This window comes from Microplitis mediator, chromosome 8, assembly GCF_029852145.1.
Source record: "Microplitis mediator isolate UGA2020A chromosome 8, iyMicMedi2.1, whole genome shotgun sequence".
Lineage (NCBI taxonomy): Eukaryota > Metazoa > Arthropoda > Insecta > Hymenoptera > Braconidae > Microplitis > Microplitis mediator.
The window spans coordinates 12,462,929-12,535,017 of record NC_079976.1 but is presented as its reverse complement, the minus strand read 5'-3'; the positions used below and the strand labels follow the sequence as shown (position 1 = coordinate 12,535,017).

Below are 72,089 nucleotides of genomic sequence, written 5' to 3'. Positions count from 1 at the left end.
TTGGTGGCCTGAAAAGTCCCTACGACGATTTGGCGCTGAGTTATCATTGATCAAAGCAAAAAAGTCCATTTTGGCTTTGATAATCAATAACTCCGGATGTATTAGTCGTACAGAGAATGGAAGCTGGGTTTTGGAAACTGGAAAACATTCTCTATAAGGAAAAATAAGTGGCATTTGATAGAAAAATTTTTTTTAAAGCGATATTGTTTAGTAAAAAAAAGGTCGAAATTCACAAATTTAAGGATATTCGGAAATCTTGCTATAACTTTGGATATAACAGATGAACAAAGGATATCTTCGTCTTTTTTTTCACCTCAAAGTGTCCTGAAAAAACCCTAAAAATTTTAAATCGCTGCGATTTTTCTTTCTTAGTGCCCCGAAGCTTTAAATTTATCGATTTTGTCAAAAATCACCATAATTGGTAGTTTCTCAGTTTTTGTTCATTTTTTCGATTTGAAAATGATTTTTTTACCGATAATCTTCATTTCTTCGATCAAAAAGATCGATTATCGAAAGAAATTGAAAAATAAAAATTTTTTTTTTAATTTTTTTTTTTTCAAAAATTTTTTTGAATAAATAATTTTTTTTTTGTTGAATCTGCAATGATTCATCATTGGCAAAAAAAATTCTTAAAATTTTTTTTACCGCTGTAACTGCATCTGCTTTAAATGTTAACTTAACAAACATACGCTTTGGGTAACTCTAATGCCGGCGGTAAAAAAAAATTTAGGAATTATTCTTGACAATGATAATCCATTGCAGATACAACAAAAAAAAAATTTTTTTTTTAAATTTTTGAAAAAAAAAATTTTGAAAAAAAAAAAAATTCTTTCAAAATTTGTTTTTTTTTCAATTTTTTTCGATAATCGATCTTTTTGATCGAAGAAATGAAGATTATCGGTAAAAAAATCATTTTCAAATCGAAAAAATGAACAAAAACTGAGAAACTACCAATTATGGTGATTTTTGACAAAATCGATAAATTTAAAGCTTCGGGGCACTAAGAAAGAAAAATCGCAGCGATTTAAAATTTTTAGGGTTTTTTCAGGACACTTTGAGGTGAAAAAAAAGACGAAGATATCCTTTGTTCATCTGTTATATCCAAAGTTATAGCAAGATTTCCGAATATCCTTAAATTTGTGAATTTCGACCTTTTTTTTACTAAACAATATCGCTTTAAAAAAAATTTTTCTATCAAATGCCACTTATTTTTCCTTATAGAGAATGTTTTCCAGTTTCCAAAACCCAGCTTCCATTCTCTGTACGACTAATACATCCGGAGTTATTGATTATCAAAGCCAAAATGGACTTTTTTGCTTTGATCAATGATAACTCAGCGCCAAATCGTCGTAGGGACTTTTCAGGCCACCAAATTTAAGGGCATTAAATTTCCTAGAAAAGTCAGACAGTCGGATTATTCAAAAAAATTTATTGTCGCCCATAGAGGTATTGAATGACCAGCAAAAATTTTGAAAATTTTTTTTTCGTTGGTTTTCTCATGATTACTCCGGAACCGTACATGATAAAAAATTTCGAGGTCCAGATCTGAAAACTAGAAACTTGAGGCTACAATTTGCTTTTTTCGATTTTCTTATACGACCATTTTTCACCGAGTTACAGCATGTTGAAAATCACCTAAAAATTTGGGATTTTTTTTCTATCCCTTAATTTCTGTGACCAGTGTATTTCGTTCACTGTACGTATCCTCGGGCTTTTTACGGAATATTTGACCAGCTTATGGATATCTCTCATTTTCCTTAGCATGAGAATATATACTCTGTCTTGATTACAATCTTCGAGTCTCTCAAAAATTGGTTGCAGTAATTCAGTCCTGAGCCTATCATGTGCCGGACATTCAAAGAGGAAGTGATGAAACGTGTCATTAACCACCATTGTGCAATTTCGACAATTTGCTTTAGGGTAAAATTTTTCCGTGCCGCCTTCATTTGATAGATTATTCAAGTATTGGTTGGCTGACCTCAGTTGAGTGATTACTCTTTTAAACAGGATAGATGTATTATCGCTTAGTTTGATTGATGGTTTATCAAATATTGTATGCGGGAGATGAGTTTGTACGGCTCTTGATTCATGCCTCCTGCTTAAATCCTCGAATTTCGGATTGTTTTCATACTTTTTAAATACACTACCCATGTGACCATACCATTTCGTTGGATCCCAGTACCCCCAGAGCTGCGTCGCCTCCACTTTATTTAGGAAATTTTTGAAGCTTGCCATCCAGTTATATTTTTCTTCACCGATTTTTCCTCTGGGATCTGCGGCCAATTCATATTGCTTCCGCAGGCATATCTTTGGCAAACTGTTCTCCTTCATTTCTAATATTCTTGTTATAAATTTCCAAACCATCTTCATGGCTTTGACATTTAATTTATTTAGTCCCAGCTCCAGTCTAATTGCGTAGCCAGGTGTATTTTTTGTTAACTTTAGAAGTTTCTTAAAGTGATTCATCTGCACTGAGTCCAACTCGTCAACGTCTTTAAGAGCCCAGATCGGGCAAACATACAATAAGGTGGAGGTCATTATAGAATCAAAGAGTTTGAGGCTCGCCTTCCATGAATTGTGCTTCGCTGCTGACTCAAGAGAGATTACCGCACCGGATGCTAGATTGACCCTTCTGACCGCGTAATCAACTGCTTTGCGTCCCACCATCATTGGTGTAATTATTGTGCCAAGGTATTTGTAATCGTTAACGACTTCTAGAGGCTCGTATCTGTATATAAAACTGTCAGCCTCCTTTCTCTTAATTCTACCGCCAGCCCTAAATACCATGACCTTTGACTTTGAGGTATTGACTGCAAGACCGCTTTCTTTACAGTAATCCTGCAATACTTTATGCATAGCTCTTAAGTCTTTGGCGTCCTTGGCCAGTATGAGTATGTCATCTGCATATAAGAGCAATAGAATGTCGGTTAAGCTATTTATGGTCAACCCCGAGAGATTCCTACTTCGGAAGAACTCTGCTATGTCTGCTATGTATAAGATGAAGAGAAGGGGGCTTAAACTATCGCCGTGGATGACACCCTCAGAGACATCGAATTTGCAGGTGGACGGTGAGCCTTGCTTGACTTTGATAGTGGCAGATTCGTATAGACTTTTTATTATATGGATGATTTTTGAGCTAACTCCAATTGAGTACAGTTTGGAACAGAGCTTAGCATGTGGCACTGTATCAAAGGCTCGCTTGAAGTCAATAAAAGCTGCATAAGCTTTCCCCTGTTTTAGCCTGAGTCTCAGGTGAACCACTGATTTCAGCACATATATTGCGTCCAGGCATCCTTTTTTTTCAGTGAAGCCCAGTTGATTTTCCGGGATTTTACCTGACTTCCGAGCCCACTCGGCTAGTCTTTTTCTTAAAATTTCTGTAAACGATTTTGTTAAGCAATTAATAAGCGCAATCCCTCTGTAGTTACCTGGTTCCTGTCGATCTCCAGCCTTGTGTATCATTTTAAAGATTACTTCACCCCAGTCAGTTGGAGTTCTTCCTTCCTCAAGTATTCAATTAAACAAAGTAAGCAAACAAGTCTTCCAGTTAGTGGGTAGATTCTTGTAGAAGTCATTCAGGATGTCATCGTGTCCTGGCGCTATCCCGGTCTTACATTTGTTCAGGCACTCGAGGAGTTTGTCGATCAAAGTTTCACGATCCAGTTCCTCAACAGCTCTAGTCGGTATCCGTGCAGAATGGATATCAGTTTTAGGATATAGCTCTCTTAAGAACTTTCCCCAATCCTCGCTATGTGGCTCCAATCCTTGTTTTTTATGATGTTTGCATCTTCTGACCGCAGCCCAGAAATCTTTACTATTCCTAACATTACTAAAATCTTTTTGTAGCATTTCACCGTACTCATCTTTTTTGAGTTTTATTGTTTGGAGATAATTTTTCTTCATTTCAAAATACTTTTCCCTGTCTGTATTATTGAAATTTGATTTAAAACACTTTTTTAGCACTTCATTAACCATTTTTTTTTGCCGTCACACAGTCTGAGTCAAACCGCGGTTTATTCTTCTTCGTATTTGTATTATGAGAGATTGTTTTGCTCATATTAGAATAGTTGGCCACTTCTTTGATACTATTTTTTAGGATGAGATTTTGCGCATCAATTAATTAATGTAACGGGACCTAAGTCCACCTCCGCTGACCGGAAGCCGATACCTCGCCCTTTTGGGCATACTTGAGTTGCGTGTAGTCCCCATTTTTAACACTACCATATATTATAAAAGCGGAATGTGAGCATATGCTCACATTAACTTACCCATTAGGCATGCATTGCATGTGGGTGTCTCACCAACAACCACCACGAGACCGACCGCATTTGGACCCATACACTCCTCCCATCTCTGGTCGAAGCGGGGCTTGGAATGGATCCCCCATGGTACCAGACTTCAGCTCTGGTGAACTGCTTGCTTAGGTTTAGTGGTGGGGTGCGCAAGTTCTTCCCCAACCCATAAGGGCTACCTCCACTTAGGAATATAATCACCAAGATTTCGAACACGCCATTATAAACACTTGCTCTCATCCATCACTTAGTGATCTCTAATCTGCGAGCTTTTTGTGGCCGCCATGATGTTTTAAGGCACAAAATGGCGGGGGTTACCCACTCGCCAATTTTTTTTTGCGCATCAATGTCTGCGTTTTTGTGGAATCTATCATTTTCTGTCGCAGCCAGATATAGTATGTAGGAGTCCTTATTCTCTGGATTCCATTTCAGCCGTGTGCAATGAGATTCTCTGTGCATCTTTTCCTGTTTCCTAGTAACCTCCGTTTCATTTTTAATTTCAACTATCACTGGAAAGTGGTCCGATGCAGTATATTGGGTAATTACTTTTAAATCAGTAATACGAGAGACCGCTTCATTGTTAGCCCAGACAAGATCGATAAGACTTGATCCGCTTTTGCTCACATAAGTTTTCTTAGCCGGATAATCGCAAAGAGTACGTCCATTAAGGGGGTATTCTGGTCTAGAGGCATGAATTTTAGGTAATTTTTGAAGTGCTGTAAAAAAAAAGCAAGCAATATTTTAACAATCAATTTTTTTATTTATTATTTATTCACATGAGAAGCATACAAAAAAAAATTAAAAAGTAAAAAAAATTCAAAATTCAGTTAATTATCAGCTGATGAAGTGGGGAGTCTCAAAAATTTGGTGCTTGACCATACCCACGATCTTAACTCTCCTAGCAATCTGAAACCAAAAAATAAGGAAGATTATTAATCTGTAATAATGTCGCAATGGCCGGAACTACGGAAAAGTTGGAAAAAAATTTTTTGACAAAATGGCGACTGCCTAATGAAAAAAAAAATTTTTGTACCACTTTTTTGGACATTCTTCGATTTTTTAAAAATATTAAAAATCAAAATTTGGGGATGGCCGTAGTTCCGACTATAGACAAGTCCCTAAAGAAGACTCTCTTAAAATTTCAAGTAAATCGGTTCGGTAGAACCTGAGAAATCATGGGTATCAGATTCAAAAAGACAGTTCTGAGAAAAACGCGTTTAAAGTTTCAAGTAAAATTTTTGCAGGTTAAGTCATAAAATTATATTTTTAACTTACATTTATTCAATCTGCCATTCCTGCTGCATACATCGGACCTTCCTCGTTATATATATATATATAGGAACAAAAGGGCTTATTAAGAAATATAGATTCAGGTAGTCGGAGAATCCATTATGTCTTTTGTTCGATTAGTTGCAGCCCAACTGGTTTGGATGCCAGCTCAGCAAAATACTTATTTCTCCGAAAATAATTTGAATTTTGAAAAATCCTCTCGTAGACATATTCTTAAATAGTTAAACTATAAAAACATGAAAAAAACAAAAAATCGTTTTTTTTTTTTTTCTAGACCAGAATACCCCCTTAATCAGTGCAAAGCCGTGCTGTAACATGAAATTTTTTAGTTGAACACCTCTAGGATTGACAAAAGTGTCGAATGATTCCCTTTTAGCGTAAAGATTTGTCTCAAAAAAAAAAAAAAAAAAAGAAAAAAGAACTCAGGCGGTACATCATCATCTAGTCCAACCCTGGCGTTGGCGTCGCCTCCTATAAGAATAGGAACATCATCATGTTGCAGTTGTATCTCCTCTAGTTCCCATTTAAGCCGGCTAAAAACATTGTCTGTATCTAAAGCTAGCTTGAGGTATAAAGATATTATTATAATAGGTTCAGAGAGGTTCAGTTTGACATTTATCCACCACGGTTTTACTGAGATGATTTGTGTTTCTAGATTACTTTCTGCTATTGTAGCGAAACCTCCGCTTGCTTTCCCATTTTTAAAATCTCTCATTGCTCTTGCCCAAATGATTTTGTATTTCTCTAAGTAGCTGGGTATAGAAACAAGTATAGTATTGAGCCAGGTCTCACAGATGCAATAGATATCAGCTGGCGTTGCGTGAAAACAATCCGGCAATTTATTAAAACCGTTAGCGTTAAAAGAACATATTTTAAAATGTGTACTTTCCTGACTTGTTTCTAGTTTTTTGAAATGGCGGTCGTATTATGCGCTTTGGAGCCACCCAGTCCGGTCTTCCTTGGCCACTTATGGTTCCCCTCGTAAGGATGCATGCTAGTCGAGTTTAGGTCTCGGTTATCTTTGTTGTTATTTTGTTGGTTATTATTACATTTGTTCCCTGTTGCTGTCGGTAACATTTCTTTTGCATCAATGTCCCAACAAAATGGTGTATCATTAATATAAACTTTCCCATGTCTTATCATAACTGTCTTACCTTGATCTTTCATACTTTTTGCATGCTCTCTATTTTTTTATAATATCATCTTTTCTTTGGTCGTGAGCTGAGAATCTATGTATATATCTTTTGTGCTTTCCTTATTCGATAGCTGGTACTTCATCTTTGATACATTGTTTTTATTTTCCAACGAATCCATTTTTGCCACTAAGATGAGTGGTTCTTTTTTAACTATTGTAAGTTCTAAAATCCCCGCCTCTATTCCAAGACTTGTTTGGAAGAAGTTGGAGAGATCGTTCTTGATGTTCTCCGTAGAGGGTAAGAACCCTCTTATGAAGAGATAATTTCTAATTAACTCTTTTTCCTGCCACTCCAGTTTTCTTCTAGACTCTGAAGTTCATCCTTGAGTTGTGATAGTGATTGATCCTGATTGGAGGCCAAATCTTGGAGATTCTTCTCCATATTCTCATGAAATTATTGGTTTTCCTGTCTCATATTAGTTAGCAACGTGTTTAGCCAGGTTATTTCAGAGGGTATCCCTTCGTTGGTTGGAGTCATCATCTTGTCAGTTGATTTTATTTTCTTACTTGTGTTGAATGGATACTTGATAGGGTCGTGTGAAGTTTCACAGGTTTTCCGTTTCCTATCAACCGCCAGAAGATCAGCTAACGTCGTTTGTTGAGTAGGAGTTTTATTGGTGAATGCTTTCAGAGACTCGCAGTTTGTTGGCCTACTTCTTTTGCTTTTATCTTTCACAACAGAATCACTACTGCACCGCGGTTCCACCGTTTTCAGTGTATTACTTCTAACATTTGCCTTCAGAGCAATTTATCTTATTATATAATCTCGTTGTTGAGTTATGCTGTATAATGAGTAGCGTATTTTAGGTCAAACTAACCTCAAATTTTAAAACTCTTTTTGTTGATCAAAAACTTATCAGATGAGTGAAATTTGAATTTCTCCTAATTCCACGTTAAGAAGATGGAATTTTTTGCTATAATAAATTTCAACTTTCCTTTTGTATCAATTCTTAGTTTTTAAGTATTTTCAAAATTATTAATACGCTACACCCGAACACACACACACACACACACACACACACACACACACACACACACACACACACACACACACACACACACACACACACACACACACACACACACACATATCGCTCTGAAAATGTCAGAATAGCATCCTAGCACTTTCAAATGTCGACATATGATGAAAACCCGGTTTTTGAAAATCGGGATGAAACCAATAACTCCCCGAATTTTTTGAAAATCGTCGATTTTCTCAGCAGGAAGTTAAAAAATGCCTGGCTAAGTGTGATTTTAGAAACAGTCATTTAATTTAAATTTATAATGTATTATAAAATAATTTAATACATCATGTTTTAATATATTTAGATTCACAAATAATTATTTATCAATAATAGTATTTTGTATGTGTGTGTGTGTGTGTGGATGTAAACCTCTCATATATTTTTCATGAATGAACTGATTTAGATGGTTCTTGCGGCATTCGAAAGATTCCTTCTGAACTTAGATTTCCAGAAAATTTTAGATCATTTAGTCAAATAGACTCTGAAATATTTAAGAAATACGAAAAAAAAAAATTTTTTTTTTCTTTTTTTTTGATATTTTGAAAACTGTCGGATCGGTCAATTTCAAAATCTTATCAGCTCTAGAAATTGATAAAAGCTTTCGATTGCCGCCAAGAACGTCTCAATCGGATAATCTGTTCGAAAGATCTCCTCGACGAAAGACGTAGTGGAAAACGGTTTTTTGCGAATATCGTCGTAATGACTGAACCAATCATTCACAAAATTTTATCAGCTCTAGAACTCAATGAAATGCGCTGATTGCTACCTCAAACGTCTTAATCGGATAATCCGTTCAAGAGAAATCGTCGACGGAATAATAAATGTAAAATCGATATCTGCTTTTTTCATTGAATAACATCATAATTACTGAACAAAATTACTCAAAACTAATATATTGTAGTAACTGGTATCTTCTAAATTAATATAACTTATTCACTCCAATAATAACACACTTATATTAGAAATAACAACACCACACTTAACAGCAGCAAAAGAAAGGCAATCAAAGATATATTTTATTGAAATAATGTTTGCTGTTTAGTTGTCAATATATGACTGACTGACTTTAGTCGCGCATCTATAAAACAAGAGAAGAAGGCATTTGTTTTCTAGCTATTCAAATATTTTAAAGATCAGTTTCACATTCGTTACACTACCCTCTTCTCAATAAATTATCGTCCCAATATAATTTGTGTTGGAAGAATCGAACTTAATTGAAATTAAAACCATTTGCAATCTTCGTTCGATTCCGCTATGGTCCCAACACAGCCTATCTATCATCCTACAGGGAAAAAACACCATAGCCAAAAACAACCCTGTAGTCTAACGCAAAGATAATAAAAAAATGAAAAAATCGTCTATAGTTTAATTGAGCTAAGAATTGATAATAAAAAAATAAAATATTCTGCTAAAAAGTTAATCGATACGTGTGACTCTATTTTCCTATTCAGCGAATCAAATAAATAAAATTTAAAAATGTAACCCTTCTCTTGATTGAATGGACCTTCAATGGGTATGGGATGGGAACAGGAACTCCTTCCTCTCCTCCTTAAAGGACTAGGAATGGACTCCTTCTCTCCTTCCTCAATGAAATTGGAAATATTATCTGCACATACTAAAGAACAAAACAAGTATCTCCAACATTTTATTAAATTTTATAGCTAAACATATTTCATCGTTACATCCTATTATTTATCAGTTGTTAATTATAAACTTTCATTATCGTGATCAATTCAATAATTTCGATCTTAAATGCTTAATGTTCTGCCGTTCGATTCATCCAGACCATTGTCCGATATGTCATCTATAGCTAACATATCAATGAAACTGAATAACACACGCTGCAACGAATTTCATTTTTCTCCCTAAAAGCTCCTCGGAAACTCTCCAGGGCATCCATCTGTAATATATTTTGGATAGGTCACGTTAATTATAATAGTTAATTGAAAACTTGTTACACAATATAAATAATCTTTTATTTAACAAAACACAATTACAAGTTTCCGAATTCAAGCGTTCACAGATAACGTTCAAACCGCAATGATCTCACGAACGCTGACTTACATTAAGGCGCGTTTACTCGCTACTTATCTGCCCTCTAGTGTGTAAATACTACATTCCTCCCTTTTACATAAAAACTAATTTTAAATCATCTATTTCGCTTAAACGACGTAATATAATAATTAATTCAGATTATATATTCATCCTACGTGGAGCTTTACGCACTCGAGTTGACCTTCGTACAGGTGCCGCCCTTTGCATTGCTTGCACCGTTAATCCTGAATCGTCCACTCCTTGACTACATCTCGCTATTTGATCACAATGTCTTTTCTCGGTACCCCGGCTTGTCTTCACCGTATAAGTCACTGGACTGAGCTTAGTCTCAATTGTTGCAGGTTCCTATGAATCCGATCTATAATTCTTGATCATGACTTTTGACCCAACTGGGAAATCAATCTTTCGACTTCCCGAAAAGTGATTCGCTTGCCTTACTTGATTTGTTTCCACTGTATGTCGTACGTCCGGTCTAATTAAGTCTAACCGCGTACGAAATTTGCGTCCTATCTGCAGCTCTGCAGGGCTAACCCCCGTTGTACTGTGTGGTGTAGCTCGGGTATAAAACAAATACTTTTGTACAGCGTCATCTTTATCATAGCCAGCCTTTCGGAGAACCTTGAACTTCTTCTTAAATGATCGCACGGCATTTTCGGCGGCTCCATTTGACGCCGGATGGTACGGAGCTGTCTTAATGTAAGTTATGCCATACCTTCTTAAACACTGTGCAAACTTACTTGCTATAAACGTTGGCCCATTATCTAAGACTAATTTCTGTGGAAGTCCCAAGCTGCAAAATACTCGTCCAAGACTTTAATCGTCGCCTTGGCTGTGATGTCCTTCATTGCTCTTATTTCTACCCACTTCGAATGCGCGTCTACTATAACTACGTACATTTGAGACTCTAATGGTCCTAAAAAATCAATATGAAGCCTATGGTTAGGTTCCTCAGGCCAGTTCCAACAGTGTCATTGAGCCCTCGAAGGGCTATCTGCAGCTTCCAAACACAACTGACATGACTGGGATAACTCTTCAATCTCAGCATCTATATTGGGCCACCACATGTAAGATCTAGCCATAGCCTTCATTCTTACAATTCCTACATGTGCGCTATGCAGTTCTTCCAGCAAGTACTTTCTCAACGACTTGGGCACTACCATTCGGTGTCCCCACATCAAGGACTCATTTTCTAGACATAACTCACGCGCTTGATTTTTAAAAGGTTCTAACTCTTTCTCTACCTTTGTTTTCCATCCTGTTCTCACGGATTCTAAAACCTGTTTCAATACATGATCTCTTTTTGTTTCATCAGCCAATACCCTTACATCAATCGTACCAACATCATCCAATACATAGTTCAAATACGTATATTTACATAACTCTTCCTCTTCAAGCCCCGACATTCCAAACTCGTGCTTTTCGTTATTTACACATCTTGATAGAAAATCTGCCGTCTTGTTGTCAACCCCTTTAATAAATTTAATTGTAAAATCATAACCCGATAGCACTACAGCCCATCTTTGCAATCTACTAGCCGCCATTACTGGTATCCCTTTTTTAGGACCAAAAATATATATAAGTGGCTTATGGTCCGTTTCTAACTCAAAATACCTTCCGTACAAATACTGATGGAAAGTCTTACCTGCAAAGACAATCACCAATGCTTCCTTGTCTAATTGAGAATATCCTCGTTCGGCCTTTGATAAAACTCGCGAAGCAAAAGCGATCGGTCTTTCAGTTTTATCTTTTTGTACGTGTACTATGACTGCTCCAACTCGAAATGGTGAAGCATCGCATGTCACTTTAACCGGCAAAGATGGGTTGTATTGCATCAATACTTGATGTGAGCCCAGACATGCCTTCACACGATCAAATGATACTTGATGCTCTTTCTTCCATACCCATAATCCCTCTTTTCTCAACAATCGATACAGCGGTTCGGCAATACTCGCATAATTCCGAATGAATTTAATATAGTAGTTAACCATCCCCAAAAACGATCGCGCTTCTTTCTGATTTCTCGGAACCGGAATTGATGCAATTGCGTCCGTTTTGGCCTTCGAAATACTAACTCCCTGCTTGCTTAACACGTAACCCAGGAAATCAATTTGTGATTTAAAAAGCTGAAATTTTTCAATCCTCACTGTTAACCCATACTTTTTTAATCTATCCAATACTCGCCTTAAACGTTCTTCATGCAATCTCCTATTTGGTGCCCTAACTACGATATCATCAAAAAAACATACCACTCCCTCAATTCCCTTTAATATCTCTTCAAGTTCTGCTTGAAAGATACCTGGAGCTGATGTTACTCCTGCGCATAAACAATTAACCCCAAACAACCCAAGATGAGTGGCTATTACTACTAATTGTTTTGATTCTTCATCTAGCTCTAATTGCAAATATGCGTTTGATAAATCAAGTTTTGAGTACCACTCATCCTTCTCTCCCGATGCCAAGAGATCTTGCACTCTTGGTATCGGATGTTTATTTTTCTTTAAACAAGGATTTAAAGTAATTTTATAATCTCCGCATATACGTATCTGCCCGTTACTCTTTACAATCGGAACTATAGGAGTTGCCCAATCGCTGTCATCAACCGGAAATAATATTCCGTCATCCACTAACCGCTTGATTTCTTTTTCAACTTTACTTTTCAACGCATAAGGCAGAGGTCTTGGCTTACAACAAACAGGTTTAGCGTTTTCTTTTAATTCTAATTTAATTTTTTTTTTTGTTATATCTTCCCAATTTTTCCGAAAAACCTCCTTATATTCCTGCATTAACTTTGTACTACTTACTTCCTCCCCAACAAATTTAATTCTTTCCGCCAAGTTTGGAATGTCGCACAGCTTGATGAGTCCAAGTTCACAAATCCAGTCACGACCAACTATTGCATTACTTTTTCCTTTGAACACGTACAATTCCAATTTCCATACTTTCATTTTGTGCTTTACATTTACATTAATAACACCCAACGGTTTCATCACATCGCCTTGATACGACCTGAAAATACGATTAGTTGACAAAACATCTACTTCTTTAAAATAATTTTCATACACACATTCTGAAATCGCTGATACAGGCGATCCTGTATTCAACTCAAACTATTTTGTTATTATTAACGTTTAAGCTTATTCGCAAACTATCATTTCCTTCTTTGTTAATCTTATCTCCTATATTATTATTAACTTTATTTACATGAAATAATTCCTCAAATTCTTTGGATAAATCCAATTCACCAATATAATTTTGTCTATTATTGTTTCTAAATCTTTTATCATTGTCTTTCATTTCATTGTAATCCCTATCGTTTTTATTTTTATTTTTACGCTTACACATACTCGCTAAATGACCCTTAGACTTACATATATTACAGCTATACTCTTTATACCTACATTGGTACGCCTTATGGTTACCTTTACCACAACAATAACATTTATTATTCGCTTGCCAAGTTCTTCCGCTCTGCTGTTGAACAAAGTTTATCCCCGATGACTCATCTTTTATTGACACTGCCCCTTCCATCCGTATCACGTCCTTTGCTGCCGATTCCAACGCCATTGCCAACTCTACCGTTCTCTTGTATGTTAAATTAGGTTCACCCAGGAGCCTTTTTTTCATCGCCATACTTTGTAAACCCCAAACGAACTGATCCCTGATATTTGTCTCCAAATTTTCTCCAAACCCACACTGCATTGAAAGTTTCTTCAACACCGCCAAATACGTCTTAATGTCTTGATTCTCTTGTTGTCTGCACTCTTTAAACTTATAACGCTCCGTAATTACACTCGGTGCTGGTTGAAGATGATTCTTCGAAATTGCTTGTAACTCTGTAAGTGTCTTTTGTGACGGTGTCAATGGCGTACATAAATTTCGCAATAATTCATACGCTTGCGGTCCCAATAACGTGATAAATAAGGATATTTTATTTAACTCTTTAATATTGTTAATTATTGAATAATGTTCAAACCGCTCCGTCCAAGCCGTCCAGTCATCTGTGAGATCAAATTCTTTTAACGAACCTATTCCACTAACTACAACCGTCTGCTCTCCTATACCACTTTGCTGCCGCCTCAACTTATTGAACTCTTTTTGCTGCGCCACAAATCTTGCTTGGTCTTCTTCAAATTTTCTTATTACCTCCTGATTTTCCATTAACTGCTGATTAAATTCCTGCTGCTTCATCATTATCTTCTGCCGTTCATTTTCCAGAATTTTCTTTTGTTCTTCTATCAACTCCCATTCTCTTTTAGTATCCGGCATTTTAATTACTTGTCTTGAATTTTTTTTTTATCCTCGTCGCCAAAATGTAATATATTTTGGATAGGTCACGTTAATTATAATAGTTAATTGAAAACTTGTTACACAATATAAATAATCTTTTATTTAACAAAACACAATTACAAGTTTCCGAATTCAAGCGTTCACAGATAACGTTCAAACCGCAATGATCTCACGAACGCTGACTTACATTAAGGCGCGTTTACTCGCTACTTATCTGCCCTCTAGTGTGTAAATACTACACCATCTATCTCTCAGAAGTCATGGCCATCAACAAAAGAGAAATGTCGACTGTGTCAACTTTGGATGGATCCCAAAGCTCCAGTCAGGTTGCTCTTAGCCATTGATAAGTCCTCAGAATCAAACTTTTGATCCTCGTTGAGCTCACTTAGATCGAAAAAATTATCCAGTCTCCGATCAATGACTGAGGAATCCCGGGAACCCCGCAACGATTAATCGTTCAGGGCCCACGGCCAGACTCCCCTTCAGCTAATATACTCAAATCCAGAACATTTCCAGTCCTTATAGAATTCCGGGAATCCCTTGAATAACGTTACCACCGAAATCGTTCAGAGCCCTCAGCCAGACTTCCTTCAGAATCTCGGGAACTCTTCAGCAACGTCTACAGTGTGGCTATTCAGGGTCCACTGCCAGACTTCTCCTAAGGACTATACCAGTCTTTAGCAGTCGTTCAGACATCTTCAATTCTATCAGTTTGCAAGATATCCTAGACTTACTAATTGACTACAGAATCCCGGGAACCCTTTACAACGTCTACACTGAGATCGTTCAGGGCCCCAGCCAGACTTCTATTTATTTCCTCTTATTGATCACAATATGGTATATGACGATTTACATGCATGATTTTATATTTTCATTTGGTATTTTTCGAATTTTATAAACTACGTTATTTAGCCTATTTTCAATTTCATAAGGACCCTCCCAATCGCATTGAAGTAAATAAATTTTTTATTTATTTCCATTAACATTGATTTTTCTTCTTTTTTTTTTTTTAAATTTAACTCATGATAGTAATCTCTGCAGTTTCATAAAACTTTCCTATTTATACGTAAAAAAACTATGTTTATTAACTCGATAAATACTTGAGGTATATTATATAGCCCAGATAAAAATTTTCAAAATTACTATCTATACAAAATTTTTTATCTATCGTTCTTCAACACAAAATCATTAAATATACCCGGTTTATTAATTACGTCAATCGATTACAAAACAAAAGAGCGGTTAAATGTCACGATATTTTTAGTTAATTTATGTTTGATAAAATGATTTAACTTTTATTTTTAATTTTACCTAACTACTATTATTATTGAATAATGATACATCACCAAATTTATTCTTTCCCAATTGTAATTTGACCACAAGTTCAATTTTAACTCGGCAATCAATTCTACGAAAATTTTTACCGTCTTTACTTCTTCCTTTTTTAAAAAAGAAATAAGATTATCCGTCGTTTGATGTTTCGATCACTTTAATTTTATATTTTCATCACACGCGTAATTACTCAGACTCGCACTTTAACACAAATTGATAGAAATATTTTGACACTAATTCATTAATCCCGAACTTTTTTTGGTTTTTTTTATATAGTACATCACACAAATAAATTCAAATACGCACTTTGACACCGATTAAGAAAAATATTTTCAGAAAACTTAATTATTTAATCACTGAGTTCGTTTAAATTATTACACGCAATTGAAATCGATATTATAAAATATATTCACAAATTTTAATTAATTCATCACCGTATTTATTTATATTACTACGCGAACTTTAACACTATAACACATATCCACAGAACTTTTTTTTTTTTTTTAATTCATCACCGAATTTACTTATTTTACTACACGCACTTTAATAAAATAGCACATATTCACAAAACTTATTTAATTCATCACTAAATGTATTCAAATTCACACGCGCACTTTATCACTAATGAAAAAAAAATTATGTTTTCACTAAACTCGTTTAATTGATCACTGAAGTTACGTCTTTTTTTAATATCAAAAACACGATCGTTTCAAACTTTTGCCTTTCCCATTGCGTCACGATATATTGACAGATATGTATATTTTTTTTTTAATTTTATATTTGTAAGTACACACGACACACGAAGATTACGCGCACTTCTGACACAAAATTGTAGTAACTGGTATCTTATAAATTAATATCACTGATACACTACAATAATAACACACTTATATTAGAAATAACAACACCACAATTCCCTCGCGGATTCGGAGTTACTGTAAAATCACAGTGAAATCAATTTCACCGTGAGTTTAATGTGTATTGACGGTAATTTCATAGTGAATTCACAGTCATTTTGTGCCATTTCGTCACTGTAGTTCTCTAGTAATTTTACACTAATTTCATGGTAGTTCCATTGTGATTTCACTTGTGATTCTTTCGTAGGCTTACAATAAATTTACCATAGTTTCATGATAATCTTACTGTCGATGAACTATCGATTTATGGTAACCCGACAATGGTAACACTGAGGCTTTATCATGGATTTGCAGTAAGTTTATCGTGGTTTCACTAAGAATTCACTGTGATTCCATAGTAATCTGATGGTGTTAACTCTGCGGCTTCACAATAGTTTCACAGTCAGTTCATAGTGGTCTTACCATGATTTTACTGTGATCCCATGGAGACCTAGTAGTATTAGCACTGTGACTCTATGATATTTTCACAGCAAATTATTAGTGTTTTCTTCATGAATTAACTCTAATTTGATAGTGATCTGATACGTTACATCTATCATTGATCCAATTTCAAAATCAAAATTTGAATTTTTAATGTCATCAATCGATAGAAATGAAATTAAAAAAAAATGATATCAATTATTTCATAAATGCTCCTATGATTATTTGTAAGTTTAGCAAATATTTGGGCACATATGTATTTGATTTATTATAAATTTAGCTATTTTTGGAGTTTCCGAGCGAAACTTTATCTGTATTTATTTAATTTTATAAAAGCTTAAGACGGTAAAATTATTCAGAATTATGAAAAAAAATAAATAAATAAAAAAATTGAATAACTTTTTTTTCAACACTGTATAAATTGAATTTAAACTATTGCAAAAAATAAAGAGAACATCATTTAGATTAATATTTCAATAGTAAATATTTATTATTTATCATAATTTAAAATAACATATTCTTAAATTAAGAAAACTTGATGATTCACAAATGAAGGCAAAAATTTTTTTTTTATAAATATCGAATTCTTTTAATTTTATAGTATTCAATAAAATAATTTTTCTTAGAGCGTAGTCTTGAGTATAAATAGTATTGAATAGCATCCCTGATTAAAAAAAATGATTAAAAATGATTTCACACGTTAAATGTCTATAAGAGACAGGATTAGAAATGATTTGAAGGATTAAGAAGTATTTAAAATGATTAAAAAACAAATCATTTAAATACTTTTTAATCATTTTTTTTAATCAGGGATGAAGTAACAGATTAAATATTTAGTTCCAATTGCGAGTGGTGGCCGAGCGGGCTAAAGTACATGACTTAAGCTGCTCTCAATCGAAGGGTCGGCAGTTCGAGTCCCATCATACGTTGAAAAAAATTAAAATTCCTTCTTTACCGAGGGTAAAAAAAATAGCATTTTTTCCTCCAGAGGAATTACATGAAGTCGTACAAAGAGATAATAAATAATTTTTTTAAACAAGAAAAATCATTTATTGAAAAACCAAGATTAGGATTATTGTTGCTATTATAATATTATTATTAATTTTATTATTATTATCTTTGAATCAATAAATATAGAATCTCAATATTGCCCCTAAATCTCGATGAAAACTAAGCAGATCCAGGATTAAATGATGTTTGTGGGAAAATGTTCCCTTTCTTTTTATTTTTATTATATATTTAAATCTAAATTTAACTGTAAATTAATTAAAATTAGTAATTGGAATTTGATTAATTTATTATAATGATAGGTAGGATGTGAAAGGTATCGTTTAATAAAACTCGTGGTTTGGGTGTATCAAAATCGAAGAATATATTTTGACCCAAAAAAATAGGGAAAGCGCTACGGCATAAAACCCTTTGAAGAAATACAGTGAAAAGATTGAGAATGTTAAGATAATGAGAATGAGGGTAACTCGTTGAACAATTGATACAAAATGAAATGTAGAGATGTGTGTGTATGTGTATATGTTAATGTGTACTGGGATGATAGAGAGTCTACTGTGGGACAGTTAAATAGTACTTGGTACTAATGCGATGGTAAGAGTCCACTGTGGGACAGTTAAATAGTACTTGGTACTAGTGCGATGTTAAAGGGTCCACTGTGGGACAGTAAAATAGTACTTGGTACTAATGCGAGCGAATGAGTGAAAGCTTTCAGTCGATAACGATTGCGTCGTTAAATGTTTGTGTTATGAGATGCGTCGCGACGATGTTACCGATTGATCAGATCGGCGGTACGAATTGAGAAGTCAAAATTGTAGTGGGATATTCCAATGACAATATTATGACGCTAAATTATTATTATAATTGTTCTTACGATTTGTAACAGATTGTTATTTAACTGCAGTTAATTAAATTCTCATCAATTGGATTGATGGCTGTGGTTAATTAAATTCTCATCAATTGGATTGATGGCTGTGGTTAATTAAATTCTCATCAATTGGATTGATGGCTGTGGTTAGCACGCGGCTATGGTACGAATGAAGTTGTATATGGTATTGTATGACAACGGCCAAATGCGTTGATGATAATTAAAGCGCGAACAAATTCAATTTTTGGTTTTATTTGTTATATGATTATCACGTATATATGATAATTATTAATGTGTAATTATTGCAGGGTAATTAAACTGTACCCGAACAGATCGATGAATTGACGGAATTTAATGTGAGATAATAGTTATTAACTATTCGATATTATTTGAGTCGATTATTATTTAATATTAATATGAATATTAATATTAAATAACGAATTCAATCTTACCGAATAATTAATAGTAACACAAATAAATATTCGATGTTTGATGGGTGAGACCCACGCGCAACAAGTCCCGGCTTGTTTTTACTACGACGTAATAAAACACCCGGTCTTTATGCAATTCCCGAAATATTAGTGAAACTCAACGAAATAAGTAGCAAAACTGATTAAACCGTATTAATTAATGCTTATCTTGGCACGATGGCACGAAATCGTAATTGATAATCAAATAATTAATAATTATTATTAATTTTAATATTGGCTTGGCAATGTAGCGAAAAGAACGTTCACAGTAAGTGTGGACAGCGTGAAGACTTGTGGTCAACTGACGAAAAGACGCGGTAACGCCGGGTCGTCGTTTCGACGGAACGGAAAAATTCAGACACCCAAACGACAGAGATATACTGAAGGCGTGAGTGCAACGAAGATGCACCGAGAAACCGACGCTAGGTTTAGCGCGCGCGTTCGCGGTGCGATCCGAGTTGGCGACGAGATAGAGTTTAGCACCGCTAGATGGAGACTGATTTGAATATTTAAATTTTGAATATTATTACGATGACAATTCATTTTAGGACTTCCGTTCTCGACGGAACATGCTCCCGCCCGCGAGATGCGAATGTAATGAGTGTGAGTAGTGTAAATAGTGTATGAGTGTAAGTAGTGTATGAGTGTTTACAATATGTTATAATTTCAAATAATTTATGGCAATTATTATTAAGTAGTTCAAGTATCGGGTATTAATGAACAGAATCTCCGAGTGTTTCATGTGTAAATTCCTCGTGATGTTTGACCCCGACGACTCGTATGACACCGTCGCCTCCCGGATGCACCTCAGTGATGGCTCCATTTTTGACGTTTGCATTCCATGTAGATACTCGAGTTGTCAGCACTTCCAGACGTTCTGGATAACCTTGGTGAGAAATCTCCAAGTAGAGGGTTATCTGGTACAAAAAATAAATCAGGATCAGGTAGAGATGTAATTTTTACTGATTAGGATGTCGACAGTAGAAAGAGTTATAAGATCCTGTTGATCAGTAGTAAGAGTATAGAGAGGCTTATAGTTTAAACTAATCGTGATGTCTAAGGTCGACGGAGTTATTTCTTCGAATGTTAAAGATTGAAGTCGATCACGCGTTTGAAATATATTTGAGAGAATTCACGGTCATTTCCTATACCCGACTCAAGTAAAGCGAAAGAAATGGATCAAATTTTTTGTTTACCGGACTGTAAGAGAGCGATGGTGATACAGGATGAAGTTCCGATAACTTGCATTAATGGTAGAGTCAATTAATACGCTTGTCCTATCTATCGTGAATAAGTGTGCATTTACTCACAAGGTTGACGATACTGTTTTCCCGCGTTAATAAATACAAAATCTTCAGAAATCTTGGAACGTGTATATTCAGAAACGAATCATGCAGATGCAATGAATAATTAATAGCTGAAGCTATTACATCGCGTTGATTGTTAAAGTTCATTTATTAACAATAAATAATTATCGTTAATTCATTGTTTCAAAAACCGAAGAAAACACCTGAACGCCTTTAAATTTTTTTTAAAGTCGTGAATAAGAAGGTAACAAATTAATATCCTTGATATGTGACATTGTAAAGGTTATACCGAAAAATTTTCTCATAAATTCATATTTTTATTAAATAGTCTAGTGAGAAATAAATAAAAATGGATTCTGTAACTACAAAACGATCAAAAATAAACGCAAGCGAAAAAACTCGCAGAAGCTGTTTCTTTCTGCTGAAGTGACAAATTCTTCAAATGATCTCGAAACGTCAACAACAAAAATGGATCCTACAGCCAATAATACGAAGAGAAATAAAGAAAAAGAAGAAAATTTCAAACGATCGCTTCTTCTTCAACAGAAACGAATTCGTCTGACTCCCATCACTCATCATTGGACCCCCAATATCGATCCGTAACTTGCCTATATGAAGATCGTGGAAGGAAGTATTCAATAACTTTATGGAAATTGAATCCTCACAACAATGGAATTCTATATTACAGCGTCCAAACTATAGATTACTTCCACATATCCAAAGATTATAATCGCCTTTATTTTGATGGATACAAAGAATGTAATTTTGAATGATGGAATCGTTGACAGTGTTTACAGTGCGCCTTGGATGTACACGGGGAATGATATTTGCCAAGACAATTTCTACAGAGGTTACGTAGTTTCACGAACTCCCATCGTTTAGGTACAGTTAATTTATCGAATTCTCCACATTGGTATAAACAATGATCGGTAGCCCGACAATATTCACAAATTTTGGATGTAGTAAAAAAGACGCGATTTCCTTCAACGTTTCTCCATGCCTTGGATTCATTTGAAGAATCGATAAAATGTCGTTTATTAGTATTACTCTTGTTAGAATTAGACACGGATTTAGTGTGCATGCGCGAAATAGTTGTTTCTAAAAATGTGAACATATCGTCAACAGTAGGGGAATCGTCTGGTTTAAGAGTATCTTGCCATTTTTCAGCAATAAGATCCGGTAAAATCCTTTCAATGTGCCAAATAAAGCATTCATGATTTGGTGGGCATCTAAGCGTTTCGAGGGATGTTAGATTTTGTCGTACAGTGTTGAGTATGTGTCCAAGGGTGGCTGGGTTAGCCGTTTCCGGTTTTTTGAGATTAAATATCGCCCCGATGTGTTTGCCTCTCAATACCCTCTTAAGTTCATAAGTTCCCTTAAGGATGGACCAAGCTACCTGATAATTGGCATCCGAAGCCTGTAAATGTATGATCCGTTGCGCGGCCTCTCCCTTCAGACTCGTTTTTAAATATTGAAATTTTATAATATCGGCAATATCGTCGCGTCGATCAATAATACTCTGAAATAAGTTTGAGAAAGATATCCACTCGTTGTAATCCCCGGAGAAAGTGGGTAGTTGCGGTACCGGCAGTCTTTGTAAAGTTTGTTTTTCAGTTTGAGTTGAATTCCCGAGAATTGTACTGTTCGCGAGAGGGCCGTCTTTCGCGAGATGTTCAACAATACCGTAATATCCATCGGATACATTTGTGAAGTGTTCTGATTCAGCTGCCAGAGGTTGACACGCGATCAATTCGTTGAAAAGCTCTTCGTATTCGCGAAATGCAACCGTGACGCGTTCGAATCGTAATCGTGCTCGCAAATCGGATATTTGTTGGCTATTTATTGAATCGACTAATTGATCAACGTAGCATGCTGCTATGTTACGTCTCCTCTCGATCGGCGAAATGGTCTCGTCTCCTTTCTGGTCCGTCATTTTAATAATTAGATATTTAAAACTGGGTATTGAGATTCAAGTTGTATTGATGATAATGAGATTGGAAGAAATTCGACTGCACGACTCGCAAATCACCGTAATTAACCGATAAATTCAAATAATTTAGGCGATCCCAAGAGTCAGACAGTCCAAATCCCCAATTGATCGCGAAGAATTATAATATAATTAATTAACGTAATCGATTGACCCCGATGATCACTACAATGAAATGATCCTCAGATCAAATAATTGACGGGATCAGATTAGTCAATCGACTTAGCAATTTTAATTTAATATTCTGGTTACTTTATACTTCGAAGACTTGAGCAATTCACTGATCGCAACAATTAAATGGTCTTGCGACAAATAATTGATGTAATCCCAGAATTGCACAGCTCAATCCGAAATAAGACAATAATTCGAATATGATGAAATCAAATATTGAAAATATATTAAAATTAAATAATTAAATATGAATAGTAAGATTCACTCGTTTATGATGAGTTGAAAAACTCAGTAAATTTATGACAAAAATTAAGTATTGTGATCCGATTGTAATAAGAATTAAATGATATTAAATTGAAATCAAATCAAATTATAGAATCAGTGTTGAATTGAATGAATGATAATAATGAAAAATACTACCAATGGCGAATAAATGTTTAATAAATTTCGAACTTAGCTGGATTTCACTGCAGATGATCCTCTAGATGCGGCGGTGTCAACGAGTCGGTAATATGAATGGCGTTTTGATCAATTTTTTATCCACACTGAGTATTGATATTTATTTGAATATATTTTCCTTGAATATATTTTAATTGTCCAATCGAGTTACCTCACAGGAGGCACCAAAATGTTTGTGGGAAAATGTTCCCTTTCTTTTTATTTTTATTATATATTTAAATCTAAATTTAACAGTAAATTAATTAAAATTAGTAATTGGAATTTGATTAATTTATTATAATGATAGGTAGGATGTGAAAGGTATCGTTTAATAAAACTCGTGGTTTGGGTGTATCAAAATCGAAGAATATATTTTGACCCAAAAAAATAGGGAAAGCGCTACGGCATAAAACCCTTTGAAGAAATACAGTGAAAAGATTGAGAATGTTAAGATAATGAGAATGAGGGTAACTCGTTGAACAATTGATACAAAATGAAATGTAGAGATGTGTGTGTATGTGTATATGTTAATGTGTACTGGGATGATAGAGAGTCTACTGTGGGACAGTTAAATAGTACTTGGTACTAATGCGATGGTAAGAGTCCACTGCGGGACAGTTAAATAGTACTTGGTACTAGTGCGATGTTAAAGGGTCCACTGTGGGACAGTAAAATAGTACTTGGTACTAATGCGAGCGAATGAGTGAAAGCTTTCAGTCGATAACGATTGCGTCGTTAAATGTTTGTGTTATGAGATGCGTCGCGACGATGTTACCGATTGATCAGATCGGCGGTACGAATTGAGAAGTCAAAATTGTAGTGGGATATTCCAATGACAATATTATGACGCTAAATTATTATTATAATTGTTCTTACGATTTGTAACAGATTGTTATTTAACTGCAGTTAATTAAATTCTCATCAATTGGATTGATGGCTGTGGTTAATTAAATTCTCATCAATTGGATTGATGGCTGTGGTTAATTAAATTCTCATCAATTGGATTGATGGCTGTGGTTAGCACGCGGCTATGGTACGAATGAAGTTGTATATGGTATCGTATGACAACGGCCAAATGCGTTGATGATAATTAAAGCGCGAACAAATTCAATTTTTGGTTTTATTTGTTATATGATTATCACGTATATATGATAATTATTAATGTGTAATTATTGCAGGGTAATTAAACTGTACCCGAACAGATCGATGAATTGACGGAATTTAATGTGAGATAATAGTTATTAACTATTCGATATTATTTGAGTCGATTATTATTTAATATTAATATGAATATTAATATTAAATAACGAATTCAATCTTACCGAATAATTAATAGTAACACAAATAAATATTCGATGTTTGATGGGTGAGACCCACGCGCAACAAGTCCCGGCTTGTTTTTACTACGACGTAATAAAACACCCGGTCTTTATGCAATTCCCGAAATATTAGTGAAACTCAACGAAATAAGTAGCAAAACTGATTAAACCGTATTAATTAATGCTTATCTTGGCACGATGGCACGAAATCGTAATTGATAATCAAATAATTAATAATTATTATTAATTTTAATATTGGCTTGGCAATGTAGCGAAAAGAACGTTCACAGTAAGTGTGGACAGCGTGAAGACTTGTGGTCAACTGACGAAAAGACGCGGTAACGCCGGGTCGTCGTTTCGACGGAACGGAAAAATTCAGACACCCAAACGACAGAGATATACTGAAGGCGTGAGTGCAACGAAGATGCACCGAGAAACCGACGCTAGGTTTAGCGCGCGCGTTCGCGGTGCGATCCGAGTTGGCGACGAGATAGAGTTTAGCACCGCTAGATGGAGACTGATTTGAATATTTAAATTTTGAATATTATTACGATGACAATTCATTTTAGGACTTCCGTTCTCGACGGAACAAATGATTAAGAAATCACAGTAATATTACTGTCAACTCACAGCGATATTATTGTGATTTCACGAAGAATCTATAGTAAGACTGCTGTGAAATCACTATATGATGACGGTATTATTACCGAGAAAGCATGACTGAAACACTGCAGATCCAGGATAAACTGATAGTGAAATCACTGTAAATACACAGTAATACCACTGTCAACTTACAACTATACTACTGTAAATTAACTGTAATGCTATTGTGATTCTACTATGAATCGATGGTGAAATTATCATAAAATTACCATCGGATGGTAATAAAATCACAGTAAGCAAATGGCACAAAATCACAGTAATTTCACTGTCATTTCACCATGGGTTCACTGTCTTTCCACTATGATCTCACCGAAATTTCACCATGATTTCGAAGTAATTCCGAATCCGCGAGGGTTAACAGCAGCAAAAGAAAGGCAATCAAAGATATAGTTTATTGATACAAGACGTATGCTGTTTAGTTGTCAATATATGACTGACTGACTTTAGTCGCGCATCTATAAAACAAGAGAAGTAGGCATTTGTTTTCTAGCTATTCAAATATTTCAAAGATCAGTTTTATATTCGTTACAATATTCTTCTTTATGTCAGTCATTGAAAGTGATTGCTTAAAAATCGTCATGTTCACTAGTATGACGATATACTTACACGATATAGATACAACGTATAACGTAAATACTTATTTTTGAGTCAATTATTGAACAAAATTGTGAATAAATATACAAAAAACGCTCATTCAATAATTATTTTGGATTCTAAATGTTTAAACTTTTACATAAAACGTAACCCTTTTGAGCTTGAAAAGCTTAAAAAAAAGGAAAACACAGGTATTTTCGAGCTCGAAAATGTATTTATACTAATGTTTTCGAGCTCTTAGAGCTCGAAAACAGCGGGAAGTTTAAGGGCAGACCTGCAGGGCCAACCGCTGCCTAGATTTTTTTAGAAGGAAAAAAAAAATTGTTTTGAGAATATTAAATAATTTATTATTATTATTATTATTATTATTATTGTCGCTTAAAGTTGACGCCTCAAAAAAACAGCACGTGGGTGACCCGGGTGATATTGACTCTTGAGGACATCTGAAATTAAAAATTCTTGATTAGTCTTACTCTGTAGACATGTCATTCTTGTCGAAACTGGGATCGTCAAATTTTATCGAAAAATAACAAAATGGCGAATTTAGAAAAAAAAATCATTTTTTTCGCATAAAACGGATTGCAAAATGAAAAGTAAGGAGTAAAAAAAATTAATCCTAGTTCCGACGAGAACTACAAATGTGCAGAATAACTGGTTTTAGTTTCAAACCAATAGGTTGAATAGAAAAAAAGTTATGACCCGGGCCGACCGTAAAAACGTTGTTTCAAGATGAACGCGTTTAAAGTCCCTGATGAAAAGAAACGCTTCGAAACGATTTACAATGTTAAATGCCCATAAGAATGGTGATTCAAAAGTATTCAAAAGCATTCAAAAGTATTTAAAATTTTTTTTTCTAATCGTTTGAAATCGATTCTTTGGATAAGGGGTTCAGTAACCTTCGGCACGCCACTATGAGGAACTCTTAAAAACTCGTTGTTACTTCGTTCCTATTTCAAATTTTAGTTTGAAATTTTCACAGTATATTGTACTTTTGAATTAAGGAAAAAAAAACTTTTTAGATTTTTTCAATCTGAGTTACCAGACTACTACCTTAATCCTTTAAAGTCATGTAAATCATTTTTAAAATTTCACGACTTATCAAGTCAAGTCATTCTTAATTCTGTAACAGCGTCAGAATATAAAACTTTTAATCATTCCGAATATTTTTCAAACCTTCAATAATACTTGAATTTCTGTCACTGGTTATGATATGAAATTATTTGGCTACTATTAAAAATTTTTAATCGTTTCGAATACTTTTTAATTCAAAAATAATATTTGAATTTTTGTCACCGGTTATGATATAAAATGATTTGGCCAGTATTAGAAATTTTCAATTATATATCAAACATTTGTTAATCCGAAATAGTCCCGTCGATGCGCACGAAAACAATGTGCAAAATCATAATTTCGGTGGGTATGAACCAATTTTGAAATTTTTTTTTTTCAAATTCTAAAAAAAAACTGAACAAAAAGTTGACCTTAATTCAAAGGTCGCTTTTATCTTATGAAATCAACAAACGAATAAAAACAAACACACGGTCATTCACTGAGCTTGACAAATTTCTGACTTACCAATAAATGACTTGTTGGTCATTTACTGGCTCAGTACGTCAGTAATAAAGTACACCAGTGAATGACTAATTTAAAATTAATAAAACCAAAAATTTTACATGTCCAAAATCAATTTTATTGATTAATTTACTTATTTAAATAATTATAAACTTACTATTTTATATCAAAATCAATTACTACTTTGCTCTAAAAAGTCTTCCAACCTATATATAATTTTAATTATTTTTAATGATAATTTAATAAATTACTTCAATTCGTTGTGATTTAATAATAATGATGAAACTTAAGATTTCATTTACAAGTAAATAATAACTTCTAATTAAATTTTAAAATTATTATGATAGTTACCCTAGTTAAGTTTTATAAAAAAATTTCTTATCATTTTTTTTTTTTTTTTATTTTCTGATTTCAGGCTAACAAAAGATTCAAAAGTAGCTATCGCAGTAAAAATAGTTGTGAAATTGTTTAAAAACATTATTTTAAGGCTGAAAGTATGTACTTTTAATGATTGTATACATAGAAAACTAGTCTCAAAAATATTATAATTTTTTATATAGTTTAGTAAAAAATTTTATTCTGAATCGATAATTGCATTATTTTAGTTATTTATCATAACATATAAACTAAAAATCACAAAATAGTAATTAATGCTTGACGTTTTCCTGAGAAATTGCTATATTGTTACTTTTATTACTATTCCATTGATCTGTTCTTTATTGAAAAAATTCACTAAACGTTCAATAATCCAGTTTATTGTATGATTTAACGATTTTTATTCTGTAAAAATACAATAATTAACTAGCAGCATGCTTAAGATACTAGGCAGTATGCAAAAATTACTATCTAGTTAGTGATTTCTATGAATCAGACAAATAGCGCAGAATTGAGTATTGTAGAGCAACTAAAAGTTACTAAACGATTTGTAATTTTTCGAAATCAGATCGATAAAATCAACAATTGGTGGAGACAACGTATACGAAAATTTTTCTGCAAGTTCAGATACTTTCGTTCGAAGGGAACATCGAACCGGCAGACTGAGGGCAGGATTCGCAAGCGGGAGATCAGGGTTCGAATCTCGGTCAAGTCAAGTGATTTTTCAATATAAAAATTTACATCAACACTAACACACATGCCATGAACAATATCAACAACAATAAAAATGATAAAAAGTTGACAAACCAATAAAAATTTTATTTTATTTAATTCCTTCCGATTATAATGAAATTGACTTTTCTGAATCGTCAATTTCGCTAAACATGTAGTCAAATTTACTAACGCAGTTCCTATTTATTGGCATACTCGAATAATAAAAATTATAATTACTGAATATAAATAATAATTTAATTCTCAAGATAGTACAAATTACACAATTTCAATAGCGTTTTGAGTTTACAATTTGAATTTAGTAATTTTAATACATATTTTTAAGTAAAGTTTTCTATGCCTTTTTCCGTGTTTATTAAAAAATTGTTCAAAGATTACTTTTAGAATCAAACTTCAAAATAAAGTTTGGTGAGGATTCAAGTAAATTTTGAATACTTGACTTGTGTGATAAAAAATTTTTGTGTTCTGCAAGAGAACCTGTTGTTTAAAATTTGGACTTTTATTTATAATTCGAAATTTTTTTGATTTTTCTGCGATAACTAATTTTTGTTTTATTGAATTTGGAAATAAAAAAAAACGAGATTTGGCAAATAAGATCACAGGGGAACAAAATAGATATTGACTATTATAAAAAACTTCAACTGGAAAACTAGCAGAAAGTTATTTGAAGTTAAAATTATATAAATCGAATGAGCGAAAAGTATCGAACGGCAAAATAAGTTGTCTTTGTCGGTACGATATTTTCATCCAAATAACAGCCTTAAAAACTGTATTAAACATAAAATAAAGTGGATTAAGTTAGTCCAAGTGAGACCTGGCATCGAAATGTACTTAAACAAGTCGTGTCGACAAGGTACCAAACTTTGAGAATTTACAGTACAACTGCGAACCACTGGCCTTAAAGAAGTCTCGTTATTATTAGAGATATATCCGGTGTATAGTATATGCCGAGAACCGAAAGCCAACTTCCGAGTAAAAGCTATATATATAGTCAGCGTATTAGCCAACACCACGCCGTTACCGTCTCTCCTCACCCCATTTTCACCCTCTATTTTAACTCATTCCTGTTTAACCCTCAACCTTTTCACTCTCTTACCCTCACTATATAGGAAATTCTATATTTCTACCGAATATATAGATCTTATACGTATATATATATAGTAAAAGTACACAAGTCTCTCAACAGTTCGGTCTCTGGCCATTTCAAACTCAAACTTACTTTGGCCACAAAATTCCTTACGTTTATTTGTGAGCAATGTGAAAGTCATTCCGACCGTAAATGTATCAACTATCGTTTGTATAAACGAAACCTACCAACCTTAATACTATAATTTGTTAGTAATACACTTATCCAAAAAATTAAGGGAACAAGAAAATTTTATAAATATTTTAGTGATTTTTGGAAGGCTGTATTTCCGTAAAAAATGATCGTATCAAAAAACTAAAAAAAGCAAATTGAAGCTTGAAATCTATAGTTTAAAGATCTTCTAGCAAAATAATCAACTCATAATCAATAGTTAACTCATCGCTACTTTGCAAATGTTGATGGAAAGGGTTTCAGATTGATCCATTGAACCGTTTGTCCGGGTCGATTGCTCAAAGTTTTACAAAACAATTAAAGGAACAAGTTTTGTTCATTAATTTGTGTAATCATTACCAAAATGAAAAAATTAATTTTTTTCAGATTTTCTTTCATTTTTGCGTTAGTTATTCAGTAAATGTAAGGTAAAGAGAAAAAAAAAAATTTCCGAAAAACGAGATAAAACAAAAATTTTTTTTTAAGTTTTACTCAGGGTTTTTTTTTTTCTTTCAATTTTTTGGATAAGTGTTTATATTTTGGAACACATAACGCTTTTTCTTATGGTATCTGTAAAAAAAATTTTAAATCGGTTGACTCTGCAGGTCAGCCCCAAAACTTCCCACTGTTTTCAACCTCAAAGAGCTCGAAAACGTTATTTTGAATACTTTTAACTTGACAATACTTTGGGTCACATTAGTTTTTCTAAGCTTCAAAATATGGAAAGAAACGATTTAAAACGATTAGAAAAAAAAATTTTAAAACTTTCTAATGCTTTTGAATTCTTTCGAATCGCCCTTCTTATGGGCATTTAATATAACAAATCGTTTCAAATCGTTTCTTTTATTAGGGAACATAAACGTTTTATATTGAACTTGGATCATTCAAGACATCGAAAATAATTAATAAACAAGAGTTCTTGAAATTTTTATTTACGATTAAATTCAATAAAATTAATGTATTCACGTAGAAAACAATGAAAGCGATGGAAATGAGTGTTGACTCAGATCAGAGCATTAAATTATTTGAAATATCCAAGAAAAATGTTAATAACGGTGTTTTTTCAATTTTTCTGTTGATAGTATTATTTAAACTGAAAAACGAATTGCATTACGTTATGTGGTGATTAAGAGAAACCATGAAGTCGAAGAATTGATATGATTTTGAATACATTTTAGGACATTATATTATGACTTATCCAGAAAAAATGACATTAAGTTATATTTTTTACACTTTGGGTCGTCCATACATGAAACTAAATATTGATATACTTAGTAGGCGGTGTGAGGAAAATAAGCTTAAACTGAACATAAAGAAATGTGTAACTATGTCTTCCTCCCGTTCATCACACGCGTGGCCTGCAGTGTACCAACTAAATAAACAACAATTCGTGGAAGTTACATCAGCTAAAGATCTAGGTGTCATTATTAATAAAAAGTTAAGTTTCTCTAGTCACGTGGATAAAATAACTTCACAAGCATACAAGATTCTTAGATTTATATTGAGGTCGGGAAGAGAATTCGGGGACTCTCATAGGCTAGTTTGACTTTTCTCAGCTCTCGTCCGCCCAATACTTGAGTACTGCTCTATAATTTGGTCACCCTACACCAATCTTCTTGTCAACAAGTTGAAAAAAACACAGATCAAGCTTTGCAAATATATAACATTCTGTATGCGAACTAGGAATTAAAAATGAAAGTCGAAAAAGTGAATGATCAATTTAAGATGAACAAACTCTTCTACAGAAGAGAAGTTGCTGACCTTATATTTTTCTACAAAACCATAAATGGCCCCGTTGACTCCCCAGAAATATTAGAACAATTTAGTCTTGTCTGCAATAAACCAGGTTTAAGATCATACGGGTTGTTGAGTACAACCCAATCATCAAAAAGCTATGCGCACTATGGACCAAGGAACAGGATAGCAAATTCAGTTAACGATTATTGTGCTTCCGTAAATTTTTTGGTAATTCTTTATTATATTTTTCAACAAAAATAAATGTCACAGCAAACTACTGCATTGACATTTCGAAAATATCATCAGCGCCCCAATAGTAAATTGAGAAACTTAAAAAATTTTTGGTGTCCTAAAACTGATTATGAACACTTAAAACATAACAAAAAAAAGGCCATTCGGCAGCCGAAATGGAAGGTAGATTTTCCAATTAATCTGTATAAAAAGTTTCATACATACATATCTTGTGATTCATGTTAGTGTATAGTCATGATATGAACCCTCGCAGATTTGAATCACGGTGGAAACACGGTGGGTTTGTTCCATTTTACCACTGTGATTACGTGGTGTATCCACCGTGATTACACGGTGGCTTGACCACCGTGTATACACGGTGTTTCTACTGTGATTACGCGGTGGATACACCGTGGAAACACGGTGGTGAAATAGCACAAAGCCACCGTGGAATCACGGTGGATACACCGCGTAATCACAGTGGGAACACCGTGTATACACAGTGGTCAAGCCACCGCGTAATCACGGTGGATACACCGCGTAATCACAGTGGATACACTGTGTATACCCGGTGGTGAAATGGAACAAACCCACCGTGTAACCACAGTGGATCCACGATGTTTACACTTTCACGGTGTTCCCACCGTGATTCAAATCTGCGAGGGTAAATTAGGCTTGTTTTCTAAGAGTGAGGGTAAAAAAAAGACAACGACTATTTTCGAGAGAGAACTTCAGATAGTTGATTTGACAGAACATTATATAGGTAATATACCAAACTAACCTTCACGTAAACAAAGTATATAGAAAATTTAATTAATATGATCATAATTGTAATCGCTATTACGATGGTAAGACCAGTTATAATTATAGGACGTACAGGTACGTTTGAAACAACATAAGTGATAAAAGAAATACTTTTAAAATATAAAATAGCTGTGAAATTTACAGATTATTTTCTTCACAATGAAATACAACTGACAAAATTGAATTATAATGGGAAATGCTTAAGTTATGTGGAATAAGAAACCATATTCCCAACATTTTTAAATTTTATTAAAAATTTCAAGACTATCAAATTATTGGAAGAAATAATCAAAACATAAAGCTTAAGGTCATAAATTAAAGATTACTAGACAAGCTTTCAGATACTTCTTACGAAAATTGTCTATGAATGTTAGTTTTGAAGTTATATAAATTTTAGCAGTGATTAAAAACTGATTTTTACGAAAAATCATTAAAATTTCAAACAGCCATAATTTTAAAACTATTCGAACGATTCAGGGCATCTTTGAACTTGATCAAGGTAATCGCCTATAAAATAAGTGTAAATAATTTCATTAAGATCCGATAAGAACTGTGGGTGCTATCGTAGTGACAAGACCAGTGATAATCATAGGGATTAGAGGTACATTCGATACATCATAAATAATAAAAGAAATACTTTTAAAATATAAAATAGCAGTGAAATTTACAGGTCATTTTGTGCACAATAAAATACAACTGACGAAACCGGATTATAATGGGACAAACATAAGTTATGTGGATTGAAAACCATATTTTCAACATTTTTTGATTCCATTAAAATTTTCAAGGCTATCAAATTATTGGAAGAAATGGTCAAAATATAAAGGTTAAGGTCATAATTTGAAGCTTATTAGTCAAGCTTTAAATTACTTTTTACAGAAATGATCTATGAGTTTTAGTTTTAAAGTTATATGGACTTTAAAATTGATTAAGAACTGATTTTTTCGAAAAATCGTTAAAATATCAAACAGCCATAACTTCTAAACTAATTGACCGATTCAGCCCATCTTCGAACTTAACCGTGGTAATTACACATAAAATAAGTGTAGAAAATTTCATTAAGATCGGATAAGAATTGTAGACGCAATCGTGTCCTCAAAAGTCCGTTATATTACATAAATATATATATATATATATATATATATATATATATATATATATATATATACATACATACATAAATTTTTTAACGGATGGTATTTTTGAACTCTACTCAACTAATTATGATAGTTTATGACGAAATTCCTTGAAAAATCGACCATGAGGACAAATACGATAGTTAGATTTTTAAAAAAATCTACCCAAAAAAAAAATTAAAAAGTTTCAGTTTTTTTAGCAAAGAGAGCTACGGACTTGAAATTTGAAATTAATATCACCTAGGATACTAGAATATAAATGGTGCTAATGTTTCTTTTTTCAATTGACATTGGTGGGGCTGTGTGGGGAGAGGAGGGGGGGGGCAAGAAATGAAAATTTTCAGGATTTTTGACCAAGAGACCTACAGACTTAATATTTTAAATGAATGATACCTACGTTACGAGCAAAACAATAGAGGTAAACCTTTTTTGATAATCAACGTCTTTGGTGGTTTGCGACGACGTAATAATAAGACCTTCAACATTAATATTAGTTACGAAAATTAACAACGGTACAATTAAAAATTTTGTATTGAAAATTTACTCCTACCTATTTTACCACTCACAACTATTTTTTTACATAGAAAAGTGTGAGAGAATAAGTCTATTTACGGATGTTTAAACAGTTAATACTAGGATACTGATATCAATAATAAAGACAAAAAAATGTTGGAAAATCCAAAAGTGCACACCTCAATCACTCATTTTATTTTTAATCATTACTTTTATTATATAATATTAATGTCTTTTTTTTTTATTATGAACTTTTATTAAACTTACAAATTATCAATTTGATTTTTTATTTCTTATTTTCAGTTTAATATTTTTTTAATAACATTTTTTTTAAATATTTCGCTTTTTGTCTTAGATGTCACTTTTTTTTCAAACATATTAATACGCTAGTGCTGCCACCAGTGGTTGATAGAGAGAAACAATGAAAAAAATAATAACAACAGTAAAAATAGCAGCTAAATTTTTCACGAATAATCTTTTTTTTATCTATCTAATTAATTAACAACTTTTACGTTGTTAATTAATTACAATTAAACTAAAAGGATTCATATAGTAATTTTCATAAGAGTTCTTATGATAAAAAATACAAAGACAATAAAAAAAAAGTTAGGCCGATTAATGGTGTCTATCGAGAGTTATCGTGCTTACGAAGATTCATACGTAACAATTGACAGCACTAGTTTCTTGGATTAAAATAATTAATTTGAAATCAATGAATTAACAAATCGACTCAACGTTGGGTTTAAATTGTTCCTTAATAAATTATCTGCATGCGAGTACACAATTTAATAATTTTTTGTGCTATGAAAAGGGTGTAGAAATGTTTTTGTATGAGAAAAATTGTCAACGAGGAAGAACCGTCAGTAAAGCACCTCTAGCGCTTTCGCGCTTGAGGTGTGCAATATAGAGTTATTTAACATTACAAAATGCCCAGCGATGCGGGCGGGTAACAGCTAGTACATATATATTAGGGGGGCGCAAAAAAACCGACTTTTTTTTTCGATCTCGCATGAAAATTTGTTGGTTTACGATGTTTTAAGAAGCCTCTCCAAAAATCAGCTCGATAACAAAATTTTCAAGAGGTCGCTCACGAATTTTGAAAATATCGCAAATGATGGAAATCCCTGGTGGACCCGATATTACGGTATAATTACGGTAAGTTACCGTAGATTACGGTACGAGGGTAATATATCGTAACATACCGTATCTTACCGTAGTTCTACCGTAACCCTACCGTAGTCATACCGCAATCCTATCGTAGTTTTACCGTAATTCACCGTAATCTTTCCGTAGACCTACCGTAATCCTAACGTAATTTATCGTAATCCTACCGTAATTTTCGGTCGTTCTACCGTATTTTACCGTACTTCTGCCATAATATTACCGCAATTCTACCTCAATCCTGCCATTTCATGACTGCAAATACGGTAAATTAACGGTAGAACTATGATAAAAATACGGTACCGATCCGAACACTCCACTTGTTTCGCGGTGATTCAAAAGATTTTATTTTGAATTTCGATGATTGGGCATGCGCATTGATGTAGTCTTGTAGTGGTTCAGGATACTAGAGTTAGATACTTACATATATATATTTATATCACGTCGACTCTAGGAATCAGCACTTGCTTTCGCGGCTTTCGTCTGGGTTGAGATTGCACGTTTGTGCGACTGACGCTCGTTCAATCGTCACCTGCCGGTACTACCGATATAGCCGCCACAGTCTTGCGAATAGACCTTAATCACAAACCAACTGATCAGTCTTTGTCTCTGTGTAACAAGCCATTCCAAAAATAATTTTTCACAGCATATAAACAAAACGCTGTTTGTTTTTTGTAATAAAAACTTGAAAAAAATCATTAAACTTGTATTGGTAAGTAGTTTATTTACATAAATTGTCAATTAAGTTATTCAAATAAAACCATTGGTTTTCCACGATATAACGCATGAAAGCAAGGTTAAATATGCATTTGTATACATTGAAAATATGTGCATTTTTAATTTCGAATGAAATTAATATGTCATTTCAATCATAATAATATTTTTCGGAAAATAAGGACCAGTTTTTCAAACCGAGTTTATTTTTATCCGGGTTTTAATTATCATTGCTGGTATATCTATATATTATTAATATATAGATATGCCAGCAATGATAATTAAAACCCGGATAAAAATAAACTCGGTTTGAAAAACTGGCCCTAAGATTGAAAAGTATTAATCATGCTAAAAAATTCACCAACTTACATTTTATTAGGATTTGAATTTTTATAAATCACATTTGACGTCTGTGCTTATTATATTTTTTTTTTTTTATAGTTACGATGTCAATTTGGAAGTATTTTCGTGTTCGACGTGAGGGTTCAGGAAGGGATGAAGTTTTAGAAAGGAATAAAATTTGATGAAAACCATGTTATGTCCAATAAATTTTTTTTAATTTAATTTATTTTATTTCATAAATAAATTTACGAAACTCCTCTTTACAAAAGCACGCGACTACGCAGCGTCAGTTCTACCATCACTTATGCGTATAAAAGTAACGCGACGATTTTTGCAATAACGATTGACGAATAAATAAAAACTTGTCGTCATTTTCCACCAATGACAACAATTTAATTACTCCCATCAAACATCAATCAAAAGTTTTAAATAGCCTGAGCACCATGGCTCAGGGCCTTAGTTGTTGATCAAATTTTCAGATCTCGAGTCCTACGGTATCGTGTAAACGGTGTCGTGGTTGTTGATCAGATCTTTAAATTTCGAGTCCTATGGTCCGCGTAAACGGCGTCGATAGTCCGTAATCTTATTGCAAAAATCTGTCCTAGACAAGGCAATAAGTAACCATCCTTAATAAAAGGTACTAGGCCGATATTTCCTATCGTGCAGCGGTATTTGTTTATTAACAGCGGTTTTTCTTATATCTAAATTCAGTTAAATTGTAAATTAATTAAGGTACTAGGCCGATAGTTCCTATCGTGTAGCGGTATTCTTTTGTTATTTACAATTATTATAAAAAATCACTCCGACTCGATCGAATAGTGACACAAAAATCAAGTGTATTGTAGTCCGATCTCGGGTCGAGATAATCTGCGCATAAAAAGCCATAAGGCTACATAAGGACGCATAATTTAAAAATAAACAAAAGTAAATAAAATTAATAATAATCAAATTAAATGGTTTTATATCTTTTATAAGTGCAAACCATTGTAACAGTTATAGTGTATAAGTGCTGTAATTGAAAAAGTAAATAAAAAGACAAAAGATCATAATTTTAACTTAGTGAGTTCATTCGAGATTAGCACATAAGATTCTATCCTACTACCCCAGCCGCGCCCATTCAACCAACTCCTTCAGGAAGAGGCCGACTGAGCTGCAAAGTTCTGGAGGGATACGACCTGCCGTACTAGAAGAAAGACTCATCTAAAGGTAAGTGAGAGACAATTAAAATATTTTCTCTCTATTAATCGATATATAAATGCAACGTGACCAAGCTCGAAGGCGTTTGGGTTCGTACTCTTCGAAAAACCCACGATAAATAATAAATATAGGAAGCGAAAATCTTCCTCGTATTCTTTACTGTTGTCCGCATCCTCCAAATCGCTCGTAAAATTTTTCTATCGCTACCAAAGGGAGAAATCCCGGATAATTAATTTAAATCTAAGCGGCGGATATAACAACCACAATGATGGTAAACTAGTTTACAAAATCCGGTTGCTGCTGCTGGGACTTACAGTGATGAAGATAATTTTGTGATTTTCAATAAAAAAAAACCGATTCGAGTACAAATTCTCGAAAATAATGGTATTCTTCTTTAATAAGATTTATAAATTTTGCCAACATACGACGATTACTAATTATTCTATTGTAATTTATGCGAATAATTTCTTTCAGATTCTGCCGAACGATTAATGGCTAATTCTGAAAGTCAGAAGAGATCGATTAAAAGGCCTAGATTATCAATCACTCCTATTGATAAGCCCAACAAGAAAAGGAAAAATAATCGGCACAGTGCAGAGATGAAGGAAATCACAACAGATAAGGTAACACAAGACTACAGTCAGACAACATTGACTCATTACTATGATTTTCTATTGCTTTTCATTTGCTAAGTAATTTGAATATTTTATTGTTTCTACGAAGATTGTAATTTTTCCGAATAGATTCTCAACTGCAAGAAGAGACGTAGTTAACTTGGGTGATGAGCAATATAATGATGATGAAGAGAAGGTATTGAAATAGGAATTTAATATTAAATATTGAGACAAATCGCTTTTCGTCTTCGCGATTTTTACCAGCAGCCACCAGAATTCGCGGGTTGAACCCTGGCTTAGGCTGGCCTCTAACAAATTTTATTTTACTTGGACAGAGCAATGGGCTGGGGTTCTTGCAAAGCAAAGACCCGCACTTATTCAAACTCGGCAACGTATGAGAAAACTTATCAACTTACCTCACGGCCTATAAAATTATAGAATATTCTTATTGATGGTCGAATTACTATTTGTAACTTAATTAATATTTATTTTATCAGACTATTCGATAAGCTTACCAGTAAAATAGGAAATAAATAGGATGAACAGATAAAAGATACAGTTAATGATTAACAAGTGCAATGATTGTTTATTGCCAATTATAATAATAAAAATTACTTACAAGAAAGTGCAAGCGCTGGATTTAATGTAGACAGATACGTGGTAAAGTATAATTTTATATCGCGAGTATATCGCCGGTAACGTATGGTAATATTTAATTGAACTAACTTTGTTTATAATAATCAGTAAACTTCGACAGTAAAGTATGTCACAAGAGAATTGCCAGTAATACAACTATAACGCAAGTTAATTTCCCGATTTACAAAGTAGTTATCCGTATTAACAAAGTCGCAAATAAATTGCTAGTATTGACAGTAAAACTAAATTATACGTCTTATCGCTAATTGATCCAGGATCGAAGTGAAGTTCAATCACCGTAGGGTCTTAGGGCTGAGTTTTTGGGCTCGCTCCCCACTTCCCCTCACGGTCATGCGTTGAGGTGATAATTAGTCATGTGACCATGGCACTATGACTCTAGCTTTAGGTGGTTTCAGACGGCAACGAGACGGGGAAAAAATGGGAACCGCAAGGCTGAGAAAGAAGATGACAATTCACATTGTCTCAATATATCTACATATTGTGTAACATGAAATAATAAGGAATAATAAATGTTTTATTGCTGCCAAGATGGCAATAATACAAATAATTTTAATAATGGCAATGCTGTTATTAAAATTCTAGTATTATTACTATGGCTACATCGAATTTTTGTGTAGGTTATAATTTCACTTTTGTCATTTTATACAAGTCTAGCACAAAGAAAATTATCAAAGCCACAAAAAGTGAGTGAACATAGATTGCTTATAGCAATCACGTTAGACAAACTTAAATAATACGAAACTTTCCATTTCTTAATTTGAACTTGAATTTATATCCAACTTTAATTTGTATTTAACTGATAAAATGTCAGTTAGAATCTTGCTAAATGATTTCATAAACTAACTTATACTGAGATTGCCACTTATATTCCATGCAGACAATTGCAATTATTTTTAAAATGAAGCATGCTCTAATTTTGCTCAGAATATATAGTGATTTGCCAAGTAAGTTTATGATTAGCATCAATCTCACTCTGTTATATACGCATATTGAATACTTTTAAATTATTCGTGAAGTAAGAAAAGTTTTTGGCAACAAAATGATTTGTATTTCATAACAATCTTTAATCGATTCATAACAATCTATTTTCTTAATAATCTTATGCATACTTCTATTTTGTACTGTATGGGTTCTATCTTAAGTAAAAAGATAAGGTATGAAATAAACAATGTTTTTATGGTTCACATTAAATTTTTCAGGAACTTGAAATTGTGACGCATGAAGATGAGCTAAGATATTATTATTTACGTATTATTCACTATCACTTAATCGACAGTTTTGTCAAAAAGCTAATACCCTTTTTTTTAACATCAGCGAACTGAGATAGAAAAAGAAACTCTCAACGAAAAGCTTGTTATCAACCCAGTCAATAAACACAGAGAAAAAGCTGAAAATTTGAATAGACGGGTTGAGAATCACAGAGAAAAAAGTGCAATAGCTGTAAGTATTCGGAAATCGTATTTAAGATAGGACTGACGGCCGTAAATCTTCATAAGTCAAAGAAAATTGATCTATATTTGAATTTCACAGTGTCAACAGTACTATCTTAACTTATTGTTTTTAAAAAAAGAAGCTGTCACGAGAATTTATTAAAATTTGGGATCTTTTCAGGATCATCACAATTTTACATCAGATAATGAAATGACGAACTCTTTATCCTCACCGTCATAACATTATGGCACTGACGATTCAGATAGGGAGATTGTTATTGATCCCGTGGCTACTAAAGAAACGTCAATGAAAAAAAAGAATACTAAATCAGTTGCGTCAACTCCCCCCGAGTCTTCTACTGGTGATCCAAAAAGCGTTACAGTCGACAACGAAAATTCAGTAAGTATTTGTAATTATCCTTGTAGGGAAAAAAATATTGACAACGGGGCCAGTCTTGGCACAATACTGGGCTACCGAGGCTCGGCCTCCCAAGGTTGGTCCGAGATCCGACCAACGTTCAAGTGACGAGTCTTGGTTTGCCAGTCTTGGGCCAAGATTCAGCCAATACTCAAGTGACAAGCCTTGGTTTGCCAGTCTTGGGCCAAGATTCAGCCAATACTCAAGTGACAAGCCTTGGTTTGCTAGTCTTGGGACAAGGTTCAGCCAATACTCAAGTGACAAGCCTTGGTTTGCCAGTCTTGGGCCAAGATTCAGCCAATACTCAAGTGACAAGCCTTGGTTTGCTAGTCTTGGGCCAAGATTCAGCCAATGCTTAAGTGAAAAGCCTTGGTTTGCTAGTCTTGGGACAAGGTTCAGCCAATACTCAAGTGACAAGCCTTCGTTTGCCAGTCTTGGGACAAGATTCAGCCAATACTCAAGTGACAAGCCTTGGTTTGCTAGTCTTGGGACAAGGTTCAGCCAATACTCAAGTGACAAGCCTTGGTTTGCCAGTCTTGGGCCAAGATTCAGCCAATACTCAAGTGACAAGCCTTGGTTTGCTAGTCTTGGGACAAGGTTCAGCCAATACTCAAGTGACAAGCATTCGTTTGCCAGTCTTGGGACAAGGTTTAGCCATTATACAAGTGACAAGCCTTGGTTTACCAGTCTAAATAACAAATGGTACCTAAAAACCCCTGGCTCCTGTAAATAGCGTAAAAAATTAGTTTCATCCACCTGATTTCTTTGTGTACAAATTTATTTCCATATGTTACCATCACGCACATGTCTACTAATATTTTTTTTTTTTTTTAATTTATTTTTAATAAGCATAGGTGCTTATTTCGCAACAGTCTTGGCACAATACTGGCTCTCGATATTGGGCCAATACTTAGATGCAATCTTGGCACAATACTGGCATTGGTTATTGGGCCAATATTAAGATGCAGTCTTGGCACAACACTGTCACTCAAGCTTCGCTGGGTGTTATCATTCCGATGCTTAGACAGACTTGGGCCAAGCTTGGATTTCAAGCTTTCCCCAGAGTTACTAAGTCTTGCGACAAGCCTCGGCCAAGCTTGGGCCTATTGTTTCATCCTATAAGGGTACGGGCTTTATATATAATAACTTTTCGTTAACATTTAAAGCCCTGTAACTTTTTTCTCATTCATTTGACGTATATAAGATATCAGATACTTTTTGAAGGTAATTAAATTTCCTACAAGCGCATGCTCGTCAAAATTTGAAAAAAAAATTTTTTGATGCAATAAAAATGAAAACTAATCAAAAAAATTTAACACTGAGTAAACTAAATTTTTGTTGATTTTTGAAGCCCCGTAACTTTTTCCACGTTTGTTTGAAGTACATAATGCGTCAGCACTTTTTTGTAGAGAATTTAATTTCCTACAAAATCATACTAAGCGAAATTAAAAAAAAAAATTTTTTCATAGTCTTATTAACGATAAACTAAAATGAAAATTTTTCGTGTGTGTTTTAAACGGGAAAGGGGACTGAATTGGTGATAGCTCAATTTTAAAGATATCTGGCTGAAATTTTGTGAGGATTCTTTTTATAATATGAAGTAACTTTTGAGCCCATAAGACGTTAAAAAAAAAACATTTTTTTTTTGGGACATCCTAATAAATACATTACAATAACTTTAAGATAAGAGGAAATTTCCCTTTATTTCATTATTTTATCGAGAATTACACAACAAAGGATACACGAACTTGACAAATTAAATTCTGTTCAAGGTGCAAATATTGCCTGATTTCTTCTTTGATAAAAAATAGTACGAGAAAGCTAAAGCCGCATTTGAGATAGAAACCCGGTTAACTAATATAATGAACGGCTATTGGACCGATAAAGAAGCTTCAAAACTTTGCTTAAAAGTTAGAGCAGACCGCCCGTACTGAAACGCGGTACCAGAAAAGGATCTTGATAATATAAAAGGTAAACTATACACATGTATTGTCTTCATTTTTATACACTTCAGAAAACTGTAGGGTTGAGTCAAATAATTCTTTCCATCGAATACATGAACAAGCTTTGTTAAATTGCTTACACTCAATAAAAATCAGTCTTTCAGTTGACCCTGCGGGCCAGCCCCAAAACTTCCCGCTGTTTGCGAGCTCAAGAACCTCGAAAACATTACTGTGAATACATTTTCAAGCTCTTCGAGCTCGACAATACTTTTGTATGCTGTTGTTTTCGAAAAGAAACATTTTTCACCATTTTTTCTCCAACGATCTCTCTCAAACGAATAATCCGATTGAGACGATTGGGGTGGCAATCGACGCGTTTTATCAAGTTCTAAAGCTGATCAAATTTTGAATTCGATTTATTGAGTCGTTTTTGAGATATTTCAGAAAAAATAAAAAAATTTTTTTTTTTTAATTCTTTCGACAACGGTTTCTCTTGAACGAATGAACCGATTTTGATGGTTGAGGTGGCATTCGATGCGGCTTATAAAGCTCTAGAGCCCAGTCCATTTTGGGATCAATCCATCTAGCACATGAAAGTTATCAGAAAAAAACACTTTTGAAAAAATTTTATTTTTGGAATATCTCTGAACGAGCCTTACCGATCAAGCTCAATTGTCTTACAGCTTCAAGATATTGACAAGCCGCGTCGAATGACACCTTAAAGTTCAAAATCAATTCATCCGTTCAAAAGATACCGGTATTTACATACGTACGTACGTACATACATACATACATACACTCGGACACCATCGTGAAATTAGTCAGAATAGCTTTCTAGGACCTTAAAACGTTGACATCTGATGAAAATTAGATTTTCGTAAATCGGACCGAAACCAATAACTTCCGGAATTTTTGAAAATTTACAATTTTCTTAGTGGGAAGTTAAAAAAAAACCTTTGTCCCAAATAAATCAATTTATTTGTGGCTTTTTTATAATATTTCTTAATGACAAATAAATTTATTTGGTACAACAAAATATGGCAGTTGATTAGAATAATTTTATTATTTGAGTGAAATATATCATTTATTTGGGGTAAATAAGTGAGATATATGTGGTAAAGGTATTAAATTTGTGATGAATAACGGAAAATTTGGCGATACTTAACATATATTTAAAGCACATGGCCAAACTAACATTTATTTGCAGCAATTGGATAATTTCTTTACCACAAATAAATTACTTGTTTACGCAATAAAATTGCTCAAATATATTATATCTTTCTCAAAATTAAATGTTTATTCAGCCGTATCCAAATATACGGTATCTTTCCCTCAAATAAATCTTAGTCGGCACAAATATCTTTTTTTATTATTGTATTGCATAAATTTAATAAATTGATATTTGAATGAGTTTCTATGATTATTAATGCTTCGATTTCTGACTTGTTTTCTAGCTATTTTTGGCAAGATTAATAATGAAGTGCCTATTAAAGTAGGAAAGAAGAAATTTACTACTAATTTTGACAATGCAGTGGGTGCTTGCTGCAGCCAAAATTTTAAATTACGACGCTTAAAATTAAAACCTCGCGATACTTCTGGATATTTAACAAAAAAACAAAGAAAAAATCGGAAGTGATGATGAATTGCAGTTAATTGATGGAGAAATGGATAAACTGTTGAACAAAAAACACCTAATTGGAGAAAAAAGAAAATTAAAAGAACGTCGACACAATGCAGAAATGATGATTAAACAAAAAGAACAAGAATTACAAAAAAAACTCAAGAACTCAATAAAATGCAATTGGAATTTGAAAACAAAAAAAAAGAATTTTAGAGAAAAGTGAACCAACGCGAAAATAGAAATTGATAATAAAAACAGGCCTTTCGTTATAATGTTGCTTTACTAATACCAAAAGCACGTATATTTTTAAACGCCCTCTAGCTTTGGGGAACTCTCGAAAGCTAAAAGGACGTATAGTTTATTTTCATTGCCAATTGTTTTGTAGACTTATTTTAGAGCTAAAAATTGGAAAAAAGTGTCGAAAGTCAAAAGGGCAAATAGCTGAAATTATTTCTTTACCTTTCCTTTCTAAGTCTTTTACCGGACTATAATCGTAACTCTACCGTAATAATATCATAACAAACCATAACTTTACCGCATTTTTGAAGGAAAGCTTACCGTAGAATTACGGCATATTGACAGTACTGTTGCGGTAACTGTGCAGTAGAACGACCGTGACACTACTGAAATTTTACGGTAGAGCTACCGTAACTTACGGTAGATGTACGGTGACTCACGGTAGTGTTACGGTAGCTCTACCGTAACTAACGGTAGTTTAACGGTACTTCTACCGTAACTTACGGTAATTTTACGGTTGCTATACCGTAACTTAGGTAGTTTAACGGTACTTCTACCGTAACTTACGGTAATTTTACGGTGGCTCTATCGTAACTTACGGCATTTCTACCGTAACTTACGGCATTTCTACCGTAACTTACGGTATTTCTACCGTAACTTACGGTACTTCTACCGTAATTTTACGGTGGAGCTACCGTTACACCACCGTAGGTTACGCTAGAACTACCGTAAGTTACGGTAAACCTACCGTAATACTACCGTAGACCTACCGTAATATTAGATCCGCCAGGGATTCGGATTTTTATTTCTAAATTTTTTTTTTTTTGTGGCAGCAATAATTTATATTTGTAAAATCATGACTATGCTGAAAATTTCAGCCCAAAATTTAAATATTTAAACGGCGCTCAAAAATTTTGAATATCAACTGATAATATGTAACTAATGGTTTGAATTAGTTTTTATATTTTTTTATAACTCAATTATTATCATTTCACTTGAATATAACTTTTGTATAACCAAAAATATACAGGACATTAACAGTCTTAAACAATAAAATTTGGAAAGTTTTGAATAAGCGAAAGAACCTACAAATTGAATTAAAAAATAAAAAAGTATGTAAATAACTTATTATTTCTATTTCTCGGGTTATATTTTCATTCATTGTCATGCAAATTGATGGTGAAAAATCGAGAAGCTTCATTATTAATATTTAAGGGTCGCTCAAAAACGTCCAAAAGACAGCACTCGGAAACATTTAAAAGTCTTGAGCGAGGTTTAAATATTCAAATTTTGGGCTGAAATTCTCAGCGTAGTCATCATTTTACAAATATAAACTATTGCTGCCACGAGAAAGAAAAGAATTTAGAAATAAAAATCCAAATTTCGATTATTTTTGATATTTTCTAAATTCGTGAGCGACCTCTTGAAAATTTTTTATCGAGCTGATTTTTGGAGAGGCTTCTCAAAACATCGTAAATCAACAAATTTTCTTGCGAGATCAAAAAAAAAATTGTCAGTTTTTTTACGGCACCCTAATATATATATATATATATATATACACACACAGTAATTACTACTCACAAATATCGTATTGTTTATTGTACTTAAATATTTAAAAATTAAATTTAAATTAAATTTAAGTAAGGAGATGAGATGCTGGGATGCTTAATTGGCGGGATTGAGGTGTTGATGCGTTAATATGAAAATAAATACTTTTCAACACTTTATTTTATTTTTAATGGTATTAATAAATTAATAATTTATTATATTATATACACTATATACACTTCACTAATAAATTTGGTATAAATGTTGAGAGAAAATGCTAAACGCGGTAACACGCGGTGAGGTGAGATAAAGATGGCGGTTGGCGGCAAAACAACAACCACGCGGTGAGATGAAATGTAATTAATTTAATAATTATTTACGGTGATATGAATTTAAATAATCACAAAATAATAAGTGAAAATTATTCACGGTTTTAATTTATATGAAATAGGAGAGGATAACTGATAATAATCGCGCGATTGCAAAAGATTATAAATTAAGACAAAAAAACACGTGGCTTGTAGCGTCGGTGAGTTTTCAATAAATAATGGCTTCGTCTTCTTCTTCATCCCCACTTGGATCAGTGGGCGGAGCTTGAGATGAGAATGGGACCGGTGGAGCCGCCTGCTAATGATAATACGCCGACGCAACTCTATTTAACCGGCCTCAGAGTAGCGACGTGAAACGCAAGCGCGGGAGATTCGAACACGTATACACTAAACAATAAGATTACAAGCAATAATATCAGTATCGGACAACTACACAATATCAAAGTATCCAAGAAGATATTAAAGATTATAAAAATATCAAATATTACACAATGTTAAATACACAAATTATTACAAGCGATTAGTTTACTAGAGAATAACAACTATTGACAATATTCTAGTTACTGTTGTAAAATGTATACGGCGGTAAAATTAAAATCGAAACGAATACACGATCGGTCGGATAGCAATGTCGTCCGTTCCTTTGCTCAATTAGAACTAACTCTCTGTACCCAATATTCTTGAGTCCCCGAATCGACCAAAACTATATCTCAGGTAATTTTACAAACTCGTACAATTACTTCCATATGTTTGTAAACTCATTATACCGAAAATATTGCTATCTCTCGATCGTGTTTACGTTGGATGCCCAGACGGGCTCCTTCGACTTAAGTCTACCGTCATAAACGTAAATATGAAAACTAACAAAATCTTAAGCGGATTAAATTGTAAAATATTTTTACTAAGTTTTTATTGTCTAAAAATGAACTTAAAATAGTTAGGACTTTCCCAAGTCTCAGGAAAAACCCAAGTATTATTTTATCTTCGACATATATATATATATATATATATATATATATATATATATATATATATATATATATTAGGGTGCGTCTTTTCGGAGCAACATTTTTTTTATGAGTGCATGTGGAAGAAATCATAGTTCAACACAAAAAAAAAATTCGCGCAAGAAAAAAAATTCTATGTCGATTACAGACCTAGCTCATTGAAAAATTCGATTTTTCCATTTAAATAACACGGGAAGAATTTTTTTTTTACCTTTAAGTATTGTTAACTCATTAAACAAATCAATGGATCGAATAGACTAACACATATTTTTGTAGGAAATTGAACGCTCTACAAAAAAGTCTCTTATCATTTTTCGATAAATCCATCTGTTCAAAAGTTATTGGAGCTCGAAGTAAAGTTGGAGATCTTTTTACTTTTTCGGCGAAACTATCAGACTTATCACAAAATGTTGTGGGGTCTTTTCTGTTGACAATTCTATTCTCTACAAATTATTATCAGTCAAGTTTTTCAAATTTCCGCATCGTTTTTCAGTTATTTCCATTTCAATGTCGAGCTCTTGAAATCGATCAGAACCACTTTTTTAACAGCTTGAAATTAAAATGCAAATACATCGACAATAATGCGGAATTTGAAAAAACTTGACTGATAATAATTTGTAGAGAATAGAATTGTCAACAGAAAAGATTCTACAACATTTTGTGATAAGTCTGATAGTTTAGCCGGAAAAGTAAAAAGATCTCCAACTTTACTTCAAGCTCCAATAACTTTTGAACAGATGGATCTATCGAAAAATGATAAGAGACCTTTTTGTAGAGCGTTCATTTTCCTACAAAAATCTGTATTAGTCTATTCGATCCATTGATTTGTTTAATGAGTTAACAATCCCTCGCGGTTTTGCGAATGCCGTAAAAATGCCGTAAATTTTCGACATTTATACACATGCCGTAAATTTACCGTAATAATTTGGTAATAATATGGTTATATTGGCCAGTTTTTTTCCTGTACTTATACTGTAGAGTTACCAGATTACTATAGTAAAATTACTATAAAAATGCCGAACTTTTACCAAAAAAATGCCGTAAAAAAACTATAAAAATGCCGAACTTTTACCGATAAAATGCTATATAAATACCGCAATAATGCGATAATTTTATAATAATAAAATCGTATTTTTTTGGTAACTATACCGTAGATATCCTGCGATTTTGCCAGATTTATCCTGATATAATGAAAAATTGTCAAAAATTTGGTTTTATTTTATATTTGCTTCTGCGGTTAAAATCATCGAAAATGTGAAAAGTGTAAAATTTGATATTTTATTCTATTAGTTCACACATTTCTTATTGAAACAAAAAAATGTAAGAGAAAATACGAATCCGGGAAAATTGAGGTTTTCAATTTTCTTATGTTTGTTTGTATAGATATAAATACAATTAGCATCAACTTTCGAATAAGCGATTTGGCCTAGTGGTTAACAGATCAGGCTTTAAATCATTCGGACTCGGGATCGAGCCCACGAGTAGGCGGGTTTTTTTTTTTTTCTTTTCATGACAGTTATTGTACATATAACTTTATAATGTTATATATAATTATATATAATTAAATAAAATTTTATATAATTATATATAATTTTTGTTCCGGGTAGAACGGTTTGATGCTGCAAAAATGCCGAAAATATGCTGTATAATTGCGGTTTTAATGCTGTTAAAATACCGTATTTTTTCTGTTTTATTACCGTAAATATTCTGAATTTTTTTCGTAAATTTTTGGTAGTAATGCGGCAAAAAAACTGGCCAAAATAACTTGAATAATACCATATTTATGCAGTATTTATACCGTATAATTCCGGTATTATTTTGGTATTTCCAAAACCGCGAGGGATACTTAAAGCTAAAAAAAAATTTTTCCCGTGTTATTTAAATGGGAAAATCGAAGTTTTCAATGAGCTAGGTCTGTAACCGACATAGAATTTTTTTTCTTGCGCGAAATTTTTTTTTTGTGTTGCACTATGATTTTTTCCACATGCACTCAAAAAAAAAAAAATGTCGCTCCGAAATGACGGACCCTAATATATATACATCAAAATAGTTTAAAAAAATTTCATGTACGTCAAATATGAAACACGTATACATTAGAACTTGCGAAAAAATCCAGTAATTGAATCAAATTTGTTTTTTTTAATTCTTTGAAAGATTTGTAGGTCTCCTAGTGCAAATGGCTAGGTAACTCAGTGTCGTTTAATTACAATTAATAAAATAAAAGAAAGCTACATAACTATATATATATATATATATATATATATATATATATATATATATATATATATATATTTATATATCTTTATATATAAAAATTACGTGTCACGTTGTTTGTCCGCGATGAACTCCGATTTTACTGAACCGATTTTAAATTTGATTTGCACACCGTGTGCAATTTGATCCAACTTGAAAGATAGGATCCCTCGCAGATTTGAATCACGGTGGGAACACGGTGGGTTTGTTCCATTTTACCACTGTGATTACGCGGTGGATACACCGTGGAAACACGGTGGTGAAATAGCACAGAGCCACCGTTGAATCACGGTGGATTCACCGCGTAATCACAGTGGGAACACCGTGTATACACAGTGGTCAAGCCACCGCGTAATTACGGTGGATACACCGCGTAATCACAGTGGATACACTGTGTATATCCGGTGGTGAAATGGAACAAACCCACCGTGTAACCACAGTGGATCCACGATGTTTACACTTTCACGGTGTTCCCACCGTGATTCAAATCTGCGAGGGTATAGCTTACATCTCAATTTATAGTCGCAATATTATTTTATTGCAAATTATTTGTCTATTATTCGTCAGTCACAATTATCTGTAAGCTCCAACCGATTCTAACCGATGACGACATCTGTTGAGTAGATTGAGTAAGTATTCAATAGATGGCGCTATGTTAAAAATACAAATGTTTTAAAGTCCTCCTAGAGAGTAAGTCGCCGTCGGTTTTTACCCCCACTATAGAAAAAGAAGTCTAATCTCACGCCATTACTACTCATTAACATTACAAACCAAAAATTTCCGACAATTTCCGACGGTGATTTACTCTCTAAGAGGACTTTATATAAGCTATAATTTGTTTATTACATTCACATGTAATCCGAGTTGGAAAAAGATACAAACTTTACTATTACCAGGACAACAAGCAATTCATCGCCATAACATAATTGCACGTGTGTTCAAACAAAAATTCAAATCCTTAATTGATTTTATTGTTAAATATTCATTTTTTGGTGTCACACGTTGTTGGTTGTATTCGATTGTGGAAAAGCGAGGTTTGCCTCATGCCAACATTTTAATTTGGTGTGGGTTCGAATTGGTCTGGGTTCGATTCCCAGTTCGGGCTATCTATATTTTTCTCAATGTATCTATAAATTGTCTTATTGAGAAGGTTATTTGCATGTTTGCATGTTTAGGTTTCCACTATATTTAAATATACAGTCGACTCTGTCTGAAGGTTCGCTGCCTAAAGGTTCCCGCTGTCTATAGGTTCCAAGATACATTGCTTAAAGGTTCCCGGATATTCCCCCACCCGCTTTTTCGAGTGAAGAATCACAATTCAGTTTTTAAGCGCTAACTTTAAATGCACGTTTTTTTGAGGTTATGTTTACTGCGCAATGTGCTCGTTTTCGCTTGCGCCTCGGCGCTCGAGGGAAATATATTGTAGAGGAAGTGCTGATGGTGGGGAGGGAACCTTTAGGCAATGGTCCTGTCCCGACGTGGAACTTTTAGACAGAGTCGACTGTAGTGAAAACCTAAACATGCAAATAACCTTCTCAATAAGACAATTTATAGATAAATTGAAAAAAATATAGATAGCCCGAACTGGGAATCGAACCCAGACCAATTCGGTATTGCGCCGAGTGCTCTTCCAGTTGAGCTATCCGGCACTATACTATATTCCATTCAATTTGATCTATTACTTATTGAGCCACACCATTCGGTTTAATATGACAAGAACCTTAGCCACAGCAACGCGTGGCCGGGTCTGCTAGTATATATATATATATATATATATATATATATATATATATATATATATATATATATATTAGGGTGTCCCAAAATAAAAAAAAATTTTTTTCTTTACGTCTTATGGGATCAAAAGTTACTTTATATTATGAAAAAAATCCTCAAAAAATTTCAGCCAGATATCTTTAAAATTGAGCTATCACAAAGGGGGGTCCCCTTTTCCATTTAAAACACACGCGAAAATTTTTTATTTTAGTTTTTCGTTATAAAGACTATAAAAAAATTTTTTTTTTCAGTTTTGCCTAGTATGATTTTGTAGGAAATTGAATTCTCTACAAAAAAGTGCTGATGCATTATGTATGTCAAACGAACTGGGAAAAAGTAACGGGGCTTCGAAAATCAACAAAAATTTAGTTTGAATTGAATTGAATTGAAATGAGATTTTGACCCTGTTGTGTTGTGTAGAGCCGAGCACTCAGTTCTTTTGAACCATTGTACTCGGCCCCACTCGGTCAATTCTCGTTGAAATTAAGGTTGGGTTGGCAGATTTATAGATTTCGAGAATCGCAGAAATCCTCCCATCCCAACCTCTAATAAGTTAGGCCGAGTATCATCACAGATCCCCAAGATGTTTTTCCTTACATCTTCTAAGGCTCTGCATTGGCTCAGCAGGTGGAGGGGAGTTTCATCCTCTGAATTGCATCTAGGGCATATCGAATCATCGGTGATGCCCATGAGCTTCAGATGCCTCCCGGTAAACCAGTGTCCTGTAACGAGCCCGACAATAATCCTTAATTTAGATCTATCGAGCTCTACTAGACTGGTACCAAGCAACTTCGATGGTCCTTCAATCAGTGCCCTCGTATGTCGCATGCCTCCGGCTTCAAGCCACAGGTCCCAGAACCTGTCACAGGTCCATTGAGCCAAGTGGCTTCTTATAAAGCACAGAGGCACCGGAATTGAACAGACTGGCTCAGGGTCCGTTTTGCAGGCCCCTGTCCTTGCCAATTCATTTGCTATGTCATTCCCTTTGATACCGCTGTGACCCGGTACCCAAATGAGATTGACATAGTTGGCGCTCGCCAGCTTGTCGGCGAGTGTAATGCAGTCCCGTACAAGCCTTGAAGTCACCACAACCGATGTGAGTGACTTGAGAGCTGCACGGCTGTCGCTGCATATGTATATGTGTTTGTTCCTGTGATTAAGCTCTAGAATGTGCTTTACACAGGCCCAGATCGCATATACTTCTGCCTGAAAAATAGAGGCAGTGTGTCCCAGTCTGAGGGATATCTCAGTTTTGGGTCCACCGCTATAAATTCCTGCACCTGCTCCTTCCACCCTTTTGGACCCGTCCGTAAACCAGACTAGCCCTTGGGGTGATAGGATTCCATTGCTCCCTCCTTCCCATTCCTGCCTGTTTGGAAAGAGGACTTTGTATTTGTGTCGGAAGTGGTAGCTACGAGAGCCATAGTCCCCTCCTTGGGCCAGGACCTCTTCGAGATCTCTGTTCCGTAGGATGGACGCATGTCCCGTCCTAGCCTTCGACCACAACCCAGCAAAATGCAGTCTCAAAGCCGTTTTCACAGCCAGAGATTCTACAGTTATATTTGGAGGAACTACATTCAGGAGTGCCCCCATAGCTAGGGTGGGAGTTGTTTTAAAAGCTCCTGTTATGCCTAGCAGAGCAAGTCGGTAGACCTTATTTAATGCCTTGATGTTGACGTCCCTTCGTATTGCGGGCCACCAAATGACAGAGGCAAAGGTTAATTGGGGTATCAAAATAGCCGTGTAAATCCACTTAACTAGTTTTGGTTTTAGACCCCATGTTGTGCCAAATATCCTTCTACAGGCCCAAAAAGTGGCAGTGGCTTTTTGAGCTTGTTTCCCTATATGGCTTCGCCACGTGAGCTTATTGTCCAGAGTTACTCCAAGGTAGCGTACCTCTGTTGAAAACTTCAGCTCAGTGTCGAAAATTGAGGGCGCAATTAACTTATGCTTCCTCTTTCTGGTAAAGAGCACCATCTCTGTCTTGTTAGGGTTAACTTTCAGAGATCTGTCGGTGCACCAATTCTGTACAAGATCGAGTGCTCTTTGCATCCTCCATCTCATCTCTGCTGGGCTACTGCCTCTGATCATCAAAGCAACGTCATCCACGTAGCCCACTGCGTGTACTCCTAGCTTCTCCAGCCTTACTAGAAGCTCGTTAATGACTAATAGCCACATGAGAGGAGAGGTCACGCCTCCTTGCGGACAGCCTCTTCTAACACGGGCCCGTACCTTAGTGTCACTAAGTTCGGTTGTCACTATTCTCGAGCGAAGCATATTGTGGGCCCATTCTGTGATAGATTCCTCTATCCCAAAGCGTTCCGCTGCTTCGCAGATGGCTTCGAAGGGAGTATTGTCAAACGCCCCTTCTATGTCAATGAATACTCCCAGAACTGATTCCCTCTGCTGAAAGGCTCTCTCGACGTAGCTAACCACTTCATGTAGAGCCGTTTCAACAGATTTACCAGCCTGGTATGCATGCTGTGAATGATGCACTGGTATTCGACTCAACGCTTCATCCCTTATGTGTCTGTCTACCATCCTTTCCAGGGTTTTTAAAAGGAAGGAGGTTAGACTGATAGGCCTGAAGGATTTCGCCAGGTCATAGCAACTTTTACCAGGTTTTGGTATAAAGACTACCCTGACCTCACGCCATGCTCTGGGCACATAACTTAGGGCCAGACAGGCCCTAAATATGCGTAGGAGGTGTTTGCGAAGTGATTCTCCACCCTCTTGTAGGAGAGCCGGAAAAATCCCATCCACCCCTGGGCTTTTGTACTTCTCAAAGTTGCCAATTGCCCATTCAATTCTGCTGGGCGTTACCACCCTTGCAGCAGTCCTCCAGTCACCATGTCTGGTAACTGTGAGGTTTCTCTCTTCTCTTTGATTTCCCCCCTGTCCCGTCATTTCCAATCAATGTTCAATTTTTTTTAATTAGTTTTCATTTTTATTGCATCAAAAAAATTTTTTTTTCAAATTTTAACGACCATGCTCTTGTAGGAAATTTAATTTCCTTCAAAAAGTATCTGATATCATATATACGTCAAATGAATGAGAAAAAAGTTACAGGGCTTTAAATGTCAACAAAAAGTAAAGTTTAAAACATATTAATTTTCTGAACTAAAATGTCAACGGAAAGTGAACTTCATTTTTCGTTGACATTTAAAGCCCTGTAACTTTTTTCTCATTCATTTGACGTATATATGATATTCGATACTTTTTGAAGGAAATTGAATTTCCTACAAGAGCGTGGTCGTTAAAATTTGAAAAAAAAATTTTTTTGATGCAATAAAAATGAAAACTAATTAAAAAAAATTGAACATTGATTAAACTAAATTTTTGTTGATTTTCGAAGCCCCGTTACTTTTTCCTAGTTCGTTTGACATACATAATGCATCAGCACTTTTTTGTAGAGAATTCAATTTCCTACAAAATCATACTAGGCAAAACTGAAAAAAAAATTTTTTTCATAGTCTCTATAACAAAAAACTAAAATAAAAAATTTTCGCGTGTGTTTTAAATGGAAAAGGGGACCCCCCTTTGTGATAGCTCAATTTTAAAGATATCTGGCTGAAATTTTTTGAGGATTTTTTTCATAATATAAAGTAACTTTTAATAAGAGTATATTTGAGGTTGCGATTGCGTGTTTTGTTTTCGTTCTTCAAACTTTTGCAGAATTCGAACTTTTTGAAATAAAAAATTTATGTATGACTTGAAGTTAATAATTGCGTCGTTACCAACAAACTTAATATTTATTCTTTTTTACTTTTTTTCAAATTCCAGTCCTCACATATGATTGGTCAATTAAAATGTTGAATAACTCAAAAAATTTTCAAAAGTGGCAAAGGAACTTCATGCTTAGAATCACCTCCTCTATCTAAATTTTCTCGCTGTGAAAGTAATTCTGGATCACCCTGTATATCTGTGTAGTTGAACCGAGTGTTATTACTTATAACCCTACCAATTCTCCTGCTTTGATAATCCCTAAGCTCCAGCAGGTTATGGGCCCAGGTCTATAATCACATGATGAATCTGGAAGGTTATAGTTTTAATTCGTTAAGTGAAAAGTATATGTGCCTGCTGAAAACTTTTACGAATAAGTATTAATCGTGGGGTGACAACAGCGGGAAAACTGCTGGATGTGATGCTGAGTCGTCGGACGACGAGAACGCTAGAAAAATGGCTGCAACGCTTCACATAGACACACTGGTAGGCGATAATTACAACACGTGGAAGATCCAGATGAGATCGGTGCTAAAGGAGGCAGATCTTTGGGGATATGTAGAAGGAACTATTCCGAAACCAGCTACTATAGACGCTGAGTACGCTGTATGGGCCAGAAAAGACGGCAAAGCTGAAGGTAAAATAATGCTATCGATATGTAAAAGTAACTATGCGATTTTGGATGGCCTAGAATCTTCACATGAAATATGGGAGAAGCTGAAAGAAATCCACCAATCTAAAGGTCCGGCAAGGAAAGCGTCGTTGTTAAAGATAATTATCCTAACGAAACTTCAAGAAGATGGCGACGTGCGTAAACACATTGCAGATTTTTCTGATGCTGTGAAAGAGCTGTCTGAGATAGGCGTTAAAATAAATGATGAAGTCCTAGCAATAATTCTGATGTACATTTTGCCTGCATCGTTCTCAATCTTCAGAACGGCGATGGAATCAAGAGACGATTTGCCAGCGACTGATATGCTGAAGATTAAGATCATCGAGGATTACGAGGGTCGAGGCAATCAACACGTGGAGACGGGGGCGATGTACATCAAAGGTAAAAACAAACATTTTGGGCAGAAAAGGCGCGAAAACGTTGATAATGCGCGTCAGAGACAGAGTTATTTGCCTACAGACAGAGTTGGATGCTACAAGCGCGGTAAACATGGACACATAGCTAAAAATTGCCCTACGAAGAGAGTGAAAAAGCGTTTCCAGAGTGCCAGGCAAGTTCAAGATGGCGGTGACGATCCAACTGCAACTTTCATGATGTATACTGCAGAACAGACTATGTATAGTAATCGCTTAAACCAAGCGTGGTGTATCGATAGTGGTTGCACAGGCCATATGTGCAATGAGAAACGGATGTTTCGTGAGTTTACCCAAGCTAACAGTGAAGTGACATTAGCAAATAATGAGTGTACACGAATAACCGGTGTCGGAAAAGTGGGACTGTCGGCGGATGTCGGACAGAAACGGCGCGAGATTGACATCACACGGGTGATGTTCGTTCCAGATCTTCGTACCAATTTATTATCGGTGTCGGCAATCACCGATCGTGGTTTTAATGCAATTTTTCGGGAAAAAGATGCTGTTGTTGTGGACAAGAAAAACGAAGTTTGGGCTCGTGCGGGTCGCATTGGTAATTTATATTACGTGAGACAGTGCCAAGATGTTGTGAATAACGCGATAATAAAAAGTAAATCGAATCGACCAATTGACATTTGGCATGAGAAGCTCGGTCATGTGAACGAGCGGGACTTGAAACTAATGGCAAAGAACGGGCTCGTATACGGGATGAAAACCGGTGAAAATGAAAAGTTGTCTGAGTGTGAAGTTTGTGCGAGGGAAAAGCATGCGTGTAAGCCCTTCCCGAAGAGTAACAAAGAACGCACTAAAGACTTATTAGAAATTGTGCATACGGATGTATGTGGCCCCATGTGACATGAATCATTTGGTGGGAAAAAATATTTTATTACCTTCATCGACGATAAATCGCGTTTTTGTGTAACACGTTTTGTGAAAAATAAAAGTGAAGTGTTAGACGTTTTTAAGAATTATGAAGCAGAAGCTGAAACGTTCACAGGGAACAAAATTAAATTTTTACAGTCGGACAACGGACTTGAGTACGTTAATCGTGAGTTCAGTGATTTCCCAAAGGTAAATGGTATACAGCGAAGGTTGACGGTACCCCATACCCCCCAACAAAATGGCGTCGCAGAACGTATGAACCGTACGCTTGTGGAAATGGCTCGGTGCATGATGAGACAAGCAGGAAGTACACCGTCGTTTTGGGCTGAAGCTATTCATACAGCTAGCCATGTTCGTAATAGGTGTCCAACATCGGCATTAGATAGCAAAAATCCTGGTAAAGGAAAATTTGACTCGAGAGCGGTACCTGGTATTTTTGTGGGATATGATTCACAGTCTAAAGCGTATCGAGTACATCTACCTGAATCAAGAAAGTTAATAGTCAGTCGAGATGTAAAATTTATGTCAGAGCCAGCTTTTAGACATGAATATCGGGAATTACTCGATGACACGAATAAAGGTAGAGTGGGGACCAATGTGAATATCAGGGAGCCGAGGGTGCCCGAAGAAAACCCCGAAGAAAACCAAAGCCATGAAGAACTAGAGCCCGAAGAGATGGAGCAAGATGGAAGCCAAGTAGACGAAGAGCCGAGGAAAATTTTGCGAGCTGCCAGGGGAAGTTCACGGAAGCCATGCGCCAACAATCAAGGGCCCGAAACTGAACCAGACGACAAGTTCCCAAGACCGAGGAAAAGGGGAGCGACAGTCTCGTGGGAAAAATTAGTTGAGCCTTCAAAAAGAGGCAGGGGACGCCCTCGTATAATTCGTAGTGGTCATGTAGGTAGACCACGAAAAGAATACGCGTCGTGTCCAACTGACAACGGAGAGGAAGCTGATGATGACGAGACTCAGTCATCTGGAGAAGACGAGGTGTTTGAACATGGCTGTGAAGAAGGAGATAGCCGCACAGGTAAAGAACGGTACATGGAAACTTGTGCCGAGACCAAAAGATCGGAAGGTGATTGGTAGCCGCCTGGTGTTTAGTGCAAAGAGTACGAGTCAAGGAGAAGTCAAGAAGGCACGACTGGTTGCCAAAGGATGCTCACAGCGTCCAGGAGAGGATTTCTACGAAACTTACTCTCCTGTGGCTAGATCAACTTCAATCAGGTTACTGTCGGCATTATCTGCAGAGCCAGGACTAGATATTCATCAAATAGATGTGGTGACTGCATATCTCAACGGCGAGCTGGAGGAGAATGCATTCATGGAGGGTCCTGAGATGCTTAAAGAAATTCTCGATAGAATTTGAGCGAACAGTAATAAATATGATAAGCCTATTATAGAGGTGGCTGAGCGCTGGCGTGATTATTTAAATACGAATAGTGATTGTGTGTGTTTATTAATAAAATCATTGAATGGTCTGAAACAAGCAGGACGCCAATGGTACAAAAAGTTCGTGGGGAAGATAAAGCGTTTAGGCTTCCAGGCTACACCACAAGATCCTTGTTTATTTTTGTCGCGTAGAGAGACAAAAATTATGTTAATCGCTGTGTATGTCGATGACATGCTGATAGCGACGGATGATGATAAATGGCTGCGCGAAGTAAAACATGATTTATCAATTGAAATCGAGATGAAAGATTTGGGACGAGCAAACCATTGTCTCGGAATTGGATTTTCACGTGATAAAGAAAATAGAGTATATTTAAAACAAAAAAAGTATGCAAGAAATGTATTAGAGAGATTCGGAATAAGTAATTGTAAGCCAATGGCCACACCGATAAAACTTAAGTGTAACTTATTGAAGAGAAAGAAAGAAGATGTAAGTTACATGAGCAGCGTTCCGTATCAGAGTGCGATTAGCACCTTAATGTACTTGGCAGTTACCACGAGACATTGCTTTTTCCATTAACTATTTAAGCGAGTTTAATCATAATTATAATGTAGAACATTGGAAGGCTTTGAGACGTGTCATGCGATATTTGAAGGGTACACTTGATTCTGGTATAATGTATGTGAAAACTGGACTTGAACTGTTTGGAGTAGTAGATGCTGACTGGGGTTCGTGTAAAGTCGATCGTAGATCGTATTCGGGCTACGCGTTTTTACTTGCTGGTACTCCAATAAGTTGGGAAGCTCGCAAGCAGAGAACTGTAGCATTATCAAGTACTGAGGCTGAGTATGTGGCTATTTCTGAGGCAACCAAGGAGGCCATGTATTTGCGTTCATTGTTAGACTACGTTGATTTACCGTGTGATTGTGTGACTATAAAATGATAATCAGGGCGCTATCAGGCTAGCTGAAAGTGATTCTTTTCATGCTAGAACCAAGCACATAGATGTACGACATCATTTTATACGCGAAGCTTGTAATGAAGGCATTGTACGTTTGAAATATTTGTCAACAGATAAAATGCCCGCAGATATGTTAACTGAAGGTCTAGGTAAATTAAAACATCGCGAATGTATGTTGAATCTTGGAATGTTGATTGTAAGTGAGTATGAGTCATAATCTCATGGCTTAGAGGAGAGGTGTTCGAAGGAACGAAGTCCCTGAGAATAATTAATTAATATATAGTATGTACGGCAGTACATATACACTTCAGAGTGTATAGAATAGCAGAGGTAGCGAGTGAGTGAATTCTTTCATGAGTCATCGGTCATAGAGGACGGAGCTCTTGGGTCTTAAGTTTTCGGGTCTAAGATTAAGTCTGTGTCATCATTAGATAGCGTGCTGTTATACGTTGTACTTGTATATTACTTTCTATATAATTGTAACAATATATATATATATATATATATATATTGTATAATTCATATTCACAATTCGATATTGTTATAATTCAAACATCTTATTTTTAACAAGTAATATTGTTTATTACTTATTGAGTTTACTCGGGAATTGAATGTTATGTTTTGTTAGAAGTTATTGTGTAAGTCATTATCATCTGTAAAGTCTTACATGAGGTGCGAATTTAAGGTTAAACATTGAACATTATAAACGATACTCTTTTCGTGAAGTGTCATTTTTCCTTCATAATGGAAAATAAAATAGAAAACATATTTTTAATCGGAGAGACACATCATGAAATTGCAGGAAATCAACTTCCATCTAATTTACAAGTATTGAAATTTTTGTTTTACAACACGCGAATATTGAAACATAGTATAAAAGTCGGTGAAAGTTTAGTGTATAATGAATTGATTACTTTTTGGGAAAAAAAGAAAATTCCAACACAACAAAAATCTCGCTGTATGAAAAAAATTGATGATTTATATAACGATTGGAGAAGTTTACAAAGAAACTCATCAAGACGAAATAATATTCAAGAAAACAATGAAAAAGTATTTTTGTCACACTTAAATAATTTGTTTGATATAGCACACAGTGATGTTTTAACAATGGTTGATGACAGTACAAAAAGATTTTTATTAAATCAACGCGAACCTAATCGTGTTGGATTTATTGACGACGTTGAAGATATATCTGGTAAGTGTTAATATAAGTTAGACATTTTTTAAATTTATTCGTTAATTAAAATATTTTTTTTCTATCAATATAGAAAAATCTGAGCCTACTTCGCAATATGAATCATCCTCGCCATCATTCAGTCAAGAAAGTCTTCACAGAGATCTTAGTTTCGTTATTGACTTAGATGACGAGTCGCCACCATCGAAAAAGTCTCGTGGAAAAATAGACATTCTGACTCCAAAATTATGTACCATGTTAGATAAGTGTAAAATTAGTGATCGCGATGCAACAGGCTTATTAATTGCATTTCTTGAAGCTGTGGAACTTGATGCTACCCACTACATCGTTAATCGAACATCGATAAAACAAAAACGTGAAAATTTCAGAAAAAAAAGAGCGGCTGAAATCCAAACAAGATTTGCAAATAAAGATCTTTGTAGATTAATTGTTCATTGGGACGGAAAACACTTACCTGATATTACTGGCAGGAATTTCGTAGAACGTCTTCCGATAATAGTTTCATTTGAGAATGAAACTAAAATTCTGTCAATACCACCATTAGAAAACGCTACAGGCCGAGCAATGGCAAATGCAGTTTCTGATGCTCTTCAAGAGTATGGAGTCTGTGAATTAGTAGTCGGTTTATGTTGTGATACTACTGCATCGAATACTGGAGAATATAATGGTGCAGCAGTTTTAATTGAGCATTTGTTAGAAAAAGATCTTCTTCTTTTGCCATGCAGACATCATATATATGAGGTTGTATTGAGAGCTGTATTTGACAGTAAGTTAACCAATATTTCTGGACCAAATGTGCCTATATTTGCTCGATTCAAGAAAGAGTGGGATGGATTAGACCTAACTCAACTTCAGAGTGGAATAGCGGATCCCTTGATTGGTCAATTATTAGAAAATGATATTCAAGACATTCATGAATTCATTAAGCAACAACTTACTTTGAACCATGATAGAAAAGATTATTTAGAACTGCTAGAATTAAGCTTGCTATTTATTGGAATAATACCTGATAATATTACGTTTCATACTCCTGGAGCTATGCATCAGGCCAGGTGGATGGCTAAGGCAATATATTCGTTGAAAATTTTTCTGTTACGATCTACTTTTAAACTAAAGTCTACGGAGGAAAAAAGCCTGGCTATGATTTGTGTGTTTATTGTGAAAATTTATTTACGAATATGGTTTGTCGCCACATCATCGATCAAGGCGCCAAACTGTGATTTTCAGTTGATAAAATCCATTCATAAGTTTCAGCCTATTGACAAAAAAATCTACGAGAGTGCTTTAGGTAAAATTTTAAATCATCTGTGGTATCTGAATCCTGAAAATTGTTTATTGGCTTTATTCGATGATGATGTAGATATGGAAACGAAACAGAAAATGGTAAAAAAAGTGATCAAATTATCGCAAAATGCAGATAAACCATATTCATCAAACAGTAATGATGAACAAGTTCTTAGGAAGGCTGTAGTATCTCGTGCGGATATCCCAAAGTTATTTGACGAAGGATTAGAACAGTTTATTAATGCAACTTCTACCAATTTTTTCCATAAGCTTGGGCTAAATACGAGTTGGTTGACTGAAAATTGTGAGAATTGGTTGGAAGACTCTAATTATCAAGATTGTTTGACGGCTGTAACAAATTTATCAGTAGTTAACGATGTTGCAGAACGAGGTGTTAAACTAATGCAAGAGTACAACGATTTATTCACGAAAGATGAAGAACAAAAGCAATTCCTCATTCAAATTTTAGATGATTACAGAAGTAAAGGCATCAAGATAACGAAAAAAAGTTTACTCAAGGATTGGAATGATGAAAACTAAATTTTAAAATGAAATTTGTATGAATTTTGTAATAAAATGAAATTATTAATTAAAGTATCATGAATTTTTTTTTAATTAACACACCTTACTATTTGGAATATTTCCTGTTATTTTTAGTAACTATCGTATTCTCATGAATTCGGGTTCTGTAATTCTTTACATTTTGTATAAAATCGTATTTATTATAAGAAATCCTCAAAAAACATGATTATACTCAAAAATCAACTTAAATCGTCTTGAGGCACGTGTTATTTTGACTTAAAAAATTTATAAAATATTTTCCTAGTGTTTTTTCATCAAAAGGAAACTTTTTAGGGGGTGCCTCAAGAAAATTAATTTTTAACGACCACTCTAATATATATATATATATATATATATATATATATCTGTGTAGTTAAACCAAGTGTTATTACTTATAACCCTACCAATTCTCCTGCTTTGATAATCCCTAAACTCCAACAAAATATAAACTAAATCTGAAAGCGAAATAATACCTGGAAGTAAATTAAAGCATTTCCAAATATTTATATCTATTTTATTAATTACAATACACAGAAAAAATAATTTACTTACAACAAGAAACTTTTAAGGAAATCCTAGGTTGTTTTGGAGCAAGAAAATATTTTGCGGAGACTCAAGAAAATTTTACTTCAACCAAAATAATTTTCGTTTTCCTAAATATTTTCTTGAGTCAAGAAAGTAAGTACTTCAATGAAGAATTTTTATCTTTCTGTGTATTATAAGTATAGTCAGTATATTAAAAGATTTAATCATTGGCTCCAGAATTTTTTAAAAACTTTTATTTTATATTTTTTTCGATTAAAAAAATCGATATTTTAAACCCCAAAGATGTAATGAAGCAAATTAGTGATTAGATAAAAATATGTTCAATTTTTTTTTTCAAGGAAGAAATGATACAGATATTTCGTAATTTGTAATTAAAGATAAATTCTAAATAAACCTTAAAAAAAATTTTTTTATTGCTCATGCTTTATTATTGAAAAAAAAAAAAAGAAAATAAATCAGCTATTTTCATAAAGAATGTCGTTAAAGTAATTGATCAATCAAAAAATTAGTTACTCCTCATTGTTTATTAGATTACGAAAATTTTGTAATTTTGGCTTAAGTTATAAAATTCAAATGTCTTGACTACAAATGTTTTCGTTGCTATAAAAAAGTTAATTTTTGATAACATGAGGTTAATTAATTATGCAGGATAATTACTATTTAGAAAAAGAAAATTTTTACACAAAAACTCTTGTAATAAAGTATTCACAGTAAAAAATATTGCCATATGAAAAGATGTAATTAATTCTATCAATTAAATTATAATCTTCATTACCTTCTTTTGTTCACAAGTATCCTTAAAGTATAGTGCGTTCTTAGCATCGTGCGAAGTCATAGCTTGGATGCCATCATCAATTATTTTGATAAATTTCTCGGTTGGTTCTGAGCCTTCAAATTTTTCATTTCCATTTTCTCGTAAAATCGTCATTGCACAACGAACTTCGCGTGAGTACAACTGTTAATATTACAATTTATTCATTATGATCTAAAGCCATTAAAAAATCATCATTATACCTGATAAGCCATTGGAACAGACATTTTTTGATAGAGTTTATGATCTAAATGTGCAGGTGTTAGTTTGTAAGTTGTTGCCAAATTAGGTTTTTCATATTAGCAAAAGATTTTCCCAATATTTTTTTTTTGACTACTCCTACAGGTGTCTATCAGAAAATAACATTACTTTAATTATCGGAATATAAAAAATTATTAAAAATTATAAACACATTATTTTAAACCTCACTAGTTATCACATATAAGACAGCTTTTCAACGTTATTTATATAACGTACTTAGAAACTATTTAGCTTTTCATAAAAAAAACTCTATGCTAAATTGTGGAAAAATTAGTCCAATAATTATCTCAAATTCATCTAACTCAACCAATCCATTTCGAAAACATTTTACTAAATGTGGGAAGTCTGATATCATATATAATCTACGGCTAGAGTCACATGGATGTTCACAACTGATGTTATTTGTGTCAACTCCTAATTTCGTCCAAACTCCTCTATTCCATTGAGCAGCGTCAGTTACTAGAGGATTCACACGAAAACCAGCATTTTCTACATGTATAATGCATTCTAAAAATAACTTATGAAGAACTTCACTAGTTATACAATTTTTAGTGATAAAGCATCCTAAAGGTTGAGCAGAATTTCCCCGATACGGTACAAACATAAAAACGAGAGCCTTATCTCCAGGAACGTCACTATCAGATTCAGATGTATACTTTCCAAGATCAACAAAACCAGTATACTCAGCTATTTGTTTATTAAACTCAATATTTTCCATAAGTTTAACCTCACCAGCTGATATTTGGCCAATTTTATCTTCAAATGCCATTGATTCTCCTTTTTTCCGTAGGATGTCAAACGTTTCGGGTAAAAATCTAAAGATCAACGAACTAATTTTTTGTATATACTTCGATAACTTGTCAATAGTTGGTAGAGGAATTATATTTGTTGCTTGTATCATATTGTACGTACAAGTGCTTTTCATTCGTATGAGAAGACATTCATAAATCCATTCAACTTCATATCTTCTGCCAGTTGGGCCCTTCTTTTCGGAGTTTTCAAAACACATTCTCACTGTTGTCTGTTGTTGTTTTGGTAGCAAAGAAATTTTATTATTAAATTGGCCTTCATACACAGTTTTTGTTTTTCTTTGAATACTACGTAATTTTAATGTAGATAATTTTAGCTAAAAATATTTAAAATAACTTATTAACAAAAAAATGGAACAATTTTCAGTAATAATAAAAAAAGTAATTATCAACGCAGAAATTGAAAAATACTCAATTTCAATGATAATTTTAAGATTGGATTCTGTGTAAGAATGAGAAATATATTATTGAGTAAATTACAACGATAATAATAACCTTTTGTAAAAAAAAACTGGCTAAAAAATTAATCATACCTGTTGTTGAATACGTTTTGTTTTTTATATAATTCCAAATTGGTAGCTTTAGAAGTTTTTCTTTTCATTTTGTTCTCAGTATTAAGGATTCGACCTTTTTCTACTTTTTGTAAATTTAAACGTAGTTTTTGACATTCTTGACATCTCGGACAAGCTTGGCAACGTTTGTATTTTTCAGTCACGTCAGCATGACATTTTAATGAATAACTAGTTTAAAACAATTAACCAATTATTTATTTAGTAAATATTAACATTTTCGATATTTCAGTACCCTTGTACTTTATAATGTAATTACAAAAACGATTTAATTGTATAAAATACCTTTTTTTATCAAATCCAGTTCTAGTGCATAATTTTTTTTGTTCCATAGATCTTAAACATTCAATTAAATCATTGACTGATTTTATTTGTCCATCAATTTCTTTTTTATAATTTTCTAAAAATGTAACCTATAACAAATAAAATTAAATTGCATTCAAGGTTTTAACTCATTAAAGAATTAAAACAAAGCTCTTTTTTTTTTTTAATAAATAGCTGAATTATATGATATTTTACCGATGCAAATTGATCGTCATTTAGGATCAACCGTACTCTTTCTTTAAATTTAATACGATCAAACTGAATTGCTATTAATTGATTAATACCAATTACAAAGCTCCAACCAATTGGGAACAACTTGTTCAGCTCAATAATGATGACCATAACTTCAGTATCATTATCAAAATTTATCTAGAATAATAAAATTCCGTTTGATATTTCGGTAAACAATACAGATTTTATATTTAAATATTTATAACTTATGGTATAAAAATTGTTCTTTAACATTTTTGTTAAATTATTGAAAAAGTTAATTAAGATATGATTACAAAAAATTATACTTACTTGACGGTTAATATCAATATCATGCTCAGAATATTTTTGACGCTTTAACGTTTCATTTTCATCAGGATATTTTAATTTCCGTTTCACTGGTAATCTATATTGCGGTAAAATGTTATTGATTTGTTCATTTTCTTGATTCTTGTGATGTGATTGCTCCTGGTTTTCTATTCTCACGTCATCAAAGTTAAATTGTTCTTCGATTGCTTACTGCTGCTGATCTTGTTCAGTTACTGACTTAGGCTTCTCAAATGTTTCATTTGAAGATTGGTCCTGGTGTTCTTCAATAACTGGCTGCTGCTGCTGATCTTGTTCATGTAGTGATCCAAGCTCCTCCGATGTCTTATTCAACGATTGATCTCGGTCCTCTTCAATTACTTGTTGCTGTTGATTTTGTTCATGTTTCTCATGTAGTGATTTAGGCTTCTCTGATATCTCATACAACAATTGACCCTGGTGTTCTCCAATAGCTTGAAACTGCAGGTTTTGTTCATGTTGCTCATCGATTAATTGACGTATCTTTGATGTCTCATTCAAAGCTTGGATTTTACAGTCACCAATAATTGAAGATTGTTTGACATTGACTATCAATGCAACTGATCCCGGGATACGTGTTATTCTACCTTTTACGATTTTGTTAACTTCACCGTTTGGTAAATTTGTGAGATAAGAATTTTGAATTGCATCATTTTGAAAATGCAAATCACAAACATACTGACGGTTGTTTAATTCTGTTGTTAACGAGTTTATCCACTGCTGACGTTTTAATGGACACTATTCATACACGAAATGAAGAAAAATACAATATATTTTTTCATTAATTAACAAAAATTACATACCGCGGCAGTAGGATATTTTTAAGTTATATTTGAGTATAATCGAGAACATTATTTTTAAATTAAGTACATTAATTTGCGTATGAAAAAATTAAGTTCAAAAAATTGAAGAAGATAGAACATAAAATTTTTTAACATGATGAATTATTTTGTTTTTAAAAACTAGACGGTTACTATTGACATAATTTGACATACATGAATTATTCAATATAATAAATAACTTGAAAAAAATTTATTTTAATGTAATAAGAGAAAATAATTTTTATTTCATTAAAATAATTTTTTAAATTTTATTTATCTTTTAATATTTTTACTTACTTGTGGTACCTTAAAAAATCTTGGGCTTTTTAGATTTAATTCACTCCGACGTTTTTTATCAGCCGCACTTCCACTACTACAATTTTTAATAGCACACACTCGACCCATTTTTTATTTTTTTATAAAAATAGAACTTATTAGCGACGCTAGTGGTGAAAAAAGGAAACCTAGCATGTACTATTTTAGTGGGCAGATTCTGACAATTCTCCCGTTTGAGTTCGTGCTCCTTATCTAGTCTCCATGATATAAATTGTAATGTCCCCCATGGAAAAAATTTATATGTTGAATATATTAAAAATATATTTCTACATATAAATCATATATAAACGTAATATAACAAAAATATATGTCAAATATACTGAAAATATAAGCGAATATATGCTACATATAAAAAAAATATAAATAGAAAATATATGGAATATATAACTTTTGGCCGATTTTCGTATATATAAAATATATGCTCAATATAATGAAGTTATATGTATGATATATTTTGTATGGATAATCACAAAGGCAGTAAAAGCTTGGAGAAATATATACAAAATATATTGGCTTTATATTTAAAATACAATTGATAGAATATATTGTAAATATATGTAAAATATATTTAGTTTATAAGAAAAATATGATAATTAAATACAACCAAAATATATGTGACATATATTTGAATTATATTAAAAATATAAGAAGGTACCCTGTTTAGAAAATCTCATAGGATCCAATAGGTTCTCATAAATTCCCAAAGAGATTTTATAAGAATGAATGAGTTCTATGAGAAGTGCTATAGTTAAGTATAGGGTCTTATACATACAGCTATAAGAATCTATCGGATTTTATAAGCAGGGTACTTCTAAAAAAAATTATATGCAGATTATAGTAGGTGTATATATAAAATACAAAGAATGATATATAAACTAAATATATTGAAAATATATACAAAATATAAGCCGAACATATGATTGAAATGTATAAAGAATGTATTTCGAGAAAAATGATTCCAAAATGACTAGGGGGACCTATGATGGAGTTTTCTTTGGAAAATTTGGGCCTGGAAAGTTAGGGGAGGTAACCTGCAGGGGTGCCTAGAAAAACCGATCCAAATTTGTCACGGGTTTTTGTAGGAGTCTTTCTAGAAGAAATTTGTGCCTGAAAAAAATAGGGATTGTAACCAACAAAAGTGCCTGGACAAAAAAGTCGAAAATTTTTATAAGAGCCAGGTAATCAGTCATATTTTTTCCAGGCCTAAATTTTGTCTAGGAAGACGCCCACAAAGGCCCCTATGACACTTTTGGAACTTTTTTTGAAGGCACCCTCGCAAGTTACTACTCCTATATTTTTCAGGCCCAAATTTTTGTTACGAAGACTTTAATGACGGTCTTCACGGTCATTTTGGAGTTTTCCTCTCAGAAACCTCCACTACTGACCTCAATTATTTCTTTCAGGTTAAATTTCTCCTAAAAAAAACTCCTACAAAAACCCGTGTGACAAATTAATTTGGACCGGTTTTTCTTGGTGCCCCTGCAGGTTACCTCCCCTAACTTTTCAGGCCCAAATTTCCCAAAGAAAACTCCATCATAGGTCCGCCTAGTCATTTTGGAATCATTTTTCTCGGAATATATTCTTTATACATTTCAATCATATGTTCGGCTTATATTTTGTATATATTTTCATTATATTTAGTTTATATATCATTCTTCACATTTCATATATGCACCAACTATAATCTGCATATATTTCTTTTAGAAGTACCTACTTATATTTTTAATATAATTCAATTGTACGTCACATATATTTTGGTTATATTTAATTATTATATTTTCCTTAGAAACTAAATATATTTTACATATATTCAAAATGTACTCTATCAATTATATTTAAAATATAAAGCCAATATATTTTGTATATATTTCTTTGAACTTTTACTGCCTTTATGATTATCCATACAATATATATTATACATATCACTTCATTACATTGAACACATATTTTATATATACGAAAATCGGCCAAAAGTTATATATTCCATATATATTCTATTTGTATTTTTTTTATATGTAGCATATATTCGCTTATATATTCAGTATATTTTTGTTATATTACGTTTATACATGATTTATATGTAGAAATATATTTTTAATATATTCAACATATAAATTTTTTCCATGGGGGGTACATGGTACGTCAAATTTGTGACGTAAATGTGACATCGAGATTATATGCATGTTAATGACTGAGTGATATTACATTGGTGACCTAGATGTTACGTTATACACTAATCCAAAAAATTAAAGGAACAAACAAATTTTATAAATTTTTTAGTAATTTTTGGAAGGCTGTATTTTCGTGAAAACTGATCGTATCGGAAAAACAAAAATTGTTCAGCTCCAACTTGCTTTTTTTGTTTCTCTATACGTCAATTTGCTTCTGAGATAACAGCCTTCAAAAGAAAAAGGATCCTTTCGTCTTTGATTATTGATATCTCAGCAAATAATGGCCGCACAGTAATTTAAAGGACAGTTTAAGAAACTTGAATAAATTCCCTACAAGCTTCATTTTCGATTTTGAGAAAAAAAAAATTTTTTTTCATCCTTGATATCCATTTGAAAAACCCTTAAAAAATGGCCATTTTCTGGTTTTTTAGTCGACTCATCGCTACTCGGCAAATATCGATAAAAAAATAATGTTGCCAGGTAATTTTACAGCTTAATATACCCTCAAAAACCCTGGAAATTTTCACATTGATCCATTGAACCGTTTGTCCGGACCGATTGCTCAAAGTCTTACAAAACAATTGAAGGAACAAGTTTTGTGCCTTAATTTGTGTTATCATAACCAAAATGACAACATTAATTTTTTTTTTATTTTCTTTTATTTTTGCGTTAGTTATTCAGTAAATGTAAGGTAAAGAGGAAAAAAAAAAATTTTTCCCAAAAACGAGACCAAACAAGAATTTTTTTACATTTTATTTATTTTTTTTTACGTTTTATTCGAGGGGTTACTTTTTTTTCGTTTTTCGGAAAAAAAAATTTTTTTTTTTTCCTCTTCACCTTACATTTACTGAATAACTAACGCAAAAATTAAAGAAAAAAAAAAAAATTAATTTTTTCATTTTGGTAATGATTACACAAATTAAGGAACAAAACTTGTTCCTTTAATTGTTTTGTAAAACTTGTAGTTGACTAAAAAACCAGAAAATGGCCATTTTTTGTGGGTTTTTCAAATGGATATCAAGAATGAAAAAAAATTTTTTTTTGAAAAAATCGAAAATGAAGCTTGTAGGGGATTTATTCAAGTTTATTAAACTGCCCTTTAAATAACTGTGTGACCATTACTTGCTGAGATATCAATAATCAAAGTCAAAAGGATCCTTTTTCATTTGAAGGCTGATATCTCAGCCGCAAATTGTCGTACAGAGAAAAAAAAACGCAAATTGTAGCTGAATAAATTTCCTAAACAAGACATGAATTCGTTTTCTTGAAAAAATTTTTTCCGGCCCCGTAGACCTAAAAAACAAAACCAAAAAATTTAGAAAAATTTTGTCTCGACCTTTTTCTTATGATTCCGCAAAAACCGTGGTTAAAAAAAATATTTTGCTGGAAGATCTTAAAACTAGAGATTTCAAGCTTCAATTTGCTTTTTTAATTTCTTCGATACGATCATTTTTCACGAAAATACAGCCTTCCAAAAATCACTAAAAAATTTATAAAATTTTCTTGTTCCTTTAATTTTTTGGATAAGTGTATAATCATATAAAATCTTATATAATCATATAAAGTTAGATATACCCGGTAAAAAATAATTTTACCTAATCATATATACAATAAATTTTATATGATTAGATCTCAAAATTGGCAGGATTTGATGATATATAATTATATATAGTCATGCATGAACAAAAAAAAAAAATATCTATCGGTTAACTGCTATTTTGCCAAGGGGTCACTTATCCAACTAATGTTCTGCCTCAATGCTGCTCAACTTTGATGATCTCTTGATTGCCGTCTGGTTCTCTAGTCTGCTTTACCCTTATAAGTATTTGACAATCTATAGCATGACTTGGATCAAATAATCAAATTGATACATCCTACATCAATAATGCACCAAATATGATCAAATTTTATCACATTAGTGTTTTATATAAAATTATAAATTTCTTTAAAATAACCTGCTTATAAGACCATAGAAATTGATATATAAGAATCATAAAACTATATAAACTTTTATATAATCATATATGATTTTATATAACCGTATTAAACTCTTTTGTACTTATACAAATTTATTCATAATTTCACATAAAATCACATCAATTTTCATTAATTGTCTGAATTCGAAGAAGAATTTTATAAGATTATACGAATTATTGTAAGAATTTTATAAGATCATATGAGTTTTTATATAATCATATATGACTGCATATAATGTATAACATTTTATCTGGTAATGTTATAAACTCATGTATAACTTTGTAAAAAATCATATCAACTATTATAAAATGCTTATAAAATTATATTAATTCTTATAAGAATTTTATAAGATTGTATGAGCTTTTATATGATCATATATAATTATATATAAGCATATGAAACTTTACCTGGTATTGTTATAAAGATATATAACTTTATATAAAATCACATCAATTGTTATAAAATTCTTATAAGATCATATGAATTCTTATAAGAATTTTATGTAAGCTTTCATATAATCATATATAAACACATATGTTTATATA

At 33.5% G+C, this 72,089-nt stretch overlaps 1 protein-coding gene across 3 annotated transcripts; it reads right to left on the bottom strand.

The window, feature by feature from the left end:
- Positions 1-25,908: 25,908 nt before the first annotated feature.
- LOC130673502 (uncharacterized) lies at positions 25,909-67,066 on the bottom strand. Of its 3 annotated transcripts, none has more exons than XR_008990894.1 (8): positions 66,207-67,066; positions 65,880-66,053; positions 65,646-65,773; positions 65,325-65,531; positions 64,151-65,108; positions 63,925-64,070; positions 63,686-63,865; positions 25,909-26,078 (listed from the first exon to the last, which is right to left on the bottom strand). XR_008990894.1 is itself a non-coding variant. In XM_057478525.1 (5 exons), the coding sequence occupies exons 2-5, from the start codon at positions 66,024-66,026 to the stop codon at positions 65,105-65,107; spliced, it is 486 nt and encodes a 161-aa protein (XP_057334508.1). In that variant the 5' UTR covers positions 66,027-66,053; positions 66,207-67,066; the 3' UTR covers positions 64,223-65,104. The 3 variants fall into 3 exon arrangements, 1 of the variants encoding a protein (XP_057334508.1); XR_008990895.1 differs by lacking the exon at positions 25,909-26,078 and having other exon boundaries at positions 63,478-63,865; positions 64,151-64,812; positions 64,895-65,108; XM_057478525.1 differs by lacking the exons at positions 25,909-26,078; positions 63,686-63,865; positions 63,925-64,070 and having other exon boundaries at positions 64,223-65,108.
- Between the last annotated feature and the right edge of the window lie 5,023 nt (positions 67,067-72,089).

Coding starts and splice junctions, on each gene's coding strand:
- LOC130673502 (XM_057478525.1), bottom strand. CDS start 66,026: ATGGTCATCATTATTGAGCTGAACAAGTTGTTCCCAATTGGTTGGAGC. Junction 65,774..65,879: donor ATGACGATCAATTTGCATCG/GTAAAATATCAT, acceptor TATTTGTTATAG/GTTACATTTTTAGAAAATTA. Junction 65,532..65,645: donor ACTGGATTTGATAAAAAAAG/GTATTTTATACA, acceptor GTTTTAAACTAG/TTATTCATTAAAATGTCATG.